Source organism: Hetaerina americana, unplaced genomic scaffold (assembly GCF_022747635.1).
Source record: "Hetaerina americana unplaced genomic scaffold, ioHetAmer1.1.p SCAF_8, whole genome shotgun sequence".
Classification (NCBI taxonomy): domain Eukaryota; kingdom Metazoa; phylum Arthropoda; class Insecta; order Odonata; family Calopterygidae; genus Hetaerina; species Hetaerina americana.
The window spans coordinates 48,551,761-48,623,849 of NW_027287427.1; positions in this window are offsets into that span (position 1 = coordinate 48,551,761).

The following is a 72,089-nucleotide window of genomic DNA, read 5'->3' on the forward strand; positions in this document are numbered from 1 at the left end:
TTTTGACTTATTTATGGAAACGATGTGATTTGCCACCTTATTAGCCGAATTTGGTTGTAAATTAATGAGCCATAATAAATAATACATAGTATAACAGCCATACTTAATGTTATAATTCTGGAAATTCTTACTCTAAAACAAAGATATGAGTAATATGTATCATCACGTGTTTGGTTTCTGGAGAAGCAACTGCTTGAAAATTTATTATTACATGAATTTATTCCGAATTCAATGATAAAATTATTTTAAAGGATTGAATAATATTTTCAAGAAGGCCTGGGCAGGAAGAGTCAAACCTGCGGGAAATTCAGTGAGAGGATCATTATTACGATAAAAATAGAGTACTGGGACGGATACTAGTAGGTCACCTGGAAAGGACTAGATTCATACGGATTCCTGCACCAGTACTGTGCCTACAGGCCCACACGCACAGTGCTAGTGCAGATGTGTATGCCGACGTTCAGCCATTAAGTTAATGAAGTAAAAGAAATAGGTTCTAGGAGCAGTAAAAAGGAGGAAAACCCGAATCGTGATAAGAAACAGGAACGCTGTGGTCGGCTTGGGTAGAGACGGAAAGAGCGTGGGACAATTTGGATTGGGAAAGCGAAAGCGGGACGACGACATATTCTGATGATGATGGGTAACGAGAAATAAATGGCCGGGGGAAAATTACTTTTCGAGCAACATTGGAGACTATGGTTTCAAATGGAGTATTCTGGGGGATAGGGCAAGATACCAAACACTATAAACCTTATCAGAACCTGATAGAAGGAATGAGTTAAGCAATGTAAAAGATACTCCTGCGCAGATATAAATAGCAAATGCCATCTACTGTTCACGGACAGAGACACAAGATGATGAAGAAAGTGAACAAAGGACGCCCAAGATGGAACGCAATGATACTGGAGGAAAAGCAAGGAAGAAAAAATTCACCACTACCATGGATAGAAAAATAAAAGGAATGAATGAGACTAGCATACTTGCAGAAGAACAACGAAGGGAAACTGAGAATATCACATACGAAGTAGCATTTGAGCAACTCGTGAAAGCTATTGATAACAGCTCAAATAAGATACCTACCTCAAAGAGACAAAAAGAAAATATAAGGATCCAAGAAATGAAACTCATGAAATCCTTCATCAAAAGTTGCGAAATCAACTCATACGAGAGCGTGAGAACGTCATGAAAAAGTTAATATGGATAGATAGCTGCTACGAGGAAATCAATGGAAAAACAAAGAAAGGAAGCAGTGAAACGGCTTATTAACTAGTGAAGAGAAATTCGAAGAATGCGGTTAAAATCTCAATCTGCTAAAATATGAAGACGCTGAGTAGGGATGGAAGAAATACATTCAATTACTCTACCAGTGTTCCAAACCAATTGAAGGTGACTTAATCAAAGATTTTTTTTAATTAAAGAAGAATGGAGCCCGACCCGGAGGCATTGAGAAGCAAATTTCACTAATCCCTGAAAAACATGAAGAGCAGCAAGGCACCAGGAGTTTGCAAAATAAACGAAAAAATAATTGGGGCGCCCTGGACAAAAGGGAAGAATACTCTTTCGAATAATCAAAGAAATACGCGACAGTTGAAAACTATGAGGGGTAATCAAATAAAAACCAATTTACACAATCCGCACGAAAGGTGTTAACACTGTTGTTGCGTATCGATACTGCCATCGCTGAGTTCAGAGAACTGCATAGTGACAACTCACAGTCCATAATGGTCCGTTTGGACCCAAGATCCAAAAGAATTACACGGTCACGTTGTAGCTGGTGTTCGGTTTTCATTTGACTACCCCCAGTTCTGGAGGATGTTTGCAAAATTGTAACTATTGAATAATAAAATAAACCAATAAAATTAATTTGCCAATAAACTGGTATAATTTATTGGAGATTAAATAAAAATAAATTGAAAGTCTCATGGGAGATAAATTTTAATTTAAGAAACACGAAGGAGCAAGAGAGGCAATACTCAGCTTGAGGGTACAGGCGAAAAATATGAAACACAAACAAATAAATTGAGTAGTCTTCAACTAAGTCGAATAGAACTGAAGGTTCTTCATCGGATAAAACTCTCGTGGTGTAGATGGCTAGGTACAGTCAAGTTTAAAAATAGGAAAAACAACGGCTGTGCAATTGAAGAAGAACAACCATGAAAACATGTTATTATACTTGGGAGTGAACTTTGCTAAAATCCAGAGGAGCGAACCTATACACCATTTATAAATCTACAGGTTGAAATATCCTCAAAGCCACGAGGACATGAGATGGAGTGGAAAGTGGGGAGGAAAATTAGACTTTTACAAAGGAGTTACATGCAAGTTAAAGGCGGATATTTTTTTCAATTGTAAAATTCGAGGTGGAAACAGGTATTAAAGCATCTATTGCATTGATTATTTAGTCGCTCAGTGGTATACCATTTATCTAACAGCTCGATATTTAGGGAACCTGATCGTATATTGAGGACAATGTTTGACCCCATTTTATTAGAATTATACGTTCTCTGGAGTTTCAATCACTCTACTCTTTTGGGGTATTAATAGTTAATCACATTTACTGGAAAATAGTAAACAGTCCTCATCCGTCATTTCCTTACCTGTCGCGATATAATGCAATGTATGCAATATAATGCAATGGCCTGTAATGATAATTAAACATTAAGGTCTATTATGTTGAAATCTTAAATTTCATATAATGTTTTCATTGATTTTCGTATAAGTTATTTAATATCCCGTTGGCACAAGTAATTATGCATAAAAATTAAAATGTATTCTCTCAAAGTCAAGAAGAACCATTCATTAAATTAGATTGAATAAATTCATTAATTCACATTTCTAAAACACACTCAACTAATTGACTACTGTATGAGGGAGAGCATTTTCAAATAATATTATTAACTCTACAACTTCAAACCGACAACAAACTAAAGATTTCCAACTGCTCAATAATCTCCAGGCTAGAGTTTCCAGAGAGTTCTTTGATAATTCAAGTCCAATGTCCCGGCTGATTTTCACTACACTGAAGGTTATTAATATATGAAAGCCTGTGAAATACAGTAGAATTTAAATTTTAATCATTGTCTTACGTGAAATAAAAAAAACAGAATACACTAATGCAGTTCAAAGCCATTTCCCTCCAAAGAAAAAAAGTGCATCCAAATTAGCCAGTTTCTTCGCCTATTGCAAGCTTCAACAATGGGTTTTATGCTTCAAAAAGTATTTATAATATGATCTGAGGCTTTCCTGGCGAATACTGTGGATGAAGGCTTCTCGGGTTTCGCACCAGGTCAGGTTGGGTAGCACCAACGTTTCGACAGCTGACTCCGCCATCGTCTTCAGGGTGAAGTGACATTGCCGGGATTGTGCCCAGTATTTATATGTTTGGCGAGGAGTCCGCTGCCTCGTGATTGGTCGAGACGCTTGTTCTCTCGATTCCGTGATTCCGCGATCTTTTTGAGTACGGGTTTCAATGCGTTACTAATCTGGAATCCGTTGTCTCGATTTACCAGGTTCTTGTTCAATCTTATGTGGACTCCTTCTTTGACAATCCGATATCAATATTTATAATATGTGATATTATCCTTTCGGAGCGTAAAAAGTTGAACAAATTTTAGGCGGTTAAAAACATAAATCTAAACTTGTAATTGTAGCTAAGGCCATTCGCTTGTCGAATTAATACTAAGAGCACTTAATTTTTCTAGATTGAAGGCAGTATTTGTAAGGTTAAAGAAAATAAATTAATGCGAGACGCACATAAAAATCGACTAAGCGTAATTCCTGGGCAAATTAAACAAGCCGCAAAATAAAAAACATATAACAAAATATTTTTATCTAAAATTTGACTTGCAATATAATTATTCCAGGGGCGTTTAAACAAAACAGTCAAAATCGTATTACCCATTAGATTCATTTCTCACCTGAACCACCTAATGATGGCAGTGCGTATTCCCATTGTCAAAATGCTCTTTGCGGCTTCAAAATACATTGCACCGAGTCAGCCATTCAACTTGGGTAATCAGATAAAAGTCTTTCTCAGGATTTTTTCACCCAAGGCCCGAGTTCGCGAAATCCCTGGCCTGAGAGGTAATCCTCTGATAGGTACGGCCGTCAATAGCATCTATAATTAGGCCGGGAAGTTGGTGGGAGTTGTGCAGGAATTATGCGCGAGTATGTATGTGGAGAGAGGTGAATGAAATATATCCAAGAGAGTTCGACTGGAGACAAATTCGGAGTCTTGACTTATATCCATCTCAATATAAAAAAAACCATAAACACAGTAAATATGTCAATAAATAAATTGTTTAACTACTTCCAGGAAGGATGGAATAACCCTCTATTTGCTAATTCCTATCTGCGCACGGTGAAAATTTAACTTGTTTTTCCGCATTAACCTACCTAAAAAGCTTTCAAATTGGAAATCATACCCACTTGCCAGGCATAGTTTGTTCAATTGGCATCAGGTGTGAAAAATTTTAATTTTTACGTTAAAAAAGAATTCCTAAATTTGGCTGACAACAGTTTTTAAAAATGCTGATATGGTTGAACAATTTCATGCCTGGAACCATACTTTGGAAAAGGTTAAGAAATGTCACGGAGAAACGTGTTTGAGAAAAGCATAGTGCTACGTTTTATAAGTATAAAGTTTTACTGAGTAGGTAAGATAATTAGGTTATAGTCGTCAAATAGTGATACATCACACTACCAAAATATTCAGCAGTTGTAGAAATCACAGTATGTTTTTAGAAATGTTTTTGAAAATAAACTGGTTTTACATTACATAAACACATCCTTGTATCTGAGTATTTATGCGATCTTTGTAGTCACCACATCAAGTTGCCATCGTAATTATTTCCATACGAGCAGTTACGTTCAAAGTTCATGGGTTTATCTACAGCACAAAACATTTTAAGAGCGCATATGAAAACTAAAAATATAAAGATGAATGTCTAGTAAAATGTATATAACCCTTTCAACTCGAAAGGGTTGCATGTTAGAGGTGATTTAAACAAGTTTCACGTGCGTAAATTTGTTTGTCAACCATTAAATTTGTTTGCACGTAATTTTGATATTTAGTTTAAAATTGAGCTCTTAATTCTGCGAAACATACCGTCGGCAAACACTGCGTTTATTGCCTCATCAAAAACCTATTTCACACTCATTGACAAACCGAAGGGGAAGGCCAATAATGAATATGTTTGGATTTGATAAAAAACCAATTAATATCATTGAAATGCCAGATACTACTTTCAACCACCTTTCTTCGTCAAAGCATAAAGTTATCTATTACAGGAAGCGTTTTAATCTCAAAATTACAGGACTTGTTTTGAATTAACCATGTTTTTATCTTTATTTTCAGAAAAAAATTCTGAAATTATTTTGCTCATTTATAAAAAAACGCCCGATAAAAGGTTCTCTATATTCTCATCTGATGGCTAATAACAAAAGTCGTCAAGTTCGCCGTAGCATAAGTATTAACAATTGGTTTCGCTCCACTCCTACAAGGCGGGTGTTCGCTGAAAAAAGCTCCTTTCCCTTAATCTTTCAGAAAACAGCACGGCAAGAGCGGCCGATGCGTGGAAGTTCAAGAGCTTATGCGCATGGCAGGTCGACCCCCAAAATGTCGCGCTCCTTTTCTTATCTTCGTGCCGGGGCTGGAGTGAATGGGAGATGAAAAGGTTTCAGAGGGAGGACCTACGGTCCCACACAGCCCCTCTTCCCCATAAACCCACTCTGACGGTGCAGTGAGGAAGTCGTAATACGAGGGGTTGGAGTAATGGGGAGGGCGTGAGAGGAGCGGGAGAGGGAGCCCAAAAAGGAACGTTTTGGCGAAACGAGACCGGAACGAAATATCCAACTCTCCCTATCCGCTCTCTCCCTCTGCGGAAATATAAAAATATCCCTTAGTGGGTGAGGTGAGGGTACCCTGCTGTGACGGTGGTCGGGATGAGAGAGGTGAGGTTCGATTCAGTCGGGATCACCGTCCCGTAGGCGCCCCTAATCCGTTTAAAAGCATCCATCCCTCCCCGCCGCCGAGCATCACCCCAAAGATCCTCCACCAGGACATCCCACATCCTTGCCCATGATCCGCGGACCCGAATGAGAAGCGGCGAAAGCGCTGATGGATATTCGTAAATTCGCGCTCATTTTCCTTCGTCGAAACGTAATCAAAATGATGCAGTCGTGCCGGAAAACATGCATAAATTTGCGCGGAAGATACTATCATTGGTCGATTTTATCACGTTCTTGTAATTTGCCACAATTTTATAAAATTCCCCCACTCACTCCGTACTACTTAAGATTATTTAGACAATAACGTTGCAATTCACGCAAAAAGAAAGAATTAAAGATGAAGAGATTCCTAAGTTAACTCATTTATTTTATCCATATTGTCATAACTCCTATTGTCTCTGACTGCCAGGGCATCAGGAAAATCAGCCCTTAAAACCTTTTGTGATATTTTCAATGATTCACCCGCCGATTTTGAAAAATGCAGCCAAATTGAATCCTAAATTCATGTATTTAGCACGAAGAGCTAATAAAATTGTCTTTCTATTGTAGTGCCATCAGATTTAGTTGGACCATAGTATTATAACATTTACAATCTATCACAGCCCCAAAACATCTGAAATCATGCTTTGAATGGAAGAATGTCGATTTTCCAAATCACCGAAATCCATTTTTTTTAAATTGGAGTGTGCTAGTGAAGGTGTTTCAAATTGTCATGGCATCAACTTTTCAAACGTTTCATTAAATGCAGAAGTTTTCATCAGACATTTGGCAGAAGAAAGAGAGAAAAAAACGCCCCTCTGTTAAACCTCAACACATTTCTTCGCACGTATTCCCCAAAAAGTTAATAAAAATATACAGCCATCCCAAGTCAGCAAATATTTCTTCAAAAAATCCACAGAGTAGGATTTTTCAACAATTTTGACAATATAGACATTTTTTACAGCCCTTCAGTATCAATTTGAACTTTTTTCAAGAACTATGAAAACCTTTTAACTATAAAATCATTTCATTTCCAAGTCAATAACTTGCCCAGCCCCTCATAATATCTACCTTTCTAGTTACTGTCAAAAATGCAGCTTTTGAAAAATAGTTTACAAAAATGCCTTGTCCAGCCCGCAACATTTATCGTTATATTCTAATTTTTTTCCCAAAGAGCAAAGAGTGAAGAGACTATGGAATTTCAAAGGGTCATTTCGGGGTATACATCTGTTCCCTCACAACACTTAAGAGAGGGAGGCCTCCCAAAACACCAACCCTCCCTTCATATTTATTTTCCACGCGACACTTAATCCGGGTCCACTCTACCCCTCCCCGTCGTTCGCGGAGTAGCCTTCCTGAGGAACGTTCCCCTTCGCTGAGCATTATTGCTGTCTCCGAACTCAGTGGGGGCTAGGGGTGCATCGCCCCTCTGCATTCAATAAAGTTCCACGAGTAGGGGTTTTGTGGCACTCCGAATATCTCATGTCCAGTTGCTCACGTTTATCCCTTAAGGTCAAGTTCAGGGAAAACAATACTCTAACAAATAAAAGCGTGCTCGTCTTTTGCCTCGTTTAGTCTTCAATGGGGTTTTGTTGGAGAATATTAAAGAGGAACGACGCCAACTGGCCTACACCACGGGATTCATGAACCTATTCGAATATTAGGTGGGGGGATGAATGCTCTTGAGTACGAGCATTAATTGACATGTTATTACTGATACTCTTTTTCTTTTCCTCTCAAAAACATGCCAAGTCAAAATAAATCAAAGTTTTCTCCTGCTGCAAAAGTCGTAGCGTCACCAGCAAAGCAGTCCGACGATGGTGTGCTCTGTTCTCGTAGAGTGCCCTCGATTATATACTGCCTCTCTCTATTATTCAAAGGGAAGTTTACAAAGTTTAATTAGCCATTTTGGATATGATTAAGGCAAGTGTAAATTATATCCTAAGCGAATAATTGTGATCAGGGTTTTAAGGAAATTAAGTGCCTACCACGCACACTTACTAAAGGATTTTGAGTAACACGTCGATTCATCGAAATCTTACCTTGTCCTTCAAATAATAATTAACATTATAATTTAGGGGAAGAAAAAAAGAGACGAAATAAGAGAGTTTTTGGAGAAAGCTCCTCCAAATTAGTAATGAGTTGGTAGTTATTAGCAAAGGAATTTTATCAGAAATCGTCTTATTTTGTAGGGATGTTGCATAAGTATTGCTAGAAACATTCAATAAATTCTTGAAGGTCTAATAAGAGAGCCGCAGGAAATTGGAACATAATTATGTAAGGTTAATAGATTTCCCAGCTCACGATTGTGGTGAAGTGTTAGCTGGTTTTCCACGAGGTCAAGGTGTCAGCTGCTGAAGTTTCGATGACCAGCTCCATCATCGTCCTTATCGCGTTGTTGAGGACACCCTGAGGACGACGATGGAGTTTGTCCTCGAAGCGTTGGTAGCTGACACCTTGACCCGGTGGAGCACCTACGATGACTACCGAACACAATTACCTTGAGTTCGAGTTACAGGATGGTAATCTCATGTCTAGAAGGGATGAACGTAAGCAACCAAATCATTAATATTTTTCATCTCATATTTCATATTCCATTCCAAAGACTTTGCAAATAATACTTTGATACAAGTAAAACTTTATATGAAATTTCATTGAAAATCACTGGACAGAGTATTTCACACTCCTAATGAATTTTGATTCACGCTGCACGAGACGAGTGATTGTGCGTTATTAAAATAAAGAGTTGTTCATCACTTCTTATGTGATATCCGACAGACATAAATATGCTATCATCCACGCTCTTTACTTCTCTCCTGAGAGCTTCATGATCGGAAAAAAGCGGAGATTTTGTGTCATTGCGAGGGATTTGCCTAATTGCCATCTATAGGGTTTCCAAATGGGTGGGTATGAAAGAGACGATGAATGAGCGAGTGCTGTCTGGCAAAAATATTATTGCCATTACTGCGAACATCAGGGGGCTTCCCAGTCAAATTCCCATTTTTGTGATGGCATATCTGCAGGATTTTCATACGCTGAATAAAGTCTTTTGCGTCAGTCCCAGGAAGGTTAAATGAAGCGCTAAGTCTATTGTAACGCGAGCATTAGGTCGAATGGACTAGCTGGAGTGATGGGAACTACATTTTGCGATGCAGTAGAGAACGCGACCGTTGAATCCAAAGCTCATAAGCAAAAACCAGCCAGGTGATTTAGTGTTCGTCACCTAAGAGGGAGAAAAGCCGGCCACATTTGCAGATTTTAGTAATGAGAAACTTCGACATAACACTCAAAATCTACCAATTTAAGTATGTGATTACCGCTCTCGACTTTTACAACTCAACGCGTTAACATTATGGCCTTTGCCTTTCTATATTTATTTATCAGATAATTGTTGTTTTTTTATATGAAACATGTATATATTTTTCATCCGCTAAAAATAGAGAGAAATATCGATAGAAAAGTTTTTGGAGAAATTCCAAGAAACTGCGGGAGATGCCGCAACACTAAATATTAAAGCGACACTAAATTTAATTAATTAATTAAATGTGCTATAGAATATGCAATGTTTTAGAAGTGTAAAAGAATTCAATATTTAATAAGTGTAAAACTTATTCATCCCTGTCAAGGCGAGTGATTTTTACTCCCTTAAACTGTTGCATTTTAAGGTTTAGGAGGATTTTCATTTTCTTTCAGGAGGACAAAGGGCCGTCATATGGTAAACTCATTGAAAAAGTTATTTGGCCCTCCTTTTTATTTGATGGGGCTGCCAAAGAGTAAATTTTTCGAAAAAGTATTTCGTTCTCCTTTTTCATCAATGATTTTAGTGAACTTAGCCCACAATTTTTCACCACTCTATTCATATATTCCAATCGTTATTAAAGGTTTCAACATGCCATGAATTGAAGTACTGCTTTTCAAAACGCTGAAAATATTTCCGTTCTGAAGATTCACTTGAAATATTTGTATACACCTTTTCGAAAAATTTGAAAGCTGAAAGCTTTATAGCAGTGGTATTTCATATGATAGAGCCAAAAGCCTTTTGACAGCGTGCTTATAACTATGTTTCTATAAAATATTGAAACAAAGAGATGTGATGGACCTATTCCAATGCCTGTATGTTTCACAAATAAAAATAAGAAAATGCACCTATATCAAGCACTCGGATTGCAAAATGTTGAGCGACCGAGCAGGACTACACTACAGGAATGAACAAAATAATGAGAGATATCTTATATCCAAATTAAACAAGCTTCTGCTTAATGTGTGGTTCAAGTTGCGCTCGTTTGATATGCTATCAATCGGGGCAAGATATTGGTATGAAATGATTTTGGAAAGCCCATTTTTTATTCTAGTAATATGGTCCCATGTGGGAAGCAAACACTATGTATCACGTTATTACTACGAGTCTTAAAATACAGTTGATAAATAGCGCATTCGGTATACCTGCCGCAGTCATATTTAATAGATAAAATTGGTAATATACTTTAATAGTTTTACACATGAATTGTTGAAAATTGTAATTTTGTAGACAATGAAATCAAGATGATGGTAAAAAAGAAACTATTCCAATATAATAAATATTATAATTCTAATTTTTACCCCCATCATGAAGGATTTCCACAAAGTTAAACCTGAAACTGTTATGTTTAATGCAATCAAGGTTTGATCACAGTTACGCTATTTTAAAACCCGGATTGCATGTACAGTACGAATTGTACAATCTCTAGCATTTCCTCCACGCCCGGTACTCACGTGGAAATGCCTTAAAATATTTTAATAAAAAGTTCAAGAGCCGAGTGGTAACCACCCACCGTTCCTTTTGAAGAGCATTCTGTCACCCAGAATGCCATTAAATCTAGGTTTGGTCGCGGTATATACTCTTTCTCCTGATTTTGACCTAGAATTATCCGGTCAGGAAAAAAGCACTTTTGTTATACGCAATTGCAAACTCCGTTGTTGACTGATTGTGAACCTCAAGAGCCTTGACTAAATTCCTGGTTTATTTCGAGTTATTTTTTCCAAACCAGCCACAGGAGCTGACAATTAAAGGTAAACCTTGGCATAAATTCATGTCAGCTCAAGACGTGTGAAAGAGGGGATATGGCGTAGGACCTGGTCCTGCTGACGTGCCCGCTACCGGAGCAAACGCCCGTTAATCCTTAAGACACACCCGATTCGCTTCGGTGAAATAGGAGGAATCGAGTTATCACGCTAATTGCGCACTTTACGAAGAAGCACGTCACTGTGGGAGAGAGGTCAACGTGAGAGAAAAGTCGGAGGACAGACCTTACGTGCACTGGCCTGTTTTTTTCTACGTTTCTCCTAGTAATAGTAGTAGCAGGTATTAGGGAAGGCGAGCAAACGTTATGACAGCTTATTTAGGGAGAGATAAAATTGCAGCTTTTTTATTTCCAATTATTGTATTAATCTTTCGATCCTGGTTTCAATACATAGTATTATCTCCAGGTACATTTTCAAGCATTACCTTCAAATACATACATTTCGGTCAAGAGGCAAAGGGGTCATGTGGCAAAGAGGCGCTGGAGATCATCCGACATACCAGGAATTTTCAAGAGTCAATTGGCTAATAAGCAAGGCCTTTCCTCACTATTCCCCCTTATTCTCAATTCTCCTGTAACATCAATGTCATTAAATCAACACGATCCAATGTTATTTCCTCCCCTTCTTTCTTGGGTATTCTTTCCATATATATATATATATATATATATATATATATATATATATATATATATATATATATATATATTATATATATATATATATATATATATATATATATATGCATTTGAAGGAAAAACTTGAAAATATACCTGAAGATGATGATACCATGTATTGAAACCCGTGTAGTAGGTTAAAACACTAAGTGAAATTTAATAAAGACGCAATTTTATCTCTCCGTAATAGAGAAGTTCCACAAAGTAAAGCCTGATATTACCGCTTTTATACCCCTTCAGGGATAAGTGAATCATTTTGAAGAGATAGATTATGCAAGGATTGGGGAAAGAGTGGAGAGATACCGGGCGTCAGAATTTCCCTGCTCATAACGACATAAAGGGATCATTCAGCTTGACGAACCATTCGAAGGTCGGTGCGCTCCAATGGAAGCGATTCAATCATTGCACCCAATCAGGGGTTGGTTTTCCTCTGATAAACTCTGCCTCTAACTGCATTATAACACGGACTCTTGGGAAGCTAGTACACTTGTCACGGCACTAACATAAACGGACAGATTAATTCCTGGAAGATAAGGCTGATATAGAAAACCGCCTAGTGGCCTAGGTATTTCGTCACAATGTTCAACAGTTTACCACAATGTCCCCGGTTCAAATCTTATTAATATTGTTGTAAACACTTACAATTACACCCAAACTGTGTGGCCTTCTGGGTGGTAAAACTTTGTGGAAACATACAGGCGGCACGGGGAAAGGAAATTACCTCTGATCCTGGTACATCAAGGATATGAATTTTGCGTACAGTTATCCCGTGAAATCAAGTCAGCTATGCGTACCGTCACCTTTCAAATTAAGTTGCGGTTGTTCGCGGTGGTTTGAATGGTAATCAGAACGTATTCACGGTGATTTTATTATCTGAGGAATGGTTAGAATTTCACAGAAGGCTTTAAAGACCTCAATTTTGCAATTTGTATTATCAAAATTAGGATTTTTAAAATTACAACTTTCGAAAAACCTTTTTAATTCATATAAACGAGTACAGCTTAATGTGTTACTCCTAGCTCCGGAAAACACACTAACCACGTTAATTCCACTTTGTAATTCAATAAGACTAACATGCAAACAATAAAATAACGAGCATGATCACGCAGATTAATGGGGTATAAATAATTACTTATGTTAGTTGACGTAGAACAGGGAGCATCAAACCACATAATTATTTCATGGAAGCATAAATCCCTATCAATTACATTGAATCATATGGCACGAAAGACTTTTTTTGGGTGAAATAGGCTTCCTCAAATCAGAGGTCCTAATTAAGTACATCAAAGCTGGATTCCGCTAGCACTGCTAGTACTTTGATAATTAAGGGGAATAAATTACTTCAGACACTATCCTGGTCTGAAGTCGGTAATCTATCTCATTAAGTCCTCTTATGCAATTGTTAATGAGAGTAAACAGGCCCAAAGCTCAAGAGAGGCAAGAAGGTTTATGGACCGTTTGAAAAGTTGAAGTGCGGACCCTCTTGAATGAAAAAGAAAAACAGTGACAAGAGAGGAACTGCTTGCAATAATTATTAATTTTCATTTTTCACGTGGCGAGATCATTGAAATTGAGCGACGAATTCATGTCAAAAATTTAACACCTTTGAAAAAGAGGAAACGAGTTTTCAAACAGTTGCATATCATCTTTAAAAAACGCTGCCCCGGCTTTTCGAGTGCAATAATAGTATAAAAAATACCCTCATAGGTATTCTTTGATATTTTATAGGGTGTGTGGCAGGGGAACAATGCACAACAGACTAATTTTTACCCGAATAAGACCCTACTGCGGTCGGACAATGTTATTCAAATCCCTTATCGACGTTGGAAATAATGGCATCTTTAATTCATCTGTTCTACACGTAATCACTCTAATTTTATTGACATGATCTCTCCTACGGTAGTACGATTAGGGTAATACATACATTTAAAGTTACGTAAGACCTACCACGAGGTGCTTATTAAAATAAGCCCCCATTGAAAGTGTTTAGAGTTCATTCTGTGATGAATAAACGGATCAGACACCTGGATTGCCGGGGTAAGAGTAATAAAAACAAAACAAGGTAATGCTCAAGATACCATCGTCTACGGAGATAGAGATAGCGTTTGAAAATCATTAACCGAATTCAAAATAAAAGGTTTAGAAGAAAATTCGGAAGAGAATCCAAAAGCATTTGTACGTCACAGAATTTTCGCAACACGCAGCATCAGTCGTGGGGGGCCAGACTTTCAACATGCTCCAAGCGACAATCGCCCTCAAGCACTCATACGGGCTAGAACGCGTTTTTAGTGTACCCCTGTCGAGTGACTCAGGCGCAAGATGAAAATACAGCAAATGATTGAACAGCGGTAGGGTAAATTTTGTATTGTATTAGGAAAATCCTGTTGTGCTGGACTGGGGTGTAACGTGTGAGTAAAGTATAGAATGCAGGCCATCAGTTAGGTGTTCGCATGACCGCCGATTGTATTGGCATTGATATGATGACAGTGGACACCATTATTACTGAAAATTCGGCAATGCGAAAGATCTGCGCTAAACTCACCCACCCAGTGCAGACATCCACACCTGCTCGAAGGTAACCGATTATATGGCGAACAACGGTATCGCAACAATTCCTCAGTCCCCTTACAGTCCAGACTCGGCACCAGAGCACTACTTTCTATTCCCGAAAGTAAAGTCAAAGAAAACCACCATGGGACCCTCAGTGACGTCTAAGAAGCTTGCAAGCGTACCCTGAAGGACCTTCGGGAATCTGTCGACCAGGGAGCCTTCGAGTCGTGGAAAAGCCGCCAGCAAGAGTGTGTCGACGCTCAAGGGATGTATTTGAAGAATTATGAGACATTGTGGCAATATTAAAATAAATCTTTTTTTCGATACATTTCCCAATACTTTCTATACAAATATTGAATGAAATTCTTTCAAAGCATCTTTACCAATGTCACACCGAGCGTCTCCGATATCTTACCAAGTCGTGGTCGCCAACCGATGCCCAAAAATGAAATCTTATTCAATGAAATAGATCGTTTGCTGAAATATATTGATCCTATTATATCCTCTGGGTCCGAATAAATACCGGCTCGTAAACATATTTAAGGAACTAGCTTCGGAAATTGTGCCGTATATAAGCATACAGGATACGTTCCAGAAGTGATACTTTTATTTTTGAATTAATTTATTGAACACATTTGCAAAATCAAAAGTACTGTCCTTGGGCCTCTACACATTTTTTCCAGCGACTCTGCCATGACCGGAACGAGCTCTGGAAGGCGTCTTCGGGGACCTCTCGCAAGGTCTTCGTCACGGCCAATTGGATCTCTTCTATGGACGGAAAACGGGTTCCTTTCAGAGCTGTCTTAATCCAAGGGAACAAGAAGAAGTCTGCTGGGACAACTTCAGGAATATAGATGGGGTGGGGCCGCGTTGGCACCTGGCGTTTGGCCAGGTGCCCGTGGACTCGTAGCACGTGGCAAGGCGCGCTGTCCTGATGGAGTTTCCAGGAACCGGAGGTGTCTTTTCTCATCGTGATGACCCTTTTTCGAAGTCCTTCCAGCACATCGATATAGTAGGTAGCATTAACTGTCTGTTCTTGAGGTACTAACTCCTTATGGACTACTCCTTTATTGTCAAAAAAGACAATGAGCATTGTTTTCACTTATGATTAGCTCATTCTTGCCTTTTTGGGCTTGGAGGACTAGTCGGTGTGCCACTCTGGGTTTTGGCGTTTTGTGTATGGGTCTTATCAAAAACCCCAGGTTTAATGGCCAGTGATGGCGTTGTCCAAATAATTAGGTTCATTTTCAATACGTTGCAAAAGTTCACTTGAAATTTCCATTCGGTTGGTCTTTCGGGACACGGTCAGCCCGCAAAGGTTAACAAAAACTGACATTATGCCGCTTCCACAGCTTGGAGAGCACTAAGATTGGTTTTGCGGCAAAGATTAGGGTCACCCCTACCTAATTCACCTAGTTTGATCAATATTCAATCAAAAGGAGTGGAAATGCAACTGAAATACTTTTGGACAGCACCCTGTATTTAGGAAGTACTTAGCGGAAAACAAGGTTCCCGTTGACTTGGAAACGGCTAATGTAACATATTTAATTTAAAATGGAGACTAGGAGGAACCGAGCAATTACAGACGTGTTTCCTTTACATTGATTTAATGCAAGGTCATGTAAAAATAGATTTACTAATTCGATAGTCAGACACCTCGAAAGTTAGGAGTTATTAATGAACAAACAGCGAAAATTCCAAAGAGCTAAATCCTACAAGACACAATTTGCGCTTATTTTCATGATATCCGTAGTTCGGGAGAAAGCGATGTTCCAGGGAACGCGGTTTTTCTAGGTTTTTAAAAAGCTTTTGACAATGTACCTCATAGTTAACTACTCACAAATCTAGAAGTACATGTCATAGATACAATTATCCTTGGCTGGATTAGAAACTTTTTGAATTGTCGGGTACATACTACCTTGATCAAAAAGTTCCAGGAATAACCACCGTGTGGCGCTCCTATCGTTCCGATTTGAGTTCTGTTTTTTTTTGTTAAATTGGTACATCTGTTGTTGATATTCCCTTTAAATCTTAGTGTCATAACTTGACATTTGCAAAAGTTACGTAGCCAAGAGTACATCTATCTCTGCGTGTGTTGGCGATTTTTTTACAATTGCAGAAATGGATTTAAATTTGCAACAACGAACTTGTATTAAATTTTGCGTAAAAAACGGATTTAGTGGCGCACGGACGTTGGAAATGTTGGAAAAGTGTTTCGGCAACGATTCTCTAAAAAAACGGTCGTTTACCAGTGGCACGAGCGGTTCAGAAGTGGTCGTGAGTCAATCGAAGATGATGAACGCAGTGGCAGACCATCGACATCGAAAGTCGGTGAAAAAATTGATAAAGTAAAAGAAATGTTGGTCAATAACCGCAAATTAACCATCAGAGAAATAGCGGAGGACTTGAACATTGCCTATGGATCCGCCCAAGACATTGTGGTTAATGATTTGGGTTTCCGTCGTGTAGCAGCAAAGTTGGTGCCAAAAGACCTCAATTTCATGCAAAAAAGAGACCGTGTTGACGTCGCAAAAGACATGATTTGCGAGGCTGAATCCGATCCCACATTCATCAAAAGGATCATTACTGGAGACGAGACGTGGGTTTATGAGTACGACACGCAATCCAGACATCAGGCAAGTGAATGGCGTTCACCAAATGAGCCGAGACCAAAAAAACCACGTCGTTTTCAGTCAAAAAAGAAGGCAATGCTGACGGTTTTCATGGATTACAACGGTGTAGTGCATCATGAATTTTTGCCAGAAGGCCAGACAGTAAACAAAGAGTATTATTTGGGCGTTATGAGACGTTTGCGTGAAGCAATTCGCCGAAAGAGACCAGAAATGTGGGCAGAAAACTCGTGGATTTTGCACCATGATAACGCACCGTCGCACAGTGCTATCATTATTCGTAATTTTTTGACGAAAAATGCAACAAATACCATCCAACAGCCACCGAATTCACGTGATTTGGCTCCCTGTGACTTCTTTCTGTTCAATCGAGTTAAAAAACCATTACGGGGAACGCGTTTTAGCAGCCGAGAGGAAGTAATGGAAAAATCGCAGGAAGCACTGATGGACATACCGAAAACCGAATATAAAAAATGTTTCGAGGATTGGATCAAGCGCTGGCATAAGTGTGTTGCAGTCGATGGGGATTACTTTGAAGGGGACAATATAGATTTAGATGAATAAACTTGTATTTTTAATTTTCTGAATAAATTCCGGGAAATTTTTGATCAAGGTAGTATAGTAGTCATAGATGGTGTTAACTCTAATACAGTTATAGTCATAACTTTTTTCCGCCACTTTTACTTTTTCTACCCTTCCTCACCAAAATTCAAACCTCAAAAACCTTCAAACTAAGCCTCTCTTCTTGCGTCAAAGATTAAGCCCATACCCTTAAATAGAATAACTTAATGCATATTAAGATTTTCACTAACCTTTTCTCTATATTCTTAATAAAAGTTCTTGTCATCTACTTATTTCATGTTGCAAAATATCTTTTCTAAACGCAATTTTTATTATTTGGCATCTATGTAACTACATCATCTTCGACCAGAACACTTCCTTAAAAACCGCTAAACTTGCTCTAGCACACCTATCAAAATTTAGGGCTTAAGTTAATCTCCCTTTTTCCCGAAAATTCCTTTACCATTTTTTTATTTATATTGATTCTCGATTCATTCCTATGCCATTAGTTACTGTAATTCTACTGCCTGACTGGTTAAATAAAGCTTGATATTCTGCAGATTTAACTGACTTGATGAAATCTCTACCTACAACCATTCCTACTTAGAGGTATTTCTCAGCTTTTTTTCTCTCATTACTCCCGAGTTTACGTAAAAATATGAGGTGATATCTTAATTAACAATTTTATTCGCAAATCAATTATAAGGGACCGAAAAAAAGACTTGATTTGAGAGGATTTGTTCCATTAATTACACATGGAATGGGGGAAGAACATGTAAACGTCCGAGCTCTGTCACAAATCCATGATCAACTATTATTCTGGCATCAATACTGGAAAAAATGGTTCAATAACCATATTAAAGGCCCTGAGCTGCCTGACACTGTCACCAGGAAAATGAAATATTACCAACCAAAAGGAGTAATATAAATTTGAATTAAAGACAGAGATCATTCTTCAAACCGAGAATTTGTCTGAAAAAAGAAAACCCCAACAAAATCTCGTCAGTTTAGATCAGCGCTTTGATTTTAATAAGGTCGAAGACGATAAAACTGTTTAAAACCTCCCTGCCATATCATTTCTACCCAACGTGAGAGGAAACCAAGCCCTTATTTCAATTTCTGTAGATCGTTGAATCCCATCAAATTAATTACCTAGGTCATACTTAACACGTTGAGAAAATACTAAACCTGTCCCATCATCCCCGAAGGAGAACCTTCTCCCCTAAAGCGTACTACCCTCCATTTAAAGCACGGCATTCTCCTTCAGTGGGTAGACACTGACCATTTAATTAATTTGGAGTGGGCGTGCCGGAGGCGGACGACATAGCGGTCTAGGAGGCCTGGATCTGGTGGGAGGGGATGGTTGCCATGGGCGGGGCCCTTGGAGTACAAACAAGCCGCGCACGACGTGGGGTACACGTGAGGATTATGGAGAGAGTGAGAGAGAGAGAGGGGTTAGGGGTCGCGCCGGGACGAAACGAGGGAGACCAAACCATGGACAACACCCCGCGAAAGGGATGACCTCCAGTCGCCTCCTCCTAATCCATTTTGGAGTCCATCCTCCTCCCCCCTTTCAACCCCGAAGACCTCTTTCTGACGACCCCTGTAGCTGTCTCTGGAAAACTTCAATCTATTAGCAAGTTTCGTACCGTGCTCACCCTCTCTCACCTGTCATATTTTAACTCGATTCTCTTCCCGCCGTCCACCTTCACGTCATGGACGCAAATGCCTCTCCGTGCACCCAGATAAGTCCAGCGACGATGCAAGGTATGCGTACGTATAAAATCCTGCCACACAACGCGCGCCTTCCTTTCTTGCAGGTGGTAGTGTACCTAAGTGTATCTCTCCCGTTTATAATTGCCATTAGGCACAGTACTAACAGAAATTTACACGAGACTTGCGTCTCCATTTGGGTTCTCGGAACGAACCGCTATTTGAGAAGATCCAAAGTCCTTGCCATATCACAAGAAATGACACACTTCGCTCTTTTACAACGAACTTATTAGTCACTATTGCCCTTGCGCTCTTGAAATGTTTCACCTGAATCAAAAAATAGGTTCATTTTTTTCTAAGCCAAAAGACGTTAATTTGATGCACAATTTCAATGGGATTAACTAATAAGTTTTTCCCATTTTCGCAACATCTACAAAATGCACAACATCTATCAGCACTTTCGTGGATCTGGTGGCTAAAAATAGTTTATGCCATCGATGGCTCTCCATACTTTATGTGGATTTATATTTTCTGATTGCCGAGCAACTCAAAAATAAACAATTTCATGATCGAATTTAACTTGCTACATGCTCAAGGCCAAAGACATAACAACTCTTGTCCAAATGTTTTTGCCACAAGATCGCCTCCATGAAAATTTGCTAAAAGTCTTGTGGGTTGGACGGCAGGAAATATATTCTACGATTCATAACGCCTTGTTCATTTTCCTCGCTCATTTTAGTCATTCAAACGTTTACCGCATTTTATCAAAAGGCATATATAGCTTGCAGGCAGTCAATTTATCGCTACAAATCATTCTTTTTTACGTTTGTTTAATGCCCAACTGCCGGCAGCACTTTTTTCCATATTTTGGATTATTCGAAAAAATAAAAAAATTTCTTTGTCAAGATTCATTGTTTAGATATTGCATCCAATTTATAAAAATCGTTTTTTCTCATTGATTCAAAGACTTCTCTTTTAATGTAATGACTACATTTGTACCGCATTTCACTCATTACAGCGCGGCCGAAACGTCATAAGTAAATTCTTCTTTTTCTTGGTAATCTATTGAGAGTCCTGAAAATTAATGCCAAAAATAAACATATTCACAAATGAATCAAACACATCTTCATTTTCTCATTATTTAGATCTCGTTTGTTCAACTTGATATATTAAATATTCACAACTTATATTAAAATTGACATCCAGTAAGGTGTCACCTTGTATACCAATGTCTTCCAGTTTCTTCCAAATAATTATCCTCTAATTATTTTTACAAACGAGCAAACTTTGGCAATCGTTTGCTAAACTTTAGGGCAGTATTGCATACGATGGGTGACAAAAAAAGAGCCTATGCCAATTTACGAGTACTTTGGACTATTCATCTCAGTTAAATCATGCAGTTTCGTGAGCTCTTTAGCTGTACTTATTGGCACTATTTATGCGTTGTTTACCTTTTGAGGTTAAGTTATTATTTATGAACTATTTATGTGATATTATTAGACATTCGTGCCAAATATTTGAACCAGTGGAGTCAACTTCGTCTGAATCACTTCGGTTTTATAGAGACGAGGATTTTCATGCATTAATAGAATAAGTTTACAACATAACTAGTAAGCTTTTACCAACCCACTGCTAATTTCCGCACTTCACGTGTTTTGTTGGATTATTTAAAAAAATATAAGAATAAAATCGCCATTTTTTGCCTTCCCAGTGTTTGGTCTGTGTGGTCGTGTTAAACTAACAGTTTCCATTGAATGTGTGAAACAAAAATGATGTTTCTCAGTATAGCATTGTTAACGGAGAATGATGAACTCCTTTTCAACAATTCCAGTCCGTCTAAGGTCAGTTAAAACTGTATTACCGACATTTTACACAGCCCACACTACAACATATACGCGTCTATACCTTTCTCGCCTTAAGCTTATAATAATTTAAGAACCATCCCTCTTGTCATAACGTACCCCTTTTTCAATTGTACAGCCAATCCTATTTTCATTTAATCCAGATCCACCCGCACCACGCCAGCGAGGGGAAAAATTCATCCATCACCCAAATGTGCCTGGTACCAGTAGCAAGAAATTTTCCGCAAAAGTTTATGAGTTTCCTTGGATACTCGAGGAACAGCCCGAAATTTCAGAATACGAGAGAATTGAATGATACAACCAGCTATGTCGAATTAGGAATGGAAATATTGCCGGCAATTTTTTGATAACCCTGCGTTGGTCAAGACATTCCTGCAGAAAAAACGGTTTACAGAAAACTACTGATAAATTAAACCAATTTATCACAATAGAGGTTGCCTTACACGGGATAGTATTATTTCCTTACACGGATTTGATCATGAAAATCTGTTGCTATACTGCCGCGATACAAATTGGGTGGCGAAGTCAAACAAAGAATAAATATTCTACATCATGAAGATTACAGAGCAAAAATATCATAAATTAGTGTTCAAATCGAATGGATAAGAAAGTAATCATTTCGTGCCAATGCATAATAAGTGCACCATCAGGAAAAACTGTAAAATACTCGGAAAAATTAAATTCTGCGCGGAAAGAGACATTTCTTGGCAAATTGGTGAAATACATGAAAATGCGCCCATTCTTCAAACCCAGTGAGGTCATTTTGATTGTCTCCTAAAAATTAGAGAATTGACTTTTTGTGATAAAAGGAATTTAGTAAATGTGGACACTTCATCGAAATACGAAGCCTAGTTTTTTCGTTATCAATGAGTTCTTGAAGTAATTGTTTCGATGTTAGAAAACGGTACATAAATCTTTATCGTGGGTAAACCTGGGTGCGTGCTGTGTATCTTATAAATACTGACACAAACTTTCTTAAATATTCCTTTGGTTTAGTATTCACCGTATTCATTCTTTCCAAATATAGATAAAAAAAACTTGTAAGTGAAAAATGAATTCTCTGCGTGACCAAAATATATATATCACTTGGTTTAAAATAGTTTGAGACAAATTTTCATTCATTATTCAATAAATCCTGAAATGCAGAAGACAGCACTACATTTTACTTACTGACACACAGCCGCGCATCATGAAGATAATAAAGAAGTAGTGATCCATACATACCTGAAAATAGAATAACAAATTATATTAGCAAAAACTGCATTGTATTATGATAACAAAGATTTCGTTAAATTAAAATTTCAGTCCATTTTGCAATAAAATTAGAGCTATTGACGCTGAATTTACACCACATCAGTCAGAAAAATCAACGAAAAATCACATACCAGTATACAGGATACATCGGAGTAAAATACTGAAAAGTACGCCTTCATGAAGATTTGTAGGTTTAGTATTTCACCTGCCGGGCAACTGATAAATACTGTCCCTCTCAATGATGAAAAAAATATTAGATAAACACAAAACAAGGCCTAGAGACTTACATTGCGACCATTCAAGAGTTCTAATTTGTCAATAGATGGATCTACAGCAGGTGACAGAGATAATATTGATCTAAATTTGGAAGCCATAAGGCAGCGAGGACCAGATGTGAATTATAGAGATCACATAAGGTCGAAAAAAATTTGGAGAAAATTAATAGGCATTAGACTTTTTGAGTGAACTTGAGTTGTCGAAAGAAAATCAGAAAGAGAAAGACATCATGGAAAAATCAGAGTGAGTTCGAGAAAAAGAAGAAGAATTGAAGCCGAGACGAGTGGCGGACTAGGCGACCGGCCATTCAGGAGCTAGGCGACGTAGGCCGAGGCGTTCACATACCCCACGACTCGTTAACCCACCCGCCTCCAGCACACGCCCTCATACGAATTCCACGGAGCAAGTTCCCTGTTCCACCCGTCGCCCTTAATTCCCTTCGATCCTCGACATCAGGGCACGTCCTCCGGCCCCAACCTCCCTCAATCTGCCCCCTTTGAAACGCCCCCGCTCAACTTTATGCCGATCCATCTCCCTCGTAGCGTCATCCTCCCACCTCTGCTCTCTCCTTCACCTTCATTTTGATACAGAAAGGAGGGACTGACAAGGTGGAGGGGTGCCTCCAGGCGTATTATATATCATCGTCATCAGTATTTCAATCTTAACATCGGTTTACTGTGGCCCTCCGCACTTCTTTATCCATTTTAAAGTTTGAAAACAAAAAACGTTTACCTTATTACATTTTCACGTTCAGTATTAACACTTGACGGTCATTAATAACTTAAAGCAGCAATTTTAATCACATAACATAGTTTTAATGCTAAGTTTATATTAATTTCACTTATGTGTGGTATTTTTGAATGAATAAAACAAATGTAAAATTTATTTTTATTGAATTAATTCACATGATTTTACTAGTGTCCCTTCGTTCAAAGACAGCATTTCGAATTCGATATCGAAAAAATAAATTCAATCTTTAATTTAAAATAAAATTCACGAGGTCCAGTGTAAAAATATCAGCTTCCATTCCTTTTATAAGGAAATGGAAACTAAAGTATTTCATATCTACGGGTTTCTTTGAAATGTGATGTATTTTGAGATTGAGAATATTGACAATTGGTGCCATTGGAATTAATCTAGACCGTCGGGTTCTCTGTGGAAAATTTTAATTAATAGTATTTTCATTTACACATAGCTAGCAAGTATCGACGCAAAAAAAACTATGATGACATAAAAGTTGCGAAAACGTGCTGAATTTCGAGGAAAAGCACCCCGAATAGCGTATAAAAGAACCTTAAAATCAATCTAGTGACTAGTCCAATCTCTTACATTTTACTTTAAAAACATTTTCGCAAAGCCAACCTCCAGAACACATCATCATTGTTTGTCGAGAATGTTTGTAGATCCCAAGGGAGATGACCTGCAGGCCAACCCAATACTTGATTAAGTGACAATATTGAGAGAAGCAGTGTTTGAAATACAAAAAATAACAACACCGACAATTTATTTCTCATGACTCAGACATGGCTACAATTACCTGATGATGATTTCTTAAACCGATTAGTGAATTAATTTTCTTTACCCTCTGGGGTACTGTAAATGATCGTTAGCATTATGCAAAAAAAATGTATGTATATTTATTTATTTATTCGCTGTGAATGAGGTAAGCATGCCCAATGACTTCACCTCCACTTTTTGTCCAGATTTTCCAAAGATTCCTTTTATCAACTACCTTCATTGACTCTTTAATTAGTCACTCTCTATTGTCACTTGAATTCTTAAGCATTTAAATTTTATTATTTATCGCTACGGCCACGTTTACGACACATCATGCACAACTGTAAATTGTGATTGCCTAGACTGTAACGCTGCATGAAAATAGTTTTCATCCAAACTTTTCCTGATGCCCAAGTTAGTGTTTTTTGAATTAATATAGCCGTACAACTTTGTCTAATACTTTCGTTGATCAATTAAGTGGTAATATGAAAACTTCTTGCGGCATATATTATTTACAAATCGTAATTTAATTAAATATACCCATGTTCGGAGCCAAAATTTAAATGAAGGGATTCAAGCATATACGCTTAACGTAAAGAATTAATCGCCGAATGCCACATTTTTTTTTGCGCACTTATTTTTAAGTACATTTTTTCCGAAACCATAAAACTACTTGCCATGAGCTCAAAGGGAAGACTCAAAGGGATGAAAGTGTGACCTCTTACTATTTTTTAGCGTCATCTTCATCTGCCACGATCTCTTCACGAAGGGAAACCATCACTCTAAGGACGACAAGAACAGAAAGGCAAGAGTAGATCCCACGGCGCCCAGTTTTGATGGGAATTATGAAAAGAAGCCTAAAGAAAAAATAGAAGGAAGGCAATTTGACAGAGGGGACGCAAGAAAGAGGGACGAGAATAAATTTTTTTTACTCCCCCAGCACGCCCCGACCTTCGTTCCTCCCCCAATAACATTTTACTATTCCCACTCCTTACCCCTTTAAGGCGAAAAAAAAATATCTGCCAACAATTCCAGAAATGCATACTTGATAAGCATGCAAGGCATGGGTCCTCCCATGGGGACACGGAAGCAGGAGGGTATGGGAAGTAGGATATCTGCAAGAGCTGAAAGGATCAAGACGCAGTGGAAACGAAGGGAGACAGGAACACGGGGGGAGGGTTTTCCGTAAGGACTCGGTGAGAGCAGGTTGGTTGAGTGGGGAGCAGGAAATTTATGAAGATGACAGGGAGGTCCGTGGAGGACGAAGATGAAGAAGAAAGGTTTTGCGAAGGAGGACCTGGGAAAAGATCCAGAGGAGAAATATATTTCACGCAGGATCGAAGATATCAGAGTGAGGTTTTTCGCTCAGTAATAGAAATACCTCTTATGTAAACAAGTTGCGGAACGAGGCCTAAAAATATAAGTGATAAACTTTAGCGTTTTATTTATTTTACTATTTTATACTTAATTTCTCTTCATAACTGGACGAAATCATTGGAACTATTAGTCTGCTTCATCACTGGCAAGGAGGTACCGTTGCCACCAAGGATAAAATCGCCTAATTGCAACGTAATTCTAAATAATAATAATGAAATAGCTGTCTCCTAGAATTTTTAAAAAACAAAAAAAGCGATTTTATGACTATTTTATATTGACTGGAGTGAGTAAATGACCGTGGTGTGACTTCAAATGAACATTTTTGGAAATTTGCGAATGCATATAAAACAATTAGTTTTGCATACTATGTTGGGTGAATTTCAGGCAGAATATGAAATTAAAATTTAGTGTATCAACACTAATAAAAGTTATGGTCAACAAAAACTGTAAAAAAAGAATTTTTGATCAATATCAAACCTCCAGTACTGAGTATTATCAGGATAAATACCCATTATGTTGCCGAGCTATTTGATCATTTAAATTATTTTCAAGATCAAATTTTGGTAACACATATCAATTAATATAGCGATCCAAGGTGAATATTTCGGCAAAAATGTTGTATCAGCATTTACAGCTAACGTATTTAAATATTATAAATAAATATGAAATTCAACATATGTAAATGTGAATAAAAGTTGCTAATGAAGTTACATCAAATGTTTTTTGTTAGGCACTAAATACAGAAGTTTTCTTTTTGCTATTGTGAATTATGTTAGATAGGAATCTTAATCGTCGGTATTTAACCGAAATAGTTTGACGTATATTGGATGGCGATATCTTAATGTATTTAGGTGTCCACTTATGACTTAATTTTAATGCGAGCTATGCCTTTCAGAAGGATATCATCTGAGGAAGAGGTGCAATGCTACTTAAAATCGGAAGGAGAGATTATTTACTTTCTACTATTAAATTTTATTCTATCTTGTCTCATCTCGTAACGTTTGATTCAGACGTCTCTATTAGATATTTTTAAGTGATATATCTGTTATTATATATATATAGTTATTGTACCGCTTTATTTGAATTTTGGATTGGCAAATATTCCAATACACATATTCAAGTTGAAATGTAACGCGAAAGAAATGAAAAGTTTTATTTTTCAAGAATAAGTGTATCGGGAAATTATTTTGACACTCCTCATCTTATTCTCTCACAAAATACGTATAGAGAACACTTTGGAATCGAGTCGAATTTATCGAATGTGTTTTATATGTCGATTTAAAGAGTGTGTTTTTAGAGCAAAACGTGAAAATTAGAGTGATCGCGTTCAAGGGATAAAGTAGGAGCAAGACCTTCCACAAGATAAATAAATGATTGACATCTATCACACCTGGGTTACAAGCTGAGTTCCACCTCCGCTCCGTATACCTCTTTCTGACTCTCCTATCAAACCCGCTTACATATGAATTTAGTCATCTCAAAACGCAACCTTTCATTTTGTCGAGGAAGCATGGCGACACCATACACATATTATTAATGCCATAAGAAAATTTTGGAATTAAGAATTTTTTTGGAATTTTTCCATTATCAATGATTCCAAAATAAATCTTTGTAATACTACGTATAAACATACTACCGCAGTGAAACCCGGATCACATTAAAGTTTATTTTATATTTGAAATGACAAAGTTTTTTTAGACGTCATTCAACACCCACACACAAATACATATTTTTTTACACCACACAGAAATACATATTATATGGGTTTCACTTTCGACCAAGGGCAAATTGCATCCCTGAAAGAAATATTTAAACGCAAAAAGCTATTCCTATTCAGAAGTACGTTGAGGTTTTTTTTTGGGAGCCACGTTCTATGTCCGCCCTATCATTATGTAGTATGAGCACTGCGTCTGGTAAAAAATATAGCTGAAATTCAATTTGTAATAAAAGAGAACGCAAGAAGAATTTTCAGTATTTTACCTAGATCAGTAAGGTTGGCATTTTATACAAGCGTTTTCTATCAAAAGTGGTTTGATTCGCCTCTAGGTGATAAAACTCTCTCCACTAGTAACAGTGTAAAATGTATAGTATAGAGGAATTCCGAAAAATATCTATCTCGCATAATTGAAAGATATTTAGTTTTAAAACCATCACAGCTATCTTGGAATCAACGCATGCGTTGTGATAAAGATTTTACCTGTTTCACCAGCCTCTCATTACTTAGTAGAAGAAAACTGATCCTCAATAAAAAAATATCTAAACGAAAGGCAGGGAAATCAATCACTTGCGCATTGTCAAATAATATACCAATATCTTCGTTATTTTCTATCAAAATTACCCCAATTACTTTCAATTTTGAACGATAGTTTACCACTTATTTCGTTCGGTAATTTAACAATTTATTATTAATATAGAAGTTATAATACAACATGAGCTAATAGAACTTTTTCCTAAAGAAATAATCTCGCAATATTGGCTTAACCTGATCCTAATATTGTTTATCGTTATAGAAAAACCTAATGGTACATTTCAACATCTTAGAATCAAATAGGAAATTACAATACAGTTTTTGGGATATTAATTTGCAAAATACTCTAGTATTATTACTTGGTAACTCACAATTATGAATTTCAGCTACTATTAAACCCAAAATAACTGTCAAAGTCATGCTGTTGCCTATTTAAATGTTCTATAAAAGGTTAATTAATTCCAGATACCTCTGAAAAATATTCAACACCACCGGGATTTGAACCCGCGCCCTCAGGGTGGGAAGCCAGTACGTTAGACGCCGCACCATCTCGATCCCCTAATCCACCAGTTAACGAAGGTAGAAATATAATTCTTATTAAAAAATCCTCTAATCAACAGCAAAATAATTTCTCTGAAATTCTAAAAGGTGTGAGACTCATTCCAATTATTCCTTTTAGTATATTCATGTCGTCATTAATCTAATCCCAAAAACTTTCCTCGGGATAAATTGAAACCTGTAAAAATTGACACCTATCATTCGAATTTTTTTGCATTCAAATACAGAGTGAATGACACTTAAAGTGTTTAACTTCACTCGAAAAAAAATTCCTGCCAGTTAAGGATTCAATTCGAATAAAAGCTACGATGATCTCAACGGATATCTCTGTGAACATGTATTGAGAATGCCATTTTGATTAGTTTTTAAACGAGGAGGGGCTTTTCAATTAAAAAAAAGGAGAAATTAAATTTCATCGAACTCTGATCATTAAACTCAATCCTGCTTCAACTCCTTTTACCCATTAAATATCATCTGCAATTCTGTTGAGAGACTCGCAACAAGCGGCTCGGAAAACAAATTATTCAATGGCGATGAATCAATCCATTTTGAATCTCAATTTTATTTTCAGCGCGCTGCGGATGTAACCGTTTATTAATTGATTAAGAGTCTTATGATAAACACCACAAATCCTTGAATTTCTTTTTTTATTGGCACCCGGACAAACTAAATCCTTATTATCCCCTTGCGTGCGTCTGAATCTGATGAGTTGTAAAAAATATGCTTCTCCAGTTATAAAATAAAAGGAGAGAATTTGAATTTTTTGTAAAGAAGAAAGGATTCATGGTAATGGTAGAGGGCTCACTGTAGAATGGAAGGGACAGATCAAAGAGAGGGAAACTAGCCCCCGTTCAGGAATATGAAAGAAAAATAAATTCACAATCTGCTGAATTGAAAATTTGAAATGGAGATTTTTTTTACGTTAGGGATCCGAAACGAGACGAAAGACTTTCGCTTCGCTAAGCATTGAACCGATATATTTTTGTTTTTTTATCCCAATTTCGTTTAGGGTCCAGAAAATAGAGTAGTATTGCCATCTAATGGGAAGTAGGTTCATCAGCAACGAATTTTCCAATCATCTGAATCATCAGAAAAACGGATATCACAATTATTATTCACATAACGAGCTACGGGGCACTAGCGGACTATCTGATCCAAGCATAATATTAGTATATCTATTTTATCTGTGAGAGCATACTATAAAATTATTATTAACCATAATTACTCTAGAATGTAAATTTAGTGTCACGATCTTCAGTTAGTTATATTTGAACTAGTTATTAACAGTTCATTAACAGAGTTAGTGAACTATTAACACCATTCTTACATCCGGAGACGAGTCCTTTTGCCAAAGAAGAAAGATATTACTTCTTTCTTTGCGACACCTTTATGAATGACCCGACTTATCTTCTGGCATTACCTATTTTCCAAACTATTCCTTCAATATTTGCGCTATTTATTTTATCCATGTTGATCGTCCTCCAAATCCTTACATCAACTTTATTCTATTTGGTAGCGTAGTCCTCTATTTTTACCTGGACTTAATTTTTATTTGGATCGTCACTGACTACAATTTACTTGATTTATTTATTTGAAATTTTAGAGGAACATTTTAATAACTTAAAACTTCACTCTTATGGTCGTCTCTTATGATAGTAAATCTTTGCTATCCTTTTCCGCATATAATTTCACCTCGATTTTTTGCCAGACAATGAAAACGCGGTCTACCTTCTATGTTTAGAATTCGTCAAATTTGGCCGTTTAAGCCACCACAAAGAGGATATCGTTTCCCTAAGCAGTGATGCTTCAGAATTCTCAACACCTCTAGCGTGAAAAAGAGAGATGAAAGAAACAAAATGCAAATATATTAGTGATGAGGTTAAAATTGATTAATGCAATTCTGATAACTTGGTCTCTGGAATCTACAACAGGTGGTTCATTTAGATCTGTATAGTACCCCGCAAGCCTTCGGAAGGGCGTTTGGCAGGGGTTGCTAGGACACCATCCGTAACTAAAAATGAAACCAAATGCAAAACTAAAAAGTTCATGCCAATCTTCTCAGAAAAAATCTTATATGTATACTCATGCAAGAATTCAAACTCAAACATATGCAGATATATATACTAGCAGCTATCACACGCATGCACCTACGAATATACTATACCTTTTGTCTACGCAACGTTTAATCTTTTTCTGACTTGTAAATTAAATGTATTTAATATTTCTATAGTGACTTGGGTGTCTTGTCATACTATGGTTGAGTACGTATAGTTAGAGAGAAGTTAAGGTGAAAAGAACTTTTTGAATGCATTTTTCGGGTTCAATATCTATTCTTAACATGATAGGGAGCACGCTATCGTTCAGTGTTCTGAATGAGCACTCACATACCATATCTTACATATTCTCTCATACTCTACGAATTCTCTCTTACCCTTCTCATAGCCTACGGCACTGAGGCGGGGGAAAGGGTGAAACGTTCCTACTGTGGGCGTCAAAAGGATAAAATTCATACAAGTTTTCAGTTCATCGAGCAATACTTAGTTTGACAGCCCAGGGTTTCAAATGGTTACACAATGCTTTAAAATAGCAACGCTAGAAATATACCTTAAGACATATCACCAGAAATCCTCAGCAATGAGGTTCTTGAGAAGTCGGAAGACTAAGGTAAACATTACTCATGATGATGTTTAAATTTAGTTAATCTCATACTATTATAAGTATTCTGTATGCATATTTAATTGTAAGGAATAACAGTACCGCATTCAGAGAGGATAAACTGGAAAAGATAGTGCAGGTCATCATTTAGGTAGTATTTGGGAGGACAGTAGGACTAGTATTAGGGAAATTAAGAGAATTGGACAACTTAATATTTATAGAAGGGTACTAGGTGACAGGTACAGGTGTATGCCATTTGTAGACGCAATGACTTTCGATTAATAAATATTTTAAATGAAGCATCGGTATAAAAATTTGCCATATGAACGAGTGTGAGGAACGACGCCGATATTTAACTACGGTAGACAAAAGGAAAATGCTGCACTGTGAATTTTAAAGAAAGCAGAAAATGTAGGAGTTAAAATTGAGAGGATATAGGTAGAAAGAGAAAATCTGTCTTAATTAATTCCCGTTAATGCTTTAGCTAACCACCACGGTTTCAATACATGTTATCATCATATTCAGGTATATTTTCAAGCTTTTCCTTCAAATACACACACACATATATAAAGGCAAAGTAGATTATGCCAAGGTTAAAATACATATGCAAAATAAAGTCGAATTTAAGATGTTTAAAATAAATGAGAATTGCCACATTTGAGAAATTTACAGTTTGCAATCAGTCAATACTCGGAAGCAAGAGATAATAAATAAGAATATAATATATATGGCTCACGGAAAGATCGGAAGCATATCAATAGACCATAAACATCGATTTTTTTCAAAATAAAAGCATGCTTGGAATTTGACTTCAAATTTTCGGCGTGTGGTGAAAGCTTATTTCTTATTTTCTTGTTTTCGATTTCCTGAAATACAGCAGGATCAGATTCAAACTATTTAAATGACTTTGCCACCCAACCCTGATGGTTAAAGCATATGTCGGAGAGAGGTGGAAAGGACAGGGGGTGTATGGGTGATGAATGGAGGGTGGCGAGAGAGAAACGGGGGTCGAAACGTAAAAGGAATACCCCATGGAGGCATTAGAGAGGATAGAGATGGATGTACGAACGGGAAGATTCACGAATTCACACAATTGCATGCTCTCGGGAGCATATCGCTCAATGAAACGGTGGTCTCCGCGGGCAAAATATGGAAGTGAGCAGCATTGCGGGCATGTAAGTACTGAGGGGAAATTTCTTTTCGATATAAGGAAGTGGTAAAAGAAAATTGATATGAGAGATATGGAGGGAAAGAGATAGAGAAAGAGATGGATACAGAAGAGCACAAATACACGTAAATATGATTGAAGAGTAGCATGTAAAACGGAGGGAGCGTTTCTAAAACTGGCTCTTTTCCCACACGTGAAATTGACGTTTGTGCTGAAAAATACTGTGATTGTGAATATTCAATGAACTCAACATGTTTCTCGGGTTTCCACCGCGTTTTATGACATAACACTTTGATGGAGACGATGTCTTCTCTCGCAAGCCGCTAAACCACCGAGATTATACGGCTTCCCGACAATTCAAAAAAAAGGCACCCCACTTAGACTAATGGGGAGCCAGATTGACGCCCCTACCAACGGTCTGTCCAAGCACTCGTCGCGGACACAGTGAATAAATTCAAGGAGAGCGTCTTTCTTCATGAATAACTCCACACATTTCATCATTATCTTGAAAAACGTCACGATAAACAAAAAAAAACATCTTGGTCAGCATCGACGTCACATCCCTCTTCACCAACAGTTCGATTCGGGACTCAGTGGAAATCGCCAAGTAATTGGCCTCGTATGTGATCTGAGAGAACTCACCCCAATTACTAGAGTTATATCTTTGCAATCCATTTTTCCTTTGGGAAATAGAATTTTAACGAGCAAACAGAAAGGACAACGACACTCTCCCAAGTGGTGGCATGCCTCTATAAGGAGAAATTCGAACAAACAGTATTAAACTCTTACGACAGAAAGACAAGCCATGGCTGAAATACGTGGACGACACGTTGGTCGTTTGGATGCATGGCTCATGTGAACTGAAGGAATTTCTTCAACATCTTCGTGCCCGGCAACAGGCCATAACATTCACCAGGGAGACGGTAAAGGAAAACCGATGGACGTCTGGTGAAGAACAGAAGTGACGAAAAACTTGGCCGCGCTGTTCTATCACAGTATAGGAAGACAGCTTATACTGACCGACACTTGAACGCATATTTACGTTCACCCAACTCAGAAAATTTAGACGATGGTGACGCTAGCCCATCGCGCCTACTGCTTATTGAACGCCAACACACAACTCTCAGAAAAACCACAATTAATGACAACTCTACGTCGGCGCGGGTGTGAGTAAAAATGTGGGTACTTTGTCCTGAAAAGGATAATGGAGGAGAGTCGTGGGCAAGGCACGACCTAGGAACCAGATATATTAAAGCACAAAGCATATGCCAACATTAACTTCATCGCAGGCACTACGGAAAAGGTTGACTTAGCCTTGAGAAAACACGACGTTGACACAAGAAACAATTCCAAAATGAAGAGAGCTGACCATGCGACAAGTTCTAAGGACAAATTTCTGCAAAATGTATGCGAAGAAGTATAGCAAGAAACATGTTCTTGCGGGAAGTTCTATACCGATAAAACCTTCAGATCAGGCGTAAGAACCAGGCAATTTTTGACGAATCGCAAGTAATAATAAAACAAAACCAATGCAATACTTGAATGATAGAAGAGAAATAGTAAATATACCGGAAAACGCCAACCGAAAAGTCGGATACCCACTACACCCGTGTAATGCTTGGAAAAGAGAGGTACAATAAATAAGCAGCCAGATGGATGGTATTTCCGATGCAAAGGGGAAAAATTGTCGAAAAATACCTTTGTAGTAATGTACCTTAGACCTGAGGAAGCCGACCTAAGAGTTTCTCATTCATTAAAAGAGAAATAGAGGAATCTTCATCTTAAGTAGAATCAAAAACAGATACAGGTATTTTGGAGTCCTGAAGGAATCTAATTTACGAGATGGGATCAAAACATTGTAAAATTGCTGGACCAAGTGCATTGGTGTAAAGGGAGATTACATTGAAAAATAAAACATTTTCACTGATGTAAGTCATGTTGATGTTGAATGTTCATTTCTATTCCATTCCGTTAACTTTTCAAACTACCCTCGTATATGGATAAATCATAAAGCATATCATAGATACATTTTCATAGACGTCTTTTTTTTATCAAATAAAAATGCACTTTTTCAAAACTTATTCCCCTCTGAAAACCATTAAAAAATATATTTTGTCATAGCATGTCTCATCCCAGTAACGACGAGAGATCATGGAATACAGCAGTTTGTAATATAGAATCATCAAACTCTATCTGTGGTAACGTCTAAGTAACTAATCCTGTGTGGCAGTATTATATCTACATTTCGCATGGGTATTTAGTGTATTCGAAGTCTTTTCTTCCATTAATATTTTACGTATTCCGATGACACTAATGCCATCAAAGACTTATGAGTAAATATCTTGTACTTTACGTTGAAACGTAATCAAAAAACTTTCAGATAGGACCCTGCTCATGCACAGAGGTCGGAGGTACTTCAAAAAGTTAATAAATTCCAGCACTAATAAGCTTAGCAATTAACATCAGGTGCAAGTGGCACTGAGTAAAGTCTTGATAGAAAACAGAAATAAATGAATGAGATCGTTATCCCGCACTTGAGTGAAAATTAGCACCCTAATATTTTCCAAGATTAGCAATTTTGGCCACCCACATTCATCTTCAATTTTCATTCTCGTGAATGATGCACAAATCCTATAAGTCGAGGTCTGAATTTATACCCTGTCTTGAGCCCCACCTGTTTTCCAAATCTGCTGACCTGGTTCGTTCCTTCTTCGTCACCCAGATGCACATATTTTCCCCTTAAAGCCGTCAATTTCTGTGCAAACACTTACCTCGTTCCCAAGTTATTTTATACCCAGGGTGCGTCTCTCTCTCTAATACTCTCATAAGTACACCCCTCTCCTTCTGTTCCTCCTAATAAAAATAATCTCATGTTCTCTTGATCTTCTTTAATCTCAAAAAGCGGTCGGAAAACTCCTAATGGAAAGAAACCACAGTTTACGTTGAAGGAAAAATATCGTTTTTTTCTTCTCCAGCTTATAAACAAGTTTGAATAAAAACAAGTTATTCACATAAAACATTTCAAAACCCTCAGCCAAATTTTATTTTTCGTGAAATGTCCCCTTACTGTTCTGGATGTATTTCGAATTTAACGAAGTTTTTGAAGATAAGCAAATTGTCACAAAAACCTCGCAAAATCAATCAAATAGAAATTTGCATAAAGGAAAAAAATTACGAAAAATGAAGAAACGAAAAATAAAAGGAAAGTGAAAAGAGGTGGTGGCATGTCGTCCACCTCCCTTAAACCCTCTCCTCTCCCATAATCCTCTGAAGTAAAATGAAGGAAGAGCCCGGGGGGAGTTTACATGTGATCGATGTCCCCGGTTGAATGGCACAATCTCTCCGGGGAAGCATTCAACTATCCGCTACACGAGCAGCGATTTTTCAGGACGGAGGGACAGGAGGTGGGGAAAAAAATCAGCGCTTGAGTCAGAAGGAAAAAGTTTTCATTTTTTCCTCGCTACAGTATTTCATTTGTTCAGTCCGCCCATTTCCCTCTTTACAACCCCCACGACCGTTCCGAAAAAGAATGTGGCCTCAGTATGTTTAACCGCTTTCCGACTTAATCTGAAAGGACTGCGAGAGACATTAAGTCCCATTAGCGATAAACGTTACCAGCCATTTATTCTAATCAAGATGCGAAAGGTCTACGTAATGCTTCGGTGGATTTCATCCGGGGAATACTCAAATATCGGTTTTGAGTGAGTGCCGTGATAGCGTAATTCGGTGGACGACCCTTTTGGACTCTAGGGTCTACTGATAAATTGATGAAATGAAAATAATTTCAAAGTCTTTTATCTCGTTCATAAGGAAGCAGTTTATTCCCGCTGAGCCATCACTTGCATTCTATCGACTAACAGCTTCATAATATAGTAGCTTTTTTTCATCAAATTTTGTTTGAAGGGCACCCACGTAAAGGAAGCTGCCATTAATTTGTAGTTACATTGAAACACTGCGTTCCCCTCTTTAGAATTTAATGATGCGAAATACACCCTTCTCCACATATCTTCTTTATTGGTACTTTATCCATCAGAGGACGATTCTCGACAATCTGTAAATACCAACTGCTTCTCTTAGTGGTATTTATTTACCAACGATATGAAAAAATTGATAATTTAACAGCATATTTTGCGATAGTTTAATACATTGGAAACAATTGCATTATTACCTTATTTATAAGTTACTTTCCCATTTAATCTCATTAAATTATTTGTACTTTTTTATCATTAATTTAATTCAATATATGTTCTTCAAGCAATCAATCAAAACAACAAATGAAACTTAAAATAATAATACATCTTTTTACACACAATCATGTTAAAAATCTACATGTTTGCACAGAAATTAAATTAATTACTGCTAGATTTGCTTTCAAACTCAAAGATGGTTTGGAATATTTAATTCAGGTCCGGCTTGCGTGATTATTATCCTAAAGCAGTCCCATACCAAGATCAGACAAGCAGCTCAATATTTTACTTTACCCACCCGTTTTGCACGCCAAACTCTTTGTTGCCTTTGCAATGATGCCTCAACCATATTCTATTGATTTGAATATTGCACACGACAATTCAATGCATTGTCCCCCACAAAAATACCAATTCCATATTGACTATATGAACATAATTAGCATGGCTATTAAGTAATTTTATATGTTTCAATCTTATGCGCCATTGATTAAAGAAAATAGATAAAATATAACGCTCCAGTAAAAGCAAAATGATTTCCCACTGCATTTGGAAAATGAGTGGGTATTTTCCAGCCATAGTGTTGTTATCAATGATGCTATCCCGCATATGGGACAGGATATAGTATAAAAATTCTGAACATACAAATGATTCTGTAACATAAAAAAGGAAGGTGATTGAAAAAAATGTGCAGAAAATGGCGCAGTTTGGCAGCAGTTGAATAGAGAAATATAATGGGGAAAGAATTTTACTATAATAGCAGAAAAATGGGAAGGTTGGGAGGGAGATTGTAAGATAGTAAACGTAACAAAACAAGAGTACGGGAACAACAACCAACCATAACATATAATTAGAATTTGTTATAAGAAATTTCTTTGAACCCAGGATTAAAATCTGTGAACAAATAAACGTAATATAATCGCAGAGGAATAGCTGAGAAGCGAAACGAAGATGTTCTACCAAGACTAAAAATAAAAAATTAATTGAAAGGGTGACGTATTAGTACCGTCCATGACATCCATTAATTATGTCCTGGATATTCTTTTTACCTTCTCAACAAATGCCCGTTTGTGAATAACTAAAAGCGGTCGCGACAATATTTACAGCAAGTTAATCATGCATCTTATTATCCTAAAGCAGGATAGGTACGCATATGAGAATTCTCTTGAAGTCTCATTTAAACTAAGAATTAATTCATTAGATATATTCATGGAATATCCCAAGAAATAAAATATCCGAATTAATTATGACACAAAATATTGAAATATGATTCATTGGTTTGTAATGATTAGAACAGTGCACATTAGAATTCCAATTAAATTTTCAAAAATACATAAAAGATACTTAATAGACACTTATTTTGATTGATTTCTTATTCATCATTGAAAAATAGTACAATTAATTGAAATCATAATAGAAAAACAGTCGAATGATTTTTATGACAGATGATTCCTAATTTTTCGTAATAGCTAAATCTTTCTTTATTTCTTCAACTTAAACCAATCATGGGATTTTTACCATTATGGCCCTAAATTTTTTATATGCTCATTACGTTTACCATTTGAAAATTATAATGAATACACGAATAAAAATACCTGTTTGATCCTCAAATATATACTCAAAAAGAGTATAATACTCGGATATTCCGCATACTCATGGGGGCATACTTCTTAATAAAAACTCTCAGAAATTTAACTAAATGTTGGTATGTATACAAGTAAAAACTATTTTACTCGGTATACACTTAGCTGAGCCTTCGTATGGAAAATGAATGCGCCTTTTCCACATAGGCAATCGCGGTTAGTGGAGAGACGCCAGAGTATTACGCAGATCCATTTGTCCGTAAACATTTAGGCTACGGCCGAAATACCAAACACCGTGCAAAAGCGGAAGCTGTGCATTCTGATCTCACCAATCCATCACTCCGTGACACCAAGCCGTGAGCAGAGGGATCATTGCGCGGTGTCCCCATACACTCTGTTGCCCGCTGACTCTTTGATCGGATTCCAGTGCACAAAACTCCTTCCGTTGTCCGTTTCCGCCTCCGATGCACAAGCCTCTCTTCTCGCGCCGAATATAGCGATGCAAATCTGTTAAATGGTTTGAGCTGCGATGGGAAGTGGGGTAACGAGCGATAGTGGAAGAAGGAGAACGATGCGAGACCAAAACGATGAGACCGAAAATAAAACGGGAATAAAACATGAGAGGTTTTAGGGATGGCGTTCTTTCTATCTCAACGGCAACCGTTGAGGAGTTTTTTTTCAATTTTCGGGAACATTCTGCATTTTCAATTAGCCGTGAGTGACTGCTCATCGAGGGGCCCTTCCTGCACCCTTGGGTGAACGTTCTATCTCTCTCTGTCATTACCCTCATCTTTGTTTGGAAAATAATCAGAGTAACATCATCTCGAAGGGAAACGAAAGAGAAACATTCAGAGGAGGTTCAAGACGACAGAGAGAGACAGAATCGTAGAGAGATGGAGTTGTGTTGAAAATAGTTGATTCTTACCATTGTATTTTAGTAAAACTAAAAACCTTTGCGGATTTTCTGCTCTTGTTACCGTTTGCATTTTCTCCGATGCTCCTTTTTTCTCACGCTCCATCCGTTATCTGCCTCGTTCTTTCCGGAGTGAGTTTTGATTCTCTTCTGTTTTCGTATTTTTCTAATTTTTTGTCTTTTTTTTGGGATGGTGTGGAGCCCGTTTTTCGACACGGCACCTCCAAAAATGCAACCTGGCGGGGCGCATCACCATTTGGGTTTTTGCTCTTCCTGGTTGTATTCTCTTTGTAATTTTTTTATTTCGGCTGTTTTCGTGGCATCCAAACGTACGCAGTCGCCAACGTTCGCATTCATACCCCGCTCCTTCCAACCTTGTAGTTTTCGCGACTTCCCACATCCGCGTATTGTAGAAGTCCCTGCACTCGTTTTTAAACGAAATGTTTCGTCTCGATCCCAAAGGGCTACATGCTCTCTTCATCAACTATATCCCTTCCGTTGCCCTCTGTCATGCCGCCAAATACACCTCCAAGCACACTCGACAGCGCCACCACGATCAGTTCCCGTGTCTGCACACCTCGTTAAAATCTTCCTTCTCTCTTTCCTTTCAGTAAATCTACAAAAGGGGAATTCGTGAAACTTCAAAATTCTAAGCGAGGCCTAAATGAGTTTGAGAATATCATCCAACTGATATGCTTTTCTCCAAAAATAAGCGCGAAAAATTGCATAAGTAATTTTTTTTATATTCTACGCCTATAAAACACCCCGTAAGTTTCCACAAAGGTGTGTGACGAAGATGTCCGCCTGATATGCATAAATATTCACTTGTGCATAAGTATACTTGTGACACTTATGGCATTAGGCATTAGCCTGCTCTTCCTGAAAGGCGCCAAGGGGTCCGCAGTTTAACGTCCCATCCGACGGACGTCGTCCTCATGCTCAATCAAAGTGCTCTCCGCAAAGCACCTCAAGTAAGGATCTGGGTACCGCTGAAAAGATAAGTTGCTCCCAGGATTTGAACCCGGGCCCTCTTGGTGGGAAGTCTGCACCGCACCATCGAGATCCCCTCCTTCCTTCGTTCCCTACCCAAGAGATATACTATGATTCCCAAAAAGTCTGTGGAAAGTAACTGGTTGCAAGAATTAGAAAATGCCCGTATCTTGCTAGGAACCTGGACTTGTGATTATTCCATATTGTTCTGCGAGGTCCGAGAACCAGCCAATCACTGAATGCTAACTTAACCAACGTTTTCAATTCTCCCAAACTCTGAGATTGCCAATTGACCGACCGCAGACTCTTTCGGATGCTGGTACAATACGCAATAGATATTATCCCGCCCTCAACCCGAATTACTGCAGAAGATAGTGGGTATGTTTTCAATTTTCTCATTTTTAACTCCAAGGAGCTCATCTAACTAATAATCACATCTATCTTTTAAGTATGTTGACAGTATTTTTATGTTTTTAGAGAACAACAAAATGATTTTTAAATGATAATAGAGCTCGTTGTAAATTGAATCGGTCAATTTGCAATACTTCCACCTACATGTGAAAACAGAAGAATACTGTCATTTTTTATATCAAGTCGTGTTGTTTTAATAACCATATTTCATGAGCATAGACTTTATCTTAAGGATGAGTACGCAAGGTGAGACTTTTTCATCTGATAAAAATCATATCCTGAAGTTTCCACAAAGTGATGCTTTACTTCAAACACTCGTAAAGGGAGAAGAGTAGAAAGTAGGTACATGGAATATGGATTAAATCATCAGAGAGCTTCCATTATAAAATTAACCCGACCCAAATCGTATTTACGATAATAGAAACTAAATACTAAAACTATTTCCTCGTAAATATATTTAATTTTAATGCCATCTATACTTCATTGATAAAAACCCATCAACGAAAATGTACAACCTAACGTATTTCAACGCACACTAGCTCTATTCGAATACGAAATACATACGCTTTCCCATAATGGGTACATTAGCTCTAAATATGAACGATGGAAGCAAGGGAAAAAGGGAATTCTAAGAAACAGTTGAAGGTAGCGTAAATACAACCAGTCCATAGGAGAGACGCTATTCTTTCTTAATGTCATTTGAACCACCTATACTCCTGTGGGCTTTTCTTATATTTCTTTAGAAACTTAATTACATTGTCATTTTCAAAGTCTCGATGATTTGAGAAAGGATTGTGTATTTGCTTCATGTTGCGTGACAATTTCATCCCTTTCGTGTACATGAGCGAATTTAAACTTTAATTTTATGAATAATAAAATACCTAATTAATATCTACATTCTCGGAGCCAAGAATCTAATCGACTCAAGCGCAATATTAAACAAATTTTTATGAACGTCCTCCTAATGTTCATTGCAGTTAGTTAGTTATTAGCAGTGGTACAATATGTATGAATAATTTTATGGTGATTGCAGCTTGTGGGTGTAAGGAGAGAAAATAATAAAATTGAAAAAATAACTACTCTTTCACTGACGTTTCCAACACATTTTTCTTTAGTTTCGTTCGAAGTTTGTCTAAAAAAATAAGTAGTACCTCGTCTTTTTCGATTCAAAAGGCATTATCCATAAAGATTTGGTGCCGCAGGGCCACAGACAGTGATTTTTACGTGGAAGGCTTTAAAAGACTGCGGAAAACAGTGAATCGCATCAGGAAGGATATATATTTTTCAACAGGAGGCTGCACCGCGACAACGTTACGTCCAACACTGTCTTCCAAGCAACTGGCCAAGAACTTAGTGTTATGGTTGGCCCAGCCCCCATATAATCCCAATGTGGCACCGCTGAACTTTTTTTTATTCCCAAGAATAAAAATCAGCTTGAAAAGCCACCATTTTGGAAGACTGTATGGCTTCAAGAAGGCTGTGGCTAGACGTCTGAACGAGGTTCCCGTCGACACCTTCCAAGAAGCATACGGCGACAAGCAGCGGCGCTGGCATCTGCGCTCTTGCATAAGGGTGATATTTTGAAGAACTTCAGTGGGTTACAATACTTTGACCTGCGATAAATTTTTTCCCGGATTAATCGTACTTAGTTTTGGGACAGATAATATATTCACTACACATTTTTTCCTTTAAAGGGCCTCAAAATCTCAAAATTTACACTCACGTCTTGTCTCGTATACTATACTAGTATTCATAAACTCTACGACGCGAAGCTCATTATTTAAGTAATGCCTCTTCGCTTACACAATTTTCTGCTAACATTCCTACTAAAATTTCTCAAAAAATACCAAGTATCCTAAAGATAATAACTACACCACTTCCGCTAATTAATATCCTGCTGCTATTACTTACTTCAGTCCTCCTGCTCCTTTAGAATACGATTGTTCACTCGAAAGGAACATTCACGAAGAGGAAAGCAGATCTGGACTTCATGTTATTCATGTAATCCCCTGCGTTTTTTGGTTGGTTGTAAGGAATACGAGATCATGGTGGAACCATTTCAACCGTCTCCAAAAATCCTCCCTCTCGCGTCTGCTTTCCATTGTTTCCCGTGCTCGGTGGCCACCCCAACCTCCTCCTTTGTCCGCCCTTTCTCTCCCATTCTTATACACAACCCAGCTAATCTCTTACTACATCTCACTCGCCACACACGCCCAAGATGCTCATCCATCTCATCTCTTCCTCCCTTATGCCACCCTCCCCATCAAGCTTCCCCGGCAGCGGCATTGTTCTGTAGCCTCCTTGGCTAAATTGTTATTTCTTCCATCCAACATATTCGGCCAAACATTTGACGATGGCCAAGATTACGTTAAATGCAGAATTTAGGGATTATTATAAGAGGAAGTCGTTTACACCAGAAATGGAGCATAAAATGCTTTAGTCGGATGTTAACGCATGCATATGGCATTTCTCTAAATATTACCCTGTCGATTAAAGCTTTGCTCTTATTCTACCGCTGGTCCACTGAGATGCAAGTGCATTTTAATATGTGGATACATATTAGCAATATATATCATACAATTTTTAGCCGCTCGATAATCACTGCATATAATTAACCTCTGCAAAAATAAAATTATTAATTAATTGTCTAACGTCGTTTCGTAAGAAAAATATTTCAATAAAAATAAGGTCATATGTAAACAAATAAAAGCTGGGAAACTTGTTACGATAAAAAATATCTTGAATGAGGATTAGATTTTCAAGGATGAGATTAGCAACTCACAAACTGCACTTCCTTTTGATTCAATGATGGGAAAGATTCAATTAACACCACTCAAATTTTCTTATGTGTCAAGGATAAAGTTTTCCCAATTATGTTGAAGATAATGAGCGGTTCTCATACTGGTTCTCTAGAAAATTGTATCCACATAATGTCAGAATATAATTCATCAAATTTCCTAAACAAAGTTTCAGAAGTTAATCGTTCGTTATTGTAACTTTTTTTACGGGGGAAATGGCATTTCATTTGTACGAGGGGTTTCATAGAAATAAATCTAATTATATTGAAAAATAATAAATTAAAAATTTTCCTTCGAAATAAAATGGGAGAATTCATTTTTATTTAGCTTCACAGCTGATGAGTTTTTTAACGCAAGATTGTCTCCATATTGAGATTAAGATATCGTACACCGTGCATATTACTCAAGTTACTAAAAGGTACCACAGCTTGTAATACAAAAATGAATCGATTAACAAGTAAATGAGAAAACATTTTGGCGTAACACCATTAAAAAATAAAATCAAATTTCTATAGAATAGTGGCTATTCTCATTCATTTTCATGAGGATCACCTCATAGACTGAAATTTGAAATTCAATGAACACTGGCGATTACTTACAGACTGCAGAGAAGATGGAAATTGTGTGCTGTTGTGCAAGAAATTTTAAAATAATTAGTAAACCATGCGTATTTCTTGGCAAATTTCTCTTACGACGTAATGATAATACGAAAGTTCATCAATTAGTTTCCCGAAGAAAGTTAAAATAATGTGTAAAAACATAATATGCAAAAATATAATTAATTTTATTGTTTGCATCATGGAAATACTATTATTATACTATTTTTTCTATATTCAGAGTAAATTAACTGATTTTAAGAACAATTACTGAGCACCTACTATCATTAGAAATCTAACATTATGTTGATTTTTCATTGATGGTCTAGACAAATAATGTGTTTGCTTAGGAGCTGATTCTTCGATACTAATAACGAAGATATTGTAGGGTTTGTAGAAAAGAAGTGAAATGCAGAAGCACTCGCAGAAGTTCAAAATTAATATCTAACCCGTAAAGTCAGACCTCCCTAAACTCTTTAGGCTTGACTCTAAACAACCTATTTTTCGAAATAATATACCAATTTCAGGAGAAGAACGTACCCAAATAATCAATTAATATGTTACGCTCTAATAATTTAGCAACTATGTTTATTATTGTTAAATTTGATCTTCAAAATCATCTATGTAATCAATGAATAATAAGACGTGTCAACTGTGGTAGATATTCAAATACAAACACTATAAAAATAGCTATTAATCTTTCTTTTCAAAAAGGCAATTAAAGCTGAAATTACAAACTTTTCCTAAAAAGAAACTTGGAATTACTTCAAAGCAATTATTACTTAGTGATCTACGTTAATAAATTTCATTCACTATTATTTTACGAATGCTTGTTTATTTCTCCACCGGTCCATAGGGGAGAGAAAAAATGTATTCGTGAGACGAAGTATTTTAGCTTGAAACACTCCGGGGATGTGCATTTAGTAAGGAAGACAAACAAACAAATATTGCAGAATAAAGTTTGACAAAACGTCCTTTGTTATTCCTTCACTATATGCCTATCAAATCTAGAGGCTGGTTAAAAATGAATTTCAGTGCATTTTTCAATATTTAATAGTTAAAAATTAGAAAATATCATGACCTTATGCTTCAACAACAAAATTGGTATTTCAGAGGTACTCTACGGGTCACGAGATAATAATTCTACCTCCTTGTTCCCACATTCGCTTGGGTATTGATAACTGTGGTAGATATTTTTATAATTATGTTAACTCTATTGATATCATTTAAGTTCTTAATACACAACATTTTACCGGGTAAAGAGAAATATATTCCCAGCTGGGGGGTTTACCCTAGATCCAAGCCATGAATGCTGAGGGTAATCAGTAGCACTAAGTTATTACTAGAAGGACCATCTTCGACAAAGACATTTCTAACTGGTCTCCACCGCCTTCTAAGCAATCATTACCAAACAAACCGCCACCATGCTACCTGCGTTTTAAGCTTTTAGTTTCCGCTAAATACATTTTTATCTCTTGTCAGTAAAGAAGATTTTTTTCTCAAAAAAGCTAAGTAGGAATTGATGTTTTTCAATGATTGATCACATTTTACTGGAAGTTAAAATGGTGTTGCTGTAACGGTAGGGAGAAAAAGTTGCATGAAATGAATATCAAACTATCAATTATAATATCAACTCTCCACTGTACGAAAAAATGCATGTGATGCGATTAAAAAGTAATTATCCGGATAATCATGAGTTCCGATGAAGCTGAACGCTAAATGTTTAAAGATTGTAAACATTAAAGGTCACTTGGATCGCTTTTCTAATTAGGCGGTCACAATGCTATTTCAAAGTGGCACGACTGCGTCGTTCCAGTCTTCTAATGTTGTTTTGGCTGCAAACAGTGCTTTTCCGCCCCTCAGCTCGTGTCCCTCCCATAAACCTCATTGTCCACCAATCCGCCCTTCTTCCTCATTTTCTTCCAAGTCACACTCTTTCCGCCTTCGAAACACCAATTCTCATTTCAACGCGTGTCGGGAGAATCAACAGAATCTGCCCAATAGAGAGACCACATGAACGTCTTCTTCGTCTTTAGATCCAGCTGCTCCACACACATTCTATCGCCTTTCATCATCAGTTTTTCCACGTACCAAATGAAACAATGATGATTTCAAAATTGTCCAATTAGGGATATAAAGAATGAAGAAGCAAGAATATATATATATATATATATATATATATATATATATATATATATATATATATATATATATATATATATATATATGATTTCGTCGAAGTAACGCGGAATTGTTGAATAAAAAACTTGGGCAGCAACAAACAATATAAGAACACATAAAAAGAACACTCCTACGTTATTTCTTGATACTTTCGACGGAATTTAGCTCCGTCTTCATCGGAAGAAGCACTTCTCTTTTTTCCGATGAAGATGGAGCTAAATTCCGTCGCAAATATCAAGAAATAACGTGTGTTCTTTTTATGTGTTCTTATATTGTTTATTTCTGTCCAGGTTTTATTTGTTTAGTTAAGTTTTAAGATCGGAGGGTCCCGGGTTCGAGTTCGGGCAGCTCCACCCAAGCTATGTGATTTTTCGAAACCATAACTGGTACAGGGAAAGGAACTGGCCCCCCCTACCCTGATGTGTGAATATTCACACGCCGCATAGGGTTAGTACTGGGTGAACTCTACCATCACCTACCAAACCGAACTTCGGATTGATTACTACCTTGACCTAAAAATATTTATGAATTGACCTCAAACATATATATGTTTATTTATTTATACACACATATATTTTTGGTCAGCTACAAGCGTGGCGATTATATGTAAAAGTAATAAAAAATAAAAAGGTGTGTGAGATCTGCGGGTCCTAATGCAACCAAGTGCCCCGATTCTTTGGCCAAGAGATGGCGTCAGGGGGGCTCTTTCACCCACCAAAGGAGAAATAGATGACACACAAGAGGAAAGGCACTAAGGTAAGCAATCATATAACATCATAAAGGATATCAACAGTGCGTTTCAAATATCTCCTGATTTGAATTATTCGAATAAGGTCCTATGATATTTAAATATGTTTTCCAAATATTCACTCGTTCACTTCGACAGTCGACAGAGAAAAAATTATAAGTTTTATTTGGAGTACACGCACTAAATGAATAGAAAATGTGAATACCCCACTTGATCATCAGCGTTTTTTGCACGCATATTATTATATAAGGAATCGTCGATCGATTGCTGTGGTTCAGCAATTAACTTATAACTGTCATTTCCTCTCTTCGTCTGTTTTTTCGGGTAAATAGATATGCGTGTGTGTGAAAATGGCTTACCGATGCCGTGACTTCGTTCCGCTCTCTCTCTATTCCACCCCCTTCACCTCAATTGGGATTTCTCATTAAAAAGACGAAAAGAAGTAGGGTGAGTATTCAACCATAATGACGATAATGTTTAAGAACGCTCACATCAGTCCTTTCATTCCGAGAACAGTTCTTATGACGTGTTGTACGTAGCGCTTGCATTACACATAGCTATGACCACTTTTAGTTCGAGTCAAAACACCTCAACAAGTGTAGTACAGAGAATGTTTTGTCATCTTCCTTTTATTTTCTCGAGCAATGCCAAAAATAAACATATATGACTCCCCACAGTTTGATGATCGCATAGTTTTAATAGGCATTCGAAATGAAAATATGAGTCTCATGGATTTTACGTTACATGTGATTGCATTACCCTCTCCGAAGAGGCAAGTAATGGCTCAAGTTTTTTTAATTTAAACGATGTACAAGGGACCTATTCTTATTCAAATTAAATGAACAAGCATTTAACAGTAGTTAGCAAAAACTGAAGCTGTAACTTCAGAATCTGATAAAATCTAATCGTTTATCTACGCAATTAAAACAATTGGTCACATTCAATATCAATTAGGATAACCTAAATTTTACAAATTTTATTACTTTTATTTATGTGCTTAAAATAATAGGAAGGGCATTATGAGTATTTAATCCATTTGCATCAAAGCCATCAACTTTAATGATCACTTTTAATTCTCAAACCAATCAGACCTAGAGCATCGATTATGTCTAAAATCTAATTTTTGGCTTCAATAAGATCTAAAAATTCAAAGAACAATAACAATTTTGAAACTAACATATCATTGATGATAGAAGTCTGTCGCTATTCACTATTTCCTGAACACATATATAATGATGAAAGGTTTTTATTTGTTTCATAACAATTATTACCAAAACTTTGAGAGAGGTCTCATGATCTCTCGAGCGACAAGATTGCTCTCGAGGATTAACAAGGGTGGAAATATGGCCGCGTGAAAGCATATATTTTTAAGTACATGAGTGAGCGATTAAGATGCGAGTGAGTGGATAGTGTGAGTAAGGGGCAGGATTTAAAGGGACAGTTGCAAGAGCAAGGAGGTTGTTATAGGAAGGAAGGGATTAAAGTGGAGTGAGGCATTGAGCACGGTTTCGGTAGGGCTGGACTATTTTCAAGATTTATCGCAAACTGCGCACATATCGGAAGCAAACCCTTATTCCAAAAAAAAATCTCCCACCAACTCTATAGAAGTGTTTCTTCGTTGGAAATCCATTACCCCCAAAGGAGACTGTTTGCTGGACCGTCTTTCTTGAGATGTAGCGGGATTGTTAGTGCAGGCGTTATCGTCGCAAAATGATAGAATTGTTCTCCATCAAAGGGGATTGGCTACTTCATAGTACGTTGTTACAAAGCATAAACTTACCCTGGTGATTTCATGCTGAACTTTAAAATATTTTAATGAAATATGCCAAAATTAATACATTTAACCTTTAGGATCCTTCAGACAGCAAGGTAGGGCCTTAAAAAAGCATTTAGGCTTACACCCCTACTTTGCAGTTTTTACAATTTGCAAATGTAATCCCCTAATTAAAGTGATGCCTTTTACAGGTGTACAGATGCCTTTTACAGGAATCACTTCAATATATGAAATTTGCACTACAAATACGGAAAAGCTCCAATTTTGGACTCGCACAAACTTAAGTAATTGAGACTGGCTATTTTAAATAATATTTTCTTAAGCCGTAAAAGGTTGAAATATTATTTATTATAGTTAGTCTAAAAATAGACCGTAAGGATCTCAATTCATCCTTTCCATTGAATAATGCAAAAGATCTCTCAGTTTAGTAAAAAGCTAATTACGCTGGCAGTCGGTGAAAGCTAACAGAAATAAGCATACCGTCCAAAAAATAGACGTATCGTATTATGTAGCATTCTTCTGGTAGCACCTCTTAAAGCTTTTTTTTCATAGCGATCTACATTTTTAAAATTTGCCATTTGTGAATCCACCTCTTGCTAGAGTAGAATATGAAATATAAAGTTAAAAATGTAATGCAGTCTAAAAATATTAATTAAACTGCAAAACAGCCCAAGACCTATTAACTACCATAACACGTGGATACGTGCACTTATAAAACGTCGCAAATTCCACCATCAACGGATTTTGAAAAATTAAATTTCATATTCTGATTTCTTTAATCGATTTCAAATCAAAAAACTACCCCTTAATCGCCACAAAAATAATTAAAATGCTAAGTTACACGTATGAGTTGCATAGAAAATGACTTACTAGCCTATGTAAAAAAGTGACCAAACCAGCGTGCGAGAAGAGTTTATACTTTGCGTCTTTGGCATAGATATTGGGCTGTAATTCATAGCAAGAGAGTTTAAATTACGACCTCATTAAAATGAGGTTACATTAACCGTTTGATAAGCTGCTAATATGTGAGAACAAGTATTAAAATTGAAGTAAAACGAAGATCTTTCAATTAGACAACGGAAGAGGCATGAAGCAGAGATAACGACGTACTTGAAAACTGATCTTCTATCTCTTTAAGCTAAATGCAAAAAAAAATCTTTTTTCTCCTTAAACTGCTTCGAATTTAATGAATTCAGGTGTAATTTCCGGTGAATGCGTAGTTAATTCAACCAGCCATTCTACAAAAGTTCTCAACTTTTGAGCAATAAATAATCAGTTTTGGCGTTCACAAAAAGAGGTCATTTTCAGCAGTTAAAAATTTTAATTACGGACTTATTCAACTAGCATCATTTCGTATACGTCGACTGATGGAATCAATTTCGATAGATGTGCATTGGTAAACATCACCATGTCACTGATGTTAGCTTCCATTTTAGCATTAAAAACATAATTCGCTATAAATAGGACTCCCTAGGAATTTTATATATTCTAGATGGAGTGAAAACAAATCTATGCTGATACTGCATAAATATTTCAGGGGGAAAATTTGTATGTTTGACAAAATGAGTTTAGACCATATAATTTTCCATCCCTTTGTAATCCAGGGAAAAAGCTGTCTAGCCATCAACAGTAGTGATTGATAGATATCGGTTTTTCTCTAGTCTGTTGACTTACATCTGGGGAAATATTCACCAAAATAAATAAATTATGCGCAGTGAACAGCATTTATAGCAAATAAATAGGAGTTCAAATTTTAAATAGCGTAAAATGAATCCTATTCAGAATGTTCTTAAAGCTAACGGCCTTCTTAACATGTAATAAAATATAAGTATATATTTTATCACAATACTCTAATCGATCCCCCGTTAGATTAGGCTACATGACTGCAAATAAAAATGCTTTGGAAAAAGTAATTAAAATTAAATTTTATTCTTTTCTTTTCAGGACATTCCTTTGCCTCTTTTGGTAAATCATGCAAATGAAATTTGACACAAAATACTAGATCGATAGATTTCTATTCCACACCTAAATTTACAAGATTAAAATGGCCGTAAAAATATTTTTAATTTTCCGGAAAACCTACGTAATAGGCTTTCATATTCCACCAGACAACTATTTTGGTGCCATCTAACTCGATGCATATGCAATGATTTAATTTAAAAATATAGCGAAATATCGGCCGGAAAAGCTGATCTTAAATTAAAATACGCAATATGAATAATTTTCATGTCAACAATATTTTTCGCGACTAATTTTCACACAGAGATATCATACATGTCTAAAAATTAACAAATTACTGTCCCAAGAAAACATTTTAGAAAATCCAAGATTAATTGATAATAAATTCATAATACGATCAACTAAATACGAAGTATCATTGAATATATATATTTATATATATATATATATATATATATATATATATATATATATATATATATTCTACATTTTAAACTACCGAAGAAAAGGGGCGCAGGAATGGGATTTGAAAACTACAACTTACAATTTGAAAAAGGTAAGATGATGAAAAGCAGATAGGCACTCCCAGCAGGACGGCAAGAGGAGTGGGGTGAGGAAATGGATGTGAAGAGGAAGCGGATGAACTGAAGAGTATTTCCGGGAGAACTTCGGTATTGACCAGTATGCGCAGACCAATTAATGAAAAAAAAGAAACTTGCACGGAAAAACAAACAGGTAAGTGGCGAATGGTGCAATAGGGTGGGGTTAGATGGGAAAAAGAGGATCGAAAAATAGAGGGGACTAGGGCGGTCGGTGTTTGAACAGAGAGATGGAGAGAGACAGAAGGGGATGGATTGGGCGAGAGCTCGAGGATGCAGGGTGTTTTTAGGGAGAAAAGTGATGTACGGGGTAAAGGAGCCACGGGGGCTTGCTTCTTCCTGGAGGTCCGCATGGAATGAGGAGGGTGGTGGGAATAACAGACGAACGACTTTATTTTCGCAGAAGAGAGGCTATTTAGTCTCCAGCATGCATCAACAAAGCCTTTCAGCAAAATAGACGAAATCTAAAAACTAGTTTACGGTAAGGAACTACTAATGGGTTAATCAAAGAGTGAAAATATAAACAGTAATAATATATTGAAAATAAAAGAGAGATAAAAAATTACAAAGCACAATATTAACATCATACTTAACTTTTTAAATCCTCTTCAGCATTAGAAAAATGGTGGCACAAGTCAAGGGTACGAAAGTGGGCGTTAGTGGATACAACAAACTATCTTAGGATGATATGCTAACTACATTCACACTTATAAATACTATAATAATAACATTTGTTATCTAATATTAATAATTTAAATGTAGTTTTAGATGAAAACGGATGGCTTCAGCTTAATGGTATTGTCGTTCCACAACTAGGGGTACACATGAAATGTTCTTTGTACATTTGCGACTCTAGTACGTGGTGATGCAATATTTGTTACTCGCAGGGACTTTCGGGGATTTATGTTACGCAGGCCACTGCAATCCTCCGAGATCAGTTAGGCAACCATGTATTCAAGTAAAATGATCCCACTCTCCTTCAGAAAAGGTAGAATTGGTAAGTACGTGAAAATTAGGCTTCGCTGATTGTTAATGCAGCTTTGACAAGAGAAAGGTGCACCAGCGATAGGAGGAAATGATCCTCAATGTCTTCCATAAATTTCAGAAAAGCACCATGCGCTCAAAAATGAAAAGAAAGGAAAGAAAATGAGGGGAGGCTTACTATATATAAACTATTATCGGAAAACGTTTCCCCTTTCAGTTATAATCCGCAAAAAAAATCCCCAAAATTGGATTTCGATATCGTTTTAAAAAATGTGTTTTCGGGAAAGGCATAAGAGCGTGCCATCGTCGTGCTATCACCCGCGTGTGATAAATTATTCGCTATTTTCTATTTTTAGTCTGAACCAATAATATTCTTCTTAAATACCGTAAGATTCTTTTCCTATTCTTTGTTTGCCGAGACATTTCTTTTATCTGGGAATATAATAAAATCAGAAGTTTTTTTGCGCAAAAAAGTTCAACAGTGAAGTAAAATTGCCTCCTAAAACAAAGTAAGTGTGGTTACAAGAATGAATATTTTTGAGTGCATAAAAGAGATGTCTTTTTTGAAATATGAGTTGCTAATTCAGATTTGCTAAAATTATGAGAACCCAGAGATGATTATGGCCATAAGGTAAGGGTTTGAATTAGTGCAATCATTGTTTCAATTTCGCCATTTTACTGCGGCACTCCTTTAAAGTATGAATCATGATACATTATTCGATTTGATGCTAACACGATTTCCCCAGTTTCAATATGCACCATAACATTCTACAAATATTATATCCTATATCAGTTCAAATGCTTCCATATAAAAGTGTGAGTATTTGATCGAAAAAAAATTGAAAACGTTTTGAACCCGGCAAATGATTTCTCAAATCTTCGTCGAATATGGCGCATGGTTTTCATAACTAATATTTACCTTATTGTGTTTTGTCATGTTAATTAATGGATGGAAATATTGAGATCATAGGAGATGGATTAATATAAAATGCGTCATTTAGCTGGCTTAAGGATTTAACGTTGTAGTCACTGTTGTACATAACAAAAACACAAAAGCTCTTGTCCCCCAAAATAATATATATTCTTCTTTTTTTGATAGCAGGTCATGATGGAAAGTGGTTATATCGCTGGCATCATCTAGTTTAGGAATCGATATTAGGATAATTTTTTAAAATATCTGCAATTTCAAAAGACGGATGGGTGAATGCATTTATGGTGGTGGGTACAAGTTTGACCGCAAAAATTCCAGGGCAGACATGTATGACAATATTGAATAAACTACATTCTTTCTAGAAGGAACTCCCTGCACATTTCCACAGAAGATACCATAATTATAACCCTATTTTTATGAAATTCTGGATAAAGATCCCTTTGGATAGAATCAAAATTTGGTCTTCGCTGTACTTAGATGAGGTTATACATCCTTGAACGGTTGGGTGATAGATGTCCCTATTACAGAATTCGTTAAGGCAAAACGGCATGCCTCTTGGGGTAGGTAAGACGGTTAATAGGGTGGTGGGAGAGGACTGATGAGAAAATGAGATAGAAAATAACGGAAGAGGGGTTGGAGGCTTAAGTCTAAAGACAGAAGCCAGGTGGGTCTGATAAAGAGAAAATGTTTTTTATATGGTTATGGTGACGAGCACAATGCGAGAGATATGATCGAGTGATCACAATGTAATTAATCCTATGACAAATGAACGGTTCTTTTGGTGGGGATTAAGCAGAACTGTGGTGGATTCAATGGAGAATTTGTGAGCCAGGGTATGAAATAGATGATGAATAGAAGGAGTATCACCCTTGATTTTAAGGTTTACCATAAGACAATTATATTTAACTATTGTGAATAAACACGTGGAGAAAAATTCAGCATGTGCAGTGAAAGGAGTCCATTTACATGCACGAACGAGAGATCTTTCCTTAAATACACATGTTTTCAAACGTAACTATACATATGTATGTATATATATATATATATATATATATATATATATATATATATATATATATATACACATTCAAACACGAAATCCCGCCAAACGGCGAATAAATACTAATATATACAGAAACAGATATAAGGAAAATGGATAGGAACACATATAAAGGACGAACACAATAGAGGTGGGGAAGGCGGAATCGAACGGATCACAAGAGTAAAAATATTTCCTCAACCGGGACTCGAACACCGGATCTTTCCACTTGCCGGGCGGATGCTCTTAACCATTTGAGCTATCGAGGATAGTCAATTTACCCTGAGATCCGTGGGTCTAATATGTCGCCAAGCGCCACGATTCTTTCAGCCAAGAGATGGCGTCAGGGGGCTGTTTCACCCACCAAAGGAGAAATAGACAATACACAAGGAAAGGAAAGGACAGTGGGTTAGAATTCATACAACATCGTACAGGAAAGGAACAGTGCGTTTCGTGGCACGCATAGCCAGAAGAAAGAGATGAGCCACATTGGCCAAATACACATTCATAATATATAATATCACCTTCCTTTCCTGTACGATGTTGTATGAATTCTAACCCACTGTCCTTTCCTTTCCTTGTGTATTGTCTATTTCTCCTTTGGTGGGTGAAACAGCCCCCTGACGCCATCTCTTGGCTGAAAGAATCGGGGCGCTTGGCGACATATTAGACCCACGGATCTCAGGGTAAATTGACTATCCTCGATGGCTCAAATGGTTAAGAGCATCCGCCCGGCAAGTGGAAAGATCCGGTGTTCGAGTCCCGGTTGAGGAAATATTTTTACTCTTGTGATCCGTTCGATTCCGCCTTCCCCACCTCTATTGTGTTCGTCCTTTATATGTGTTCCTATCCATTTTCCTTATATCTGTTTCTGTATATATTAGTATTTATTCGCCGTTTGGCGGGATTTCGTGTTTGAATGTGTATTTGGCCAATGTGGCTCATCTCTTTCTTCTGGCTATGCGTGCCACGAAACGCACTGTTCCTTTCCTGTACGATGTTGTATGAATTCTAACCCACTGTCCTTTCCTTTCCTTGTGTATTGTCTATTTCTCCTTTGGTGGGTGAAACAGCCCCCTGACGCCATCTCTTGGCTGAAAGAATCGGGGCGCTTGGCGACATATTAGACCCACGGATCTCAGGGTAAATTGACTATCCTCGATAGCTCAAATGGTTAAGAGCATCCGCCCGGCAAGTGGAAAGATCCGGTGTTCGAGTCCCGGTTGAGGAAATATTTTTACTCTTGTGATCCGTTCGATTCCGCCTTCCCCACCTCTATTGTGTTCGTCCTTTATATGTGTTCCTATCCATTTTCCTTATATCTGTTTCTGTATATATATATATATATATATATTCATAGAAATCATCATTAGGTTCTAAGGATGATGGCTATGCCGTCAAAGTGATAGTCCTTTCTTTGTATATCTCTTTTAAAAATCTCTATCAGTTTACACACACACGTTTATATATATATATATATATATATATATATATATATATATATATATATATATGTATATAATATATACAGGATTCGTCCGGAAAATAAGTGTACTGAGCTCAGGAAAAAAAATTTATTACACTTTTACATATCTTAAGCTAATATTCCTCAAAATAGGACCCTTGTGAGTCGATACACTTGTTCCAGCGGTGTTTCCATTCCTGGAACGCTCCCGCGAAGGCATCATCGGGAACCTCTCGAAGACACGTCGTCACGGCCTCTTTGACGGCGTCCAAAGTCCCGTATCGCGTTCCTTTCAAACTCCTCTTTATCTTCGGGAACAGAAAGAAGTCCGGTGGTGCCAAGTCCGGGCTGTAGGGTGGGTGTGGCAGCGTTGCCACGCCGTGCTTGGCCAAGAAGTCTGACACGACAAGCGCGGTGTGAGACGGCGCATTGTCGTAATGCAGCCGCCAGATGTTTTTGATCGCTGGCCGGACGCGGGCGACTCGTGCACTATTGTTGTTGGCACATTACACTGCTCTGCTATCATCCAAACACTAAGACGACGATCAGAGTTCAGTACATCGCGAACTTTTCGCACATTTTCGTCGGTGAGTGTCGTTGATGGGCGTCCAGGCCGTGGTTCGTCGTCGACCTCTTCTCTGCCCTCCACGAACATCTTGTGCCACCGAAAGATCATGTTTCTGGACATGGCTGACTCCCCGTAAGCCTGGTTAATCATACCGACAGTTTCGGTAGACGATTTCCCAAGCTTTACCGCAAATTTGATGGAATAACTCTGCTCCAAAAACTTCGGCATCGCGTTCCGTGACGTGGGTCGAGCTTGGAGGTTCGCGTTAACAGAGCTCCTCACTAAACCACAGCTCAGAGCCGACTGCCTTTTTCAGCGTCGCTTGCCAACATACCCCCCTCCAATCGCAGTCCGTCAGAGCGGTGCTGGGCGCGCCTGGAGCGGCGGGAAAAAATCAGTACACTTATTTTCCGGACGAACCCTGTATATATAATTATTGTTATTATTAAATAATCTACCGGTTAAGGAAGGTTTTAACCGGTTTATATAACCACACACACACACACACACATATATATATATATATATATATATATATATATATATATATATATATATATATATGTATATATGGTATATATATATGGTATATATATGTATATATATACACACACTGATATTTTATATATAGTACATATTACACACATTAATGTGAAAATCTGAGAAATTTTAAATTAAAATAACATGGCATTTCTGAAAATACTTCATCTCAATCACTTACGCACTAACTAACAAAAGTAATTCTTTGAGCTGATTATGCTCTCCAAACTTCATCCTTCATCTCATGTTGATAACTTTGTTTTTTTGGCAGTCCTCGAACTTGCAAAAAGCACACAAAGGCCCTGACTATAAAGAGCCTCTTGAAGGATAGTTGTACTAAAAGGCCTCTTGAAGGACAATTATAACGTCACATTATTGATTTTTCATCATAAAATTCTTAATTACGGTAAGGTAATCCTATCTCGGACTTAATTAGTTTATTGCTGCAGCTACTGCAGCGAAGTCCTCTTTCTGTAATTAGACGTACATCACGTCATTTAACTTCTCCGTCCCCGAAGGGTTCATTTCACCAGCAGGAATTCGTTGTACTAAGGTATTTTCAATTCAGTGCAACACCTCTAGAGACAATTAAATTCCTCATAATTATAGAAACTCATTTTCATTAAAATCATACATTTTTTCATGAATTTTGTCTCATTTTATCAGTTCCACCAAGAATCTCCATTGCTTTAACATTTGGATGAGGGTCACGCCTACAGCACCAAAATCAGAAGATGGATGGATGAGTTTACATCTTATATATTACCAGCCGGGAAAATTGGTACCTTTTTTACGTATCCCTTACAAATTTGACAAAAACGTTTTTCGCGGATCTAACTCTCGGATGCATTTGCAGCCTCTCCGTGAAAGAATGAGGGATGCAGCACGCATGCATTTTTTATAAAACGCAAACCTCCGTCCCTTCTGTCCGAGCCTCTGGTGCCAGCCGCTTGCGCTCTCGCCGCCTTATTTCCGTGCGAGCACAATGAAAACAATTTGAGACCCTGTAGTCAAACCTTCTTCCTATCTGAGGAGAGAGGGAGTTCCATGGAAAATTCCATTCCTGTGAATAGGGGCCCTCAGCTACTGAATCGGAGCGGAAATCTATTTATGTTACCTGCGCTCGAAGGATGGGCTGGAAGAGCATAAAAAAAGAACTCGGAGAAATAGGTAGGAGAATAGAGGAATAGCTCTCTCTCTCTCTTTCTTTTTTCACTCAGAATGAAGGGAAATTCTCACTGACGACAGGATATTTTCTTGACGCGACCCGTCCGTATTTTTTTTTCAACTGGACAGATGCCATAAAAATCAACGCGAATCCCACAATAACAAATTGACAGAGCTCTCTCTCTCTCTCTCTCTAAAATTTAATTTAATAAATACACCCTTTTTTGACCTACGAAAAATATTAATCTCAAGCACTGCAGAAGCCCTGAATTAATGTTTTATTACGTAATTACGTTTCTTTGTAACACCTTGTTGTTGGACTAACCCAAATTAAATCAAATAGGATTTTGGTACCCTACAATATTTTATGACATGAATCTGTTACGAATGCTAAATCTACAAAATCTGAAGGGTCCCGAACGAGTAACTACAACAGATGTCACCCTCCGGTGCATAAACAAATATAAGAAATTTTCAGCTGCAAAAAGCGCCTTTACAGATTGAATTATAAGGCATACGGTCAATAAAGAGAGTCCAGGTGAACTGTAAAGTATCCACTGTGAAATATCTTGTCTTGGTGTAAGGACTGTCACACAAACATTAGGAAATATAGTCACATTTAAGGAATGAAATTAAACTCAGAAATGTTGTACGCCATTAGGAAGAATTTTAGTTGTGTGGGATCGGTGATATGATAAATAAGATTCTTTTTATGCGTAAAATATTGACAACAAAATTTATTATAACTACCTAGATCACCATTTAAGAATCTTTCATACGCCGCCACTCATGTCAACTCACAGCTAGCATTATCTCTTTTTTGAATTATTGAATGCGCGCCACTCTTTTAACTGTTTGTGATACTCCATTTGAGGTTGCATATACATTTCTTCCCATATAAAAAATCATTCTCACATCAATACCTTCAAGTTATATACATAAATGTGTCCAATCAACGGGTCCCATTTTCTAACAGATACGGTTTCTTGCGTTGCCTCGTGAAACTACTTCGATATTCAAGAAAAGAAGAATCGCTACTGTATTTATACATTTATATGTATTATATACATTCTTACATGGGTAATCCAGAATATAATGCTGTATCTCAAGTGCAACTAAGTGTATGGCGGGAATATAAAAATATTACAGTGTTACTTTATAATTTTCCTTCTTGCAGCAACCTGTTCCACTCAAAATTAAACACAAATTACTTCCTTTAATAACTCGTCACAGGTTGTAATTTTTACGTTTGATTTACGAATGTTTACTCTCCATTTTTTTAATATGTTCCTGCTGGCTAGTAGTTATTCCTTCTAATTTAATGTCTTCTTCCACTTGACTATTCTGGTTGCAATTACTTCTCTGCTTCCTCCTCCTGAGGTATTCTGCCGCGCAGTGGAATTATCATCGAATCACACGTGGTTGGTCATGAGTTAATAAATTTAAAATTTATCCAAAAGATCAGAATCTCAGGTTTTTAAGAAGATTAAATTCCTTTCATATTGTAAATCACAAAGTTTTGACCCTACGGAACACTGCACACTCAAATAACGAGGACAATCACTTTTCTGAATGAAATAGAAATAAATATATCCCCTCAGTGAAAATATTTTATTTTTCAATGTAACTTCCCTGCACACTAATGAACTTGGTCCAGCGACGTTCTAATGCCTTAACCCCATCGTCAAAATAAGATTCCTTCAGGCTTGCAAACTACGCTTCTATTTCGGTTGTTAGCTCTTTGTTTGAAGAGAATCTCCGTCCACCGAGGAAAAATTTGAGCTTGGAAAAGAGATGGAAATTGGATGGAGCCAAATCAGGCAATTAAGACTTGTGTGGTAACAATGCGTATCTTAGTTCACGTATTTTTGCCGTGGAAACGACACTTGTGTTTGAGTATGCATTGTCTTAATGAAAGATGACTTTCTTCCTTGCCAGAACTGGCATTATTTCATGTATCTTTTGCTGTAATTAATACAGGAGATTAGCGCAGTATAATCTAGTAATTTTTTGACCAGTGAGAAGATAATCTATCAGCAGTAACCCTTTTGCATCCCAGAAAACTGAAGCCATTACCTTTCCGGCCGACCGTATTGCATTTGTTTAAATTGGTGATAGTGAATCAGCATATTTCCACTGCTTTGATTGCTTTTTTGTCTTAGGGGTATAGCATTGGAATTAAGTTTTATCTATGGCCACGTACCGGCGCAGAAAATCCTGTGGGTTACACTTAAAACGAGACAAATATCGTTCGAAAATCTGGCTGATAATTTTCTCATATCCAATGCGACTGCTAAAGAGCTTCAGCGATTTCTCGCCCTTCCAGTCGGCTATTCAAAAATACACCCGTTTGTCTACTTGAGAACAGTTTAATATGAAGGACCTGAGGCCCCCAAATGTCTTGGTTGTCGATACGAATTTCCTTTGCCTGCATACCTTTCTTTACTCAGTATTTAATCACTGCTCCAATTTTCAATGGATCTCTTTGTCCCATCTTCACAAATCACGACACGGGAACAACAACAACAGAGTGGTGTCTGAACCAAAGATATCTTTCCAGAGCACTGAATCGTTATGTGTTCACTCATAAAGGATTATTTATTATTAGGCGGGAGACTAATTATTCTATGGCGGACATTTGGTGGTGATTTGGAGAACCTTTTAAAAAATTACCCTCCGATGTTTGCTGCAATTCGTTGTCCCAAGTCTGAAAGGCTGAAAACTAAAAAACCTAATGGCTAATAGGCACTTCACTTTGTTTGAAGAACAAAATACCTTGCAAAAAACATAAAAGTTGTTTAAAAAACTTAGCAAAAAAAAGAACGGAACAGATGGCAAAATGGGAAATGTTCTCATGCCTTTCCTCTCTTCTCCCACCCCACGTCCCTCCACCCGTGCCTTTTAAATTTACCGGAAGTGAGATATGGGCGGGTGGAGTTAATGGATGAAATGTTGCCACGGATCTACAAAGCAGACTTTGGAAGAGCTATTACTAGCGAGGAAGTGGAAAAAAGAGAGGAGCATTTCTTTTTATTTTTTGTACTTTTTGGAGCGGTAAGCTCGAGTTTCGTGTGGCGGATGGGAAGAGACACGAGACGCGTGGCAGTTACTGACCAACCTGCGAAAGATTCTAGAAGCAAACGCACCTAACCCCGGAGATTAAACATGGCATTCTTCAAGGACCAATTCCTTCAAATATATCGACACTGAGATTGCTAAATCCCACATTATGGCAATTAAACTAAATATCACAAAAAACACCGAGTATTCTCATAAAACTCTGATTTAAATATTTTTATTCCTTCCTCATAAAATTTTTCATCCCTAGATTATTATCCTTAGTGTCGTTCAAGCCAGGAGACACACCGCCGAGAATTTGCTATCGATGCAAGCTACTTTGAATGTCCCCGGAATCAAGGGTATACGAGTACTGATACACAATTGAGCAAGACGTGAAAAAAGCTTGTTTTATAATTGTTACACCAGCCTAAGAGAGATCCCTTTGTGATGGAGGTATACAATGACCAAGAACAGAGGAAAATTGAGTGCTTACAAATAGAGGTTTTAAAATATGATACACATATTTGCTCGCTACCCATTAAGTGAAACTGATACCTTAGATTATTAAAGTACAGTTTGTAACAGAAAGAAAGAAATTTATCATTTTTGTGCGCCATATGTTGTTGATTGTAGCTTCATACTTCCTATGTACAGAATGGATTTACTTGTTTTTTATTTTGAGAAAAGTACTAAACAAAGTTACCTCAAAATTAGTTAAACACTAATATTTGTGGTTCAACATTGTAAAAATAATGTCCATAGCTTTAGAAATGTCAACTTATACGATTCGTACGTATGTGTGCGGATATGTGTAATGGGACAAGATTCTTCAACGCATTTACCAGAGAAACAATATTTAACTTTATACTATTCTACAAGGTGTGATTGAAAAAAAAGCCCGGACTGATTGAATTCTCCGCAAACCTTTCAACGGATCGAAACGAGACATAGTGCGCCATCTTGCGACACACCTGACGACTAAAACGAAAGGTGTTGCGTTTGTTTACGTCGAGTCGTTACCTAGCAGCAGCGGTACGTGTCATAACCTGTTCGTAGCCTCGTGTAATAGCAGTAATGAAGGAGCTAGAGGAACAGCGTGTGGGCGTGAAATTTTGTTTCAAACTTGGCAAATGTGCTACGGAGACATTTGTATTAATTCCGCAGGCCTATGTTAATCAAGGTATGAGTCGAAGACAGTGTTTTGAGTGGTAGAGTATTCTTTAATCGGGCAAAACCTCGACAGATGAAGATTCGCGATCGGGGCGACCTTCCACTTCGACAAACTCCAACCATGTCAATTGGGTGAACGATTTGTTGCGGGCAAATCGCCATTTTACTGTTACGGAGATAGCCGTTTTGGATCCTGTCAGACAATTTTGACAGACATTTTGGGCATGACGCGCGTCGCATCAAAATTCGTCCCGCGGGTGCTGACTGATGAACAGAGAAAAAACGTGTGGACATTTGTCGGGAACTCCCGGATCAAGCCAATCAATATATCAAGGCAAGCAATCAAATATATTGAACATGTGGTTTGCCAAGAATACAAAAATAATGATATCTTATTCATCAATTAGAATATTACCATTATAAGCAGCAGTGCGTAATACAATTTAACATGATTTCATAAGTTGCCCTGAACTAAATAAATACGAGGGTCATCCGGAAAGTAGTACCCGTTCGTGCCGCATGAAGTGCTGACGACGCGAGTAGCCGCTGGACGAGGTCAGATAGCTTCAGTGGCTTGTCTGCCTTCTCTGAGCCAAGTTGCGTGACGCTAGCATTGCCTGTGTTGTTTCTGTGATTGTTTACAATGTTTAAAAAAATTGAGAACGCCGCCAGTTGTGAAGTGAGGGCAGTGATTAAATTCCTCAATGCAAGAAACGTTCGCCCATGTGATATTCATCGCCAATTAAAGGAGGTGTATGGAGACAATGTAATGGACGAGTCGTCTGTTCGGCGGTGGTGTCGCAACTTCAACATGGGGAGGGGGAACACACACGACGATGAGCGTTCGGAGAGACCGTCTGTCATTACAGACCAACTGGTGAGCTCAGTTGACGAATGCGTGAGGAACGATCGGCGCGTCACAATTGATGACATCTGTGAGCATTTTCCCAATGTTTCCCGAACAATTGTTCATGAAATTGTTAAACACCATCTGCATTATGCAAAAATTTGTGCAAGATGGGTCCCTCGCGTATCTCAATGAGCTGGCGGCGAAGGACTATGCAGCAGGAATACAGAAACTTGTCACACGTTATGACAAATGCCTTAATTTGCTTGGAGATTATGTTGAGAAGTAGTTTAAAGTATCCTCTTTCAAATAAAATTTTTTATGTTTGTTAATATTTACTTTTGTGTCTTTATTTCACGAACGGGTACTACTTTCCGGATGACCCTCGTATATCCGACTTTGAAATAGCAAAGACATAAATACTATTTTTGTAGGCACAATGTATTAAATTTTTATTAAGGTATCTTATCAGGGATTATTGTCAACAGGCTTCATAATATAGAACAACTAATAATAAAAACATTTTTGTTTTCAAATGTGGCAGTTTTATTGTGTTTTGATATTTAAGGGATAATTCCTGTAAAGGAAAACAATGGAGAAATACATACTACTACATAGATAGGTATCTAGTATTGGGCATAGTGAGCAGTGAAGGTTGTTGCTATAAATCCGAACAAAGCTGGAGTGTCGGATGCACAGCGTTTTGACTGGAATGATGTAAAATTTAAGAATAAATAACTGATCGTAGCACTTTTCCATTTGATAATTTTTTATTATATTACGACCGTATGGGGTGTGATGTTGTGTCTTCTTAGGCAAGGCTAAGAAATATGGAGGTCTTCATTCTATATCCATTCTAAGCCTACTACAAATAGTCGACTATTCTATGAAAAAATGTTTCACTATAATTAAATATATTCAATAAAAATCCAGGTAAAATTACTTGTATTTTATAAAAGTGTCATCAATATCCGCCAATGGTATCTTATTGCTTGATAAATGTCTCGTATTATTAACCCTCCAATCGAAAATTATTCTGGAATATTCAAATAATAAATTTATCTTTGAAGTCGAGTTTAACCTAACTTCTACAAATTTGATAAATTTAGTTTTATGTCAGTCTCTGAAGCCAAAATGCGGCGCAGTGGAGTCAACGGTGATCCGTCCGCGTGGACCTAGTTAAAAAACGCTTCCAATTTGAGAAAAAATTAAAATCGCCAATCCTCAGATTAGACCTGATTTTTGTCCATTTCTATTGCTTCAAAAGAGGCATGTTTTTCTCACAAGGTCGATGACCTTTAACTCAGACCAACTCAGGGCACCGGGCAATGTGAAGTGAAACCACACGGAGTGTAATTTAAACAATCTCCGCTCAAACCTAGGTCCGGCATGGTATTCCACTTCGGTGAGGTCTTGATCTAAGTTAGCAATAGGCGTAGTTTAAGAAGAGTCCCCAGTTCATTCTGATAGCGAGGAAAGTGAATCCAAGCATAAGCCGATAGAGATAATTCCAATTCTTATGCACGGTCGATGGAATTGTCACAAACCTGATCCTCGACAACGAGTTAGATACGGTTGTGACTTACTGCCGCGCGGAGTAGGACAACGAAGCCTTAAATTGATCAAATGGTTGGAAGGATCATGCAATTCAAATGCGGTTGTTAATAATGTGGAATTGTTCCATCGTTATTCCATGAGTGAAATGTCAATCATGAAAGAGCCATCTAATACGCACTTCCAAGCTTGATTGACGTGGATAAATAACACAATTACATATTTCCAAATAGGCTATTAACTCCTTTTATACTAATAAACATTTTTATTTTCAGGTTAATAATAATAACTAGAGAGAAATAATTTTTGTATTAATGCAAAGAAATGATAAAAGTAAATTACATCACATTTCAGATATTTCGCTGGCACCTCAAAAATATTTTAGAGAAATTTCATTTAAAAAATCCAATTACATAAAAAAATAATTTATCATATAAATAATTCTAAGATACATTTTCTGCTTTCATTTAACCCATTAAAGTGACTATAATGAGTGACAATGTGGTAATATACATGGTTAAAAATCGATTATGTACAGTGACATCTACAGTAAAAATATTTACAGTAAAAAAATCATAGTTATGAAACCTTACGAAAAGTAACTTCAAGCCGAAATTTCTTGGCGGCTTTTACCTTTGGCAGGAAGACCTATCAGAATTACTTAGTGACTTATATAATCAGCAATTACTGTTACATCAGCTAAAGCTCAACCGCGAAAGCAGGCGAGCAAGGCAAACGTCTTCTCAGGTCTACTCTAGCAAATCCTCAGACTAGGGACATAGGTGCTTCAAAGAATTTGAAGTACCCTCCGCTAGGCGTAACGCTTGGCATTGGTCGACGGCGGTCATTAAAGAAATGAGGGCATGGCTGGAGGAGGAAACTCGGGATCTCCTTAAAACACCGACTAGTACGTTCCGCGGGGCAAGAGATTAAATGATGGCGAGGAGGGCGTAACTAACTGCTTCTTGAAACGGCTGAGCTCCGAATAAAAGTTTGGCCTGATAGTTGGTTAATGTTTTAAGTGAATGCGATGGGTGTCCATAAGAATCAGGTTGAGATAATTGCTAAAAGGTCCAGAAACGGTTATTTGGCTCATATTTCGAAAGGAAAAGAGGCTTACGAAACACTATAAGTAATTTTGGAGATAAAAAGCACCGCTTAAAGCCCCCCATATCTGATTATGCTGCGAAAGTTTTCCACCCGGGTGATTAAGTTAAGAATTCACTATGAGATTCCATCAAATTTAAAAATAAAATGAATAAACCTTCCACTCTAAAAAATGCATGAGTGCTGAAGCAGGGCCTAATAAAATTGAAGAACACTGGTCAACATAATTAAATGAACAGTTTGTTAATCAGTCTTTATTTATAATATTTTCAAAGGAAATTTCACTACCTATCAATCTTAATGTGACTGTTTGCTTGCGACAAGATTTTCATTGATTTCATTGAACTGCGGAGAGAACTATAATTAAGTTAAAATGTTTATAAGTCTGATTATTGGATAAAATGTATTCCACCCCACTCCCATTCAATTATTTCACAATTATAATTCCAAGAAATCATATTTTTGAGTACGGAAACCAATGGTTCCCCAATATAATGAATCCTCGTAAATAAGGATTGTGATTGAATAGAGTGGTCGTTATTTTTTTGTCCCTTGAAACTAATTTTCACACATATCCGCATAAAAACCTGCGTCAAATTTCAAGCAACAATATATTTTTATAAAGCTAAACTCCGTAATGATGCTTACTTGCCAACTGTGTAAATTGATGAAATTAACCTGTGTGAACGCTTCACAAAAATGCTAACATTGACACTCACACTGTTGAAACTACAGAGAATAATTGCGAAAATTACTCAGATAACATTTAAGAGAATGAAAAATTTATTTCTATTTATAAACGAATTTGAAAGGCAGAATCTTGCATTGCTACATAGGTAGTTATTAAGCTATTGAACAAATTTCCTGCAAAAATATAAATGATTGGAAACCTGTTGATCCATCCGTGTGTGGATGATTCTAATCACTATCACACAAACCTGCGTTTCTTCGGGTACCTTCAATAGACATCACCCCGGTCTCTTAGCATAAGAGCCACCAGGAAAGCACCCGGCTCCCCTCTTCAGGATATGTGAAATTGGCACTTCCGCTGTAAAAGTACAATTCTCTTCACTCATCTTGGTCACCAATTCCATGGTTCACTAACGTGGTCAAAACATAAAAATCTCACATAATAACTTAATTATAATCTGCTGGTCAACAAGTTCTAATTCCATGACGACCTAAACTTTATGGTTTAATAATTCCCAATTTTCAAACTAACAATGAAAACATGTTTAATTTTATGCAGGTTATTCATATGAAATATAGCAAGCATAAAATTCGCAGGGTGGGATGTTATTATATGTATATATATAATCTGAGCTGATGAACTATTTTCTCCTACAACCTCACTTTCGCACTCCCAATATTTTCTGAACCTCCAGTTAGACTGAAGACAAATGTAATAGCTCTGATGTAAAACGTGTAGGTAGGAAAACAATAAATATTATTACTGGTCCAAAACTACGCGATTCGATCCTTGCAAAATAACATCCTCCATTTGGAAGGAACTATTACTGAACCATTAAATAATTCTGAAACTGCTTGGCATTAAGCCTGATCTAATAGATAATTCACCCGCAGAACGTAAAACCCGCAACCATTGAGTTTAGACCTTTGCAATAGTTAATATGTTTTCGCAGTGTTTCATGAACTTGCTCCATTATGAAATTAAATGCAAGGAAGGAACATATAGCAGAGATTATTCTATTTGTCAAATATAGCTTTTCCTTACTTCGATTATTGTAAAAGAATGGAGAGAGACAAGTCGTTACCCAAATGCTAAATGTTCAGGGTAACCTATCTTCCGAAACACGAAATCACGTGAAGTGCTCCCCAGAGGTAAATCGAAGGTAAGAAGCTCATATTTAAGACAAGAGGTTCTCTGAGTAAGAACACTTATATTCATTATGCAACTTCCGGATTCACATGCTGTACGACCCCTATGCCGTATATGAGTCGTATACAATAGGCTAGGAAATAACACTAATTTGAACAATACACTAACTTGTTAATAGATTATACCTTTGAGAATTTGACTCCAGAAAAGAATAACTTTACCAAACTATACAAACATTCCTGGAACAGCCCAAGCATTCATTGTGAGAACCTAAGACCAAACCAAACTGATGCCCACAACATTAGACATCACTACATCCGTGTTGATTATTTTACTTTAAGGATAAGATCAAACTTCGCCACGAGCCATTTTCTCCAACCAATTTGTATATTCCGTACACGTGGATAATATCTCCGCCGTGTGTCTTTAATTAAAATGTTTTTAAACTAAGAGAAAGGTAATTGAGGAAAATACTCAAAATTCATTGGGTTCCATCAAAACTCAGGGGGATAAAAAAATCATATGCAAATATAACGACCTTTATCTTCAACTTCGATCCCCTTTCTTGTTTCTCGTAATTTTTACGGCCCCGAGAAAGCGCGCGCTCACGCATTCCGACGACGAGGACTTGAAATATTCACCGGTTCCCCAAAAGTGATTCCGTGCGTGTCCCTCCGTGTGAAAATCCCACTCCACATCAAAAGACCGACGAGACTAATCGCCCTGCCCCCGACAGAGTGAAAGCTCGTGGGGCAGGAGACGGAACAGTGGAATGTTTTATTTATTTTTTTACGCTCCAGGCTCAGACCGGAAGATAAAGAAAGAAGGAAGGGGATGGGAGGCGATCAGAGGACGGAGTATTCTCGGCGGCAAGGGGAGGATGGACGAGGGATCCGAATATGGGGGAGTGCGTATTGGAGAAAAAATATCGACGAGGGAGAAAAACGATCATAACCAACCGCGCTCGGTGCCACTTCCACGAAGTCACAATTATCTAAACGCGAGGATATCGATCGCCGAAGGGAGGTCGATTCGAGATAAGATTCCGGTGTGACGTGTAAATCGACATGCTGACCCTCAACGAGTCAGAGTTGACGTTTGCCGGGAGGTTTTAAGTAGGCGTCGTGCCGCAATCCATTTCCAATATCGACCATATATATGTATACATATGTATATATATATATATATATATACCTATTTATATATATATATATACAGATATACATATGTGTATATACATTTATGTATATATATAGTATGTGTGTATATATTATGTCATTACTTCTCTATCTTCCGATGAAGACGGAGCAGAATTCCGTCTAAATGATCAAGAAATAACGTGTGAGTGATCTTTTCATGTTTCTATATTGTTTGTCGCTGTCCAATTCATGATATATATATATATATATATATATATATATATATATATATATATATATATATATATATATATATATATATATATATATATATACAAATAAGAAATCCCACCAAACGGCAAACAAATACTCATTCACATGGAAATAGATATAAGGGAAAGGTTTTTGTAATACTTACTAATAGAAAATGATTCTGAGATGGCATAAAAGTAACTTACAGATGATCATTAGAGAAATGTCTTATTTTTTGCCGGGCGAAATGGATTATTTCATTTGAGGGTAGTCCCCTAACTTTTGCCATATTTTTCGGAGTACCCCTTTGCTTATTAACTTTGATTGCACATTTGACTACATTTTATTTCAAAGTATTCAAGCGTACACTGTTTACTCAAAACTTCACATATGGGCGCGAGCACCAAGCATCAATATATGTTTGTAAAAGCATTACTCAAGGATCTGTTACAGTAAAAACATTATATTAACAGCATTATATCAATGTGAAATCTTAGCATATTTGCCATAATCTCTAGATTTAATGCAATCCTAGTACTTTCTATTAAATTTTTATGTGCTAATTTATATAAAATAAATTCAAATATAGTTAACCAGAATTGTGTGAACACTATTTCGTCCCCGGCAACTGTTAATGTTGGCGAACATGAGTAACATTTTGCTAAAGGTGCGAAAATTTTACTGGTACCCTGGTTAATCTCAAAATAAGTGTCTAAATTACGGTATTCAAAATTCTTAAATATGGATATTTTAAATTTTTATTTGTTTTGAAAATATTTTAGCCAAAACTGCTAAGGTGTCCCTTGATTTCTCTTTTTGCGAAATACCAATGTTCTTATCCTTGAAAATACCAGAGCTAGCATTAATTGTGGCTATTAAAATTTTGCAAACCTACTACCCTCAGGAAAACGTAATGAATTTAAAGAAATACGATGAACTAGATTGAGGAAGTCTTCTCTCATAATCTTAATTAGCTCTTGAGAAAGTTCTTGACTTCTCAAACTTTTTGGACATAACTTCGCGCTTAGCTGCAACTGAGTTATCTGGACAGTGTGCCAAACTTCTCCCAAGGGAATGAATAACTTTCAAAAGTCTCGAATCCCTTCGGCAACTCCGGGGTTAGCCTCGCCATTTAGGAAGCCATACGGCTTCCGCTTTAGCACTCGTACTCCACGGCGGAAAGTTTCGTCTGGGACCTTGCGGATCCTGCATATAATCATACATTTCCCGATTAAACGATGCAGATGAACTCAAAGGAGAGCGCTTTTAAGTTCTAATCTAGTTGCTGCGGGTGGTCTCATTTATATATTTATCTCACTCTTCTCTTTCACTATGCGTAACCTGACCGCGAATGACACTCAAGTGACTCGGCAAATGCCGTACAAAGTGAATACACTTGAAATAGGCGGATGTACAAACATTGACAACTCCTATATCTACGGTGGAGGTCATAACACGGGAAACATTTCCAATGGAATGTTTTATTACTTGAAAATAAATCAAGATGTGTCGCAAAACATGATTTATGCCAGTTTTTTGGTGGCAAACATGTCCATAGCAGCAATACTCTTACGGGGAAGAGCGAGAAAAATCTTCCATTGTATCATCTGTCATTCCATATACTGGGAAGAATACATTTTTCATCTCAGTCAACCGTGAATGTTTTTCTTTGAACATGATGAATGGCTTTTCATTGAAATCATCAGTGCACCCAATAAGTACCCTTTAATGTAAGTAACACCTCTATTTGTGGCAATGTTCATCATTATGCGGAGATTCCAAATGGAGAATATAATTAATTCTAAACATTTTTAAGCATAATCTATCATTATTGCCACTAGAATAATGTCAAATTGTTAATATTGAGCCAGAATTTATATCTCTCACGAGGGATAAAATAAATACAAGGACATACGTCACAAAATTAATCCAAGCATCCATACTCTGAAGCTCTTAAATGTTACATATGTTTAGTATTTGAGTTTGGAATTTCCAAGAATAGGTTTTTCAAAACATCTTCTAATGACGAGAAAACTTGGAGTGTTCTCATACATTTGTCCGCCAAGTGGCTCCCTATAGGTAAGGAGGACTCCCTGGGGAGACGCAGTGGGTAGCCAGTTGAGGCATGATTTATCATCTGGTCTACCTTTGAAAATAGGTGCTCAGAAAGGCACAAAATTCCTTTAAATTCTCAGTTCAGCAGTGAAATATAACTGCCCGTAAATCCTCGAATTCCAAGGTAATGTTCATTGCTTTGCCTTGGACAAAGAGTATATAGCTCTGCATAACAGAAACAAATTTGTTTTCATAATTATCTTTTTCATACCCGATTCTTATGAGGAAAATTCATAAAAACTAATCTAAATAGAAATTAAGAGGCATGAAATGCGTTCAAAACTGAATTCTTCCAACGCCTAGGTAAATGCAACAAAGATGCAGTTTTGTACAACTGGTTGCGTGCATTCACGGATCAGGAATCTTTACCATGCTGCTGGCAAATAATAGCTGTCATGAAATTTAAATGTGACGTTTTAGTCCTAAGTCAACAAAACTAGACAGGCAGCAGTGAATATTAAATAAAGAGATGCTAAAATGTAAGTAATTAGATAATACTTCGATTCAGCTGTTAACTAGGCAGTCCCTGTTCACATTCCTGTGTTTCAAATTTAACTTAAAAAGAATTATTAATACTCTTTGCGGTCACGAGGTTTGGAAAAATATAAGTAGCCTGCAGCATCAAGAGAACTAAACACAAACCAAAACATAAACTTAGTCGAAGAATTACAGCTCTTCACGTCCGAAAGCTTAATCGCGTAGTTAATCTTACTATTTTCATTTACTCTGTGACAATATCTTGACCATTTAATTATGCCTACAAATATACGCTTATTTACGTGATATTTTTTTAATTTTATATAATTCATACACCTTATGTTTAACTTAGTAACTAGGAATATTTACTTTCTTTCTCATTGCCCTCTTTAAGTTTTTCATCAGCTCGGTTGAATATTTACTAACATCAACTTTCAAAAAACGTCTTAAAGAATCAAAAATATGCCCCCAATTCTTCGTTATTTTCATTACAATATAACATAAACAATAAATACATACAATACATGATTACTGCCAGTTTACTTAATTTTCACATATGAATTCCAGCCGGTATCATCTAGAAAGTAAGAATCTAAAGCGTATCAAAACGAATATTTCATATCCCTTTTCACGGATCGAGCACTTGGCTGAATACCCCTTTCCGCTTGTGTGAATCCCAGCGAAAACTCGTTCGTATTACTGCTGTAGGTATTCAATTTCAGGTACTCACTCCGCATTACCACTTGCACACTCTGAATGGCAACGGTAATTGCCCCGAAAGAAAGGAGCGCGACCCTCTAAATTCCCAGCATCCCTGCAATCAATTTTTCCTCCGGCATGTTGAATGAACTTCCGACACGCCGCGGTTCCCAAACTCAGTTCGCGATATTTAGCATGGTCAATCGGTGGGCATTTTTCAAGGTAGTATGAATTCTGGGGACATCGCTATTCTCATTACTTCGAGAAACCTGACGGGCAAAAAAGCTTACTACATGGACATAGCACTACTCGACTGGCGCGCGCAAA